The sequence below is a fragment of the Meles meles genome, chromosome 18 (assembly GCF_922984935.1).
Source record: "Meles meles chromosome 18, mMelMel3.1 paternal haplotype, whole genome shotgun sequence".
NCBI lineage: Eukaryota > Metazoa > Chordata > Mammalia > Carnivora > Mustelidae > Meles > Meles meles.
The window spans coordinates 43,476,289-43,548,377 of record NC_060083.1 but is presented as its reverse complement, the minus strand read 5'-3'; the positions used below and the strand labels follow the sequence as shown (position 1 = coordinate 43,548,377).

Below are 72,089 nucleotides of genomic sequence, written 5' to 3'. Positions count from 1 at the left end.
CATTTGGGATCTACATTAGGAAGTGGAAAGAGGAAAGGAAGAGCTGAGTGCATGGCAGTCTGGTTTTGGATATACAACTACTGCTGACTCTTGGACTCTTGCTGTGAGCATACTTCTCTGAGTTCTTCTCTGTTCTCTGCTAGAACAACAATAAGGAACACCCCTCTCCCCAGACAATGCATCTAGGCACACAAGTGAATTCTTCTCCCATAGTTTCTCTTTAGGATATTAAATAAATCTTATGCCTTGCACCAAAGCAGAAGTTGAGTTATATGCACGGACATTTCTAATTGCTTATGCTTCTTGGATAGATGTTCCTAAATCACGAACGATTATGAATCATGAAATCAAAACAAGCTTGACATCTTTAAACTACTTAAAGCACTCTAATTATTGTAGAAATTCTGTATTGGTAAGACCAAAGCTCACAAACTTTATAATCAGGTGTACAAACTGATTATGGCAGGACTTCTTTAAACAACAGAATCTCAATTCTGGGTGTTTAAAGTGTCAATGGCTTAATGTTCAGTGGAAGTTATTTGAAGAGTACAGGTACTGTATTGAGTAAGCAATTTGTCGGTCAATGTATCCAAGAACCTCTCTATAGTTCTGATCTTACAGGGTCCCTTTGCCACTCTTGACACTTTTGACCTTTACCTCCCCTTTGAAGCTCTCCTTCCTGGGCTTCTCTGATGCTATAAGCTGGCTCTCTTCATTTTCTCTCACCATTTCTCCATTGCTCTTACTCTTTTTCCTTCTACGCTCTGGTTGGGGGAATTCCCCAAAGTTTGGTCCTTAGGCCTTTTTTCCTCTTCTCCATGTATATTCTCCCTTGGCTCATTTCTCCAATTCTCACATCTGCAGTAGGATCACACCTTTCCTTAGTACCACTGTCAAGACTTCTAGGCTTGCTACTCCAAGGACCTGATGAACATTTACCTGTATAGATTCCACCATTCTTTCACAGGTATCTGATCAAGAATGAAACTAGACCACTCTTCTCCTTAGAACTTTCAATGGCTCCCCATTGACCTTCAAAGCCTAAGCTCCTCAAGGAGGTGTACAAAGTCCTTCACGTAGAAGTCCTTCCATGCTTTCAAGGGAATGCAAGTAGAAAGAGAGAGAGAGAGAACTCATGACAATGCCATGCTCAAGGTGAAATGAGAGCTCACAGAGGAGGAAGAAATGATCTGTCAGAAGTTAGGGAAGGAGCTAGGTCATTTATATCTAAGCAGCATGAGATGATAGAAAGGATTTGTTTCTCCTCCACCCTCATCTGTCACTCTCTGGCTTACACAGTACTTACCGTACTTCTCTTGGTTCCTCTATCACTGGACTTTCCAATCTTACTGCGGTGAATGTGTTAGAGGGGGTCCACAGTCCTGGTGCTCTGAGTCCTTGGAGTTTTGGCCAAGGCAACCCTGTCACTTTGCCCCCATAAGCCATTAAAGTATTGTCATTTCTTATATAAGCTTTTGTGTGAAAAATAGGAAGCATGCCTGAATGTAATGTGTACTTTCTCTAGATCTCCACTCAGTCTGGTTAAGTCCCCTGGTGCATGTTACTATAGCAGCTGGGGCTAGATCCATCACAGATGTATCCTATACCTGGTTGGTGTGCATTCTTCACTAATTTGTAGGTTTATTTCTCTTGCTCACCTCTATATCTCGAGCACATGGTTCTTTTCCAGGCACATGGGAAGGGCTTCATAAAATGCATGTTAAAGGAAGTGGGCCAGTTCATCCTTAATAAGCAAAATAGTCTGTGCTTCTGTGAATGGTAAAGTTTTTCTCTTAAATATTTTGATTGCCAAATTCTGGTTTCATTCCTGATTCTCTCCCACACCTCACCTTTCTAAATGATTGCTGGTTTTTTTTTTTTAATTGCTTCTTGGAACATGATGTGATGAGCACTGGGTGTTATATGCTACTAATGAATTCTTGAACAGTATCTCAAAAACTAATGATGTGCTATGTGTTGGCTAATTGAACTCACTAAAAAAATATAAAAAAATGTTAGGTAGGGAAACAAAAACAAATTGCTTCTTTGAAAATGATTCTTACACCATTTCTTCTCTTATTCATCCTCTGCAGACAACTAAACTTGGTCCTTCCTCACTGTTGGCCTGGACTACTATGATCACCTTCTTACTGGTCCCTCTGCCTTCAGCCTTACCGTTCTTTTGCTAAAACAGATAAATCTTTACTAAACATTTCCTAAAACTTCTCCTCCAGGAAAGTCCAAGTTCCTTAGTTTTGCCATAGAGAACCTCTACCATATGGTCTTGAGTCACCATACAGATTTCTTTTCTACCACCTCCCTTCATGCCTCTCCCCTCCCAGCCACAAGTCTCACTGACCAGACCTTGGACTCTCCTGCCCACTGTGTATGCACACCATTCTTCCACGTGCAGGGCCCATGTTCTTCCTTTGTGTCTCAGAAGCCTTGTGCCCCAGCACATATCGAGACCTGTAAAATTCCCATCCTGGCAGTGCCCTCTTGCCCCATTACCTGAACCTTACGCTTGTCACTTACCATCTTCTGCCTTAGATTATTATCTTTTGTTCATTCCTTCATCCATTCAACATACACCATCGACGGTCTACTCAGTACCATGCACCTAGAGCTGAGGATTCAGAGACCTTTTCCTGCCTTTAAGGAACTCAGACACAGAGATAGATGAACACAGAAGCTGGGCACTTTGCAAGGTGAGATAAAAGCTCACAGAGGAGGAAGAAATGATCTGTCTGAAGAAGTTAGGGTAGGAGATGGTTCATTTGTATTGAAGCGGTGTGGGGTGACGGAAAGAACAGAGATATGTGTTGGAATCCTGGCTTCACAATATATTTCTCCCTACCTTCTATGCCTCCATTTGCCCATCTGTAAAATGGGAATAATACCATGTACTTTGAAGGGTCATGGTGAGATGTGAATAAGATCATGTTTGTGGAAAGTGTCAAGTACCAAGAAGAGCCTGTGGATGCACAATAAGGGTGAGCTCCTTCTGAACACAGTTTTGGTCCTACCTCCCATTCTATACAGTGCCCTGTACATACTTTTATCCTGGTACATATCAGTTATTTGGTTGATTTATATTATCATGGATGTGATGTCTGCTACATCAAGAAACAGGGCACAGGGAACCAAGCTGTTTTAACTGTTCTGGAAGGGATCTACTCCTCTTTCTGAGAACCATGAATTCGGTATTTAGCATTCGGCAATTTGAACTAGTGAAAGATACACAGGCAGGAGCTGTGCTTTCCCTTCTTAGCAAGAAGATCCAGGGGATTGCTAAGGAGTCAGGGCCAGCAAGCCAGGAGGCAAAGCAACAACAGTGTCCATGGACCTGCCACACCCACTAATGAAGGCCAGGGGGTTCATGAGTCCAGCTCTTTGAAGCCACTCCATGAAGCTCTTACTTCATTGATGCACAGCATGGAAGAGGAGTCCTGACTTAGCGAGAAGCCCAAGTAAAGTCTTTTATGAGGTGAGGGACTCATCTGAGGAAACATAACAAACTAAGGGGGAAGGGCTTTTGACAATCACCAAATGAGTAATAAAAAAGGGGCTGCCTTCCATGTCCACACCCTCTGCGGAAGGGGTATAAATGCTCCCCAGGGGAAGGAGACCCACAGCTCTGTGGCTTAGAGAACTTGGACTCTGTGTTCAGCCAGGTGCCTTGCTCCCTCCAGCACCATGCCTTACAACTGCTGCCTGCCCAACGTGAGCTGCCGCTCCACCTGCTCCTCCCGGCCCTGCGTGCCCCCCAGCTGCCACACCTGCACCCTGCCCGGAGCCTGCAACATCCCCGCCAGTGTGGGCAACTGCTCCTGGTTCTGCGAGGGCTTCTTCAATGGCAGCGAGAAGGAGACCATGCAGTTCCTGAACGACCGTCTGGCCAGCTACCTGGAGAAGGTGCGGCAGCTGGAGCGGGAGAACGCGGAGCTGGAGAGCCGCATCCGGGAGTGGTGCCAGCAGCAGGTGCCCTTCGTGTGTCCCAGCTACCAGTCCTACTTCCGGACCATCGAGGAGCTCCAGCAGAAGGTGAGGGGACGGCTGCCGCACTGTCTCCTGCAGGAAGTTGTAGGGAGGGAATCTAGAATTTGATTAAGAAACTACGAATTCTCAGCTAAAGTCTGGCTTTTCCATTTTTTCTTGAGTACCCATTTTGTGTGAGGCTCAGGACTGTTAGACCTGAATATTTGCATAGTGCTAGTCTATGTGCAGGAGCAGCACTTTGCATAAATAAGCTGTAATTAAAAGCCGCTTCCAATGCTTCCATGCATTGCCAAGCTCCAGATTTATTACCCTGAGGTAAGAGAAAAGGCCTGAGCCCAAGAAGGAAGCTGAGGCAGCAGAACATTTTGTACGAATTGGACTTTTTTTTCTCTACTTCATCTGGACTTTTGCCTACCCTGACTTCTTGTTACTGTCTTCTTCTGGGTACCTAATTATCCTGATTATATTCCTGACCTGGATGCCTCTGGACTTCTCCTCCTGGTGTTCAGTGTCTAGAGAGGGCATAAAACCAGAACGAGTGGAAACCACCTTGGAGGTAGTGGTGCTAAGCCACCCAGGATGGCTGGAAGGGCATGCTGGTTTCCCTGACCCAACCCCTCTAATGGCCGATTATATATTTATCTTCCCCACTGGACTGGAAGTTTCTTGAGGGCAGGATCTAGCATTTACTCATTTTTATATCTTTAGCTCCTAGAACCATCCTACATTTATGGTAGTTTTGTTTTGTTTTTAGCGAGAGAAAATGAGCACATATGAGCCAGGGTAGGGGGAAGCAGAGGGAATGGGAGAGAGAAAATCTTAAGCAGGCTCCATGCTCAGTGTGGACCTGTGATAAGTTTTTAAAAATAATTGTTATTATTATCAGCCTCTTTTGCTCACACATTTCAGTATTCTTTTTTCAAATTTGATTTTTCAAATATTTATTGAGCAACTATGGCACATGGACAGCATGTAATAATCTTACATAAGACCCACTGTGATTTTTCATTCCATTCCTTCCACGTAAGTGAATTGGTAGGAATTGCTGTTGGTTAAAAATAATCAAGCTCATTCTAGATTGTTTGGGGTCTTCTAGATCTTGTGCAGCAAGGCAGAGAACGCCAGGCTGGTGGTGCAGATCGACAATGCCAAGCTGGCCTCAGATGACTTCAGGACCAAGTGAGTGGGCAAGTAGGGTATCCTCTCTCTTCTCTCTTTCCCTTTAACCTCTCCTCAACATTGACAAACACAGACAAAGCTTTTCCCTAGATGTTTTCCCCAGGATCCATAGAACCACTGCTCTGCAGAGCTTAGAGATCTCTTCTCTAGATTTAGACCCTCCCTCTCTTGTTTCTCTGTAAGGTGACATCCTCCAATCTAGTGTAGAAGTCGTAGCTGCCCTCCTCCCCACCCCACCCTGATGCTCTACTCTGCACAGAATGCAATCAGGTGAACGTGAGAAATGTATTAATTTTGGAAATCTCACAGTTTATGAACTTCTGTTCCCTAAATCCACCGGCTCCTTATCTATCAAAAAAAATGATTACCAATGCATTTTCCTCCGGGAGCTACAGCTGGATGTTAAACACCTACATGAAAGAGAAGGCTGTAGAAATCACAAACCCCAATTTCCAGGTGTGTGACAAACCAAAACACACCAGAGTCAGGGCTAGGTCCATTTCCATCTAGAGGGTCCCTGACGCCCCTGTACCACAGGTACGAGACAGAGGTGGGCTTGCGGCAGCTTGTAGAGTCAGACATCAATGGCCTGCGCCGGATCCTGGACGAGCTGACCCTGTGCAAGTCTGACCTGGAGGCCCAGGTGGAATCCCTGAAGGAGGAGCTGCTGTGCCTCAAGCAGAACCATGAGCAGGTGAGGTTCTCCAAGGAGCAACCAGCTTCAACTTGCTGAGGCCTGTTTCCAACTGCCAGGAGGTATGGGAGAGACTCAACTAGCCGGGGGGTCTGTCCTCCAAACAAAAAGGGATTTGTAGAGGATGAGCAATTGAAAGCTTGTGTTATGAGATTAGGAGGTTTCAGCCAGATGCAGGAATGAGAGTAAAGGAAGTTGGCAAGCCCAGGCGGCGCCCACAGCCTCTTCCACTCCCAGGTCAGAGAACACCCGGATGCAGAGATCTTGTATCCCAATTCCCCATTTAGCAACTGGAAAGGCCAAGAAGGCTCCCCAGCAGAGAGGGCTCCACAAGGTAAATGGTGATAGTTAATATTAATCAAGAGCTTATTGTGTGCTAAACATTATGCTAAGTGCTTTAGAACTCCAGAGGTAGTACTCAGTTTACTGATGAAGAACTTGAGGTTTCTAGAAGCTTCTAAAAGCCATAGAGTAGGTGGTAGGGATGGCCCTCAATTCAAGCCTGATAGCTTCCTAAGCCCAAGTACCAAGCTATGCTGGCTGTGTGAGGAGAATAGCCTGGAAATGAACAGATATTTAATTTCTTCAGCAAAATCTAGGTTGATAGAATTGACAAATCACTTTTTAGATCTATTCCATCCCAGATGGCAGATTTTGAAGTAAGCACTCTTTATTTCCTCTTTAGCCAGACTCTAACCTTTTTATTAATCATGGTGAAGAATCAGACCTAAGAGGCTCTGTGGTGTATGAGTAAAAACAATGAACTGGGTGCTTGGGGCTCACGGTTTCCATTATGGTCTATCATATCTCAGTGTAGAGGCCAAATCGCTGCTCTAGACGATGGGTAGCACCCCGAATGGGGGGCACAAAGAGGTCATGGGCGTGAAAGCACTTTGCAAAGTGGAATACACAGGTTAGTCACTGATCATAGAACTCAGTTATGAGAGGATCCGATGGGACAGAGTGGCTTAAAGCTTAAGAACAATCACAAGCTGATTTGTGATCCCTTAGAAGAGAGCATCTGAACCCTCTGTGATACTTTCCATCTTCCCATTCCTCCCTCAGGAAGTCAACACCCTGCGCTGCCAGATTGGAGACCGCCTCAACGTGGAGGTGGATGCAGCTCCCACTGTGGACCTGAACCGTGTCCTCAATGAGACCAGGAGTCAGTATGAGGCTCTGGTGGAGACCAACCGCAGGGACGTGGAGGAATGGTTCACCACCCAGGTGGGCATCGCAGCACATGGCCGCTCAGGACCCTTGGCCCCTTGGGGCTCTTGAGGCAGGGTATGACCCTGTCTTCTCCCCTGTGCTGTTTCAGACCGAGGAGCTGAACAAGCAGGTGGTGTCCAGCTCAGAGCAGCTGCAGTCCTGCCAGGCAGAGATCATTGAGCTGAGACGCACGGTCAACGCCCTGGAGATCGAGCTGCAGGCCCAGCACAACCTGGTGGGTGTTGTTCAGGGTACTGTCCACACTCTCCTGACCTCGTGAAGCCTGGGGCTTCTCTGGAACCCCATGGAGAAGCTCCCTGAGGAGCGGCTCTGTGACCTTCCTTATCTTCCCCACACAGAGGGACTCCCTGGAGAACACGCTGACGGAGACCGAAGCCCGCTACAGCTCCCAGCTGTCCCAGGTGCAGTACATGATCACCAACGTGGAGTCCCAGCTGGCTGAGATCAGGTGTGACCTGGAGCGTCAGAACCAGGAGTACCAGGTGCTGTTGGATGTCAAGGCCCGGCTGGAGTGCGAGATCAACACGTACCGGGGCCTGCTGGAGAGCGAGGACTGCAAGTGAGTGGGAAGCTAGTACTATTTCTCCTGGGGGTGCATGAGGTTCCTGTGGGAATGAAAAGTTATCCTGGTGGAAACAAATAGATAATTTCAAGCTTTTGGTTGGAGACAGTCTGAAGAAATGCTATATTCTTATATAAAGTGCATTTAGTATTTTCCTATCTCTTCAGCTCATTTCCCCCTAACTGGCCCTCATGGTCTTCTGTCTGCAGGCTCCCCTGCAACCCATGTGCCACAACCAATGCCTGTGACAAGCCCATTGGGCCTTGTGTCTCTAATCCTTGCACCCAACGTGCTCGGTGCGGACCTTGCAACACCTTTGTGCGCTAAAGGGCCCGATGCCAGGAGGAGGACAAGGGTTCCAGAGCCACATCTCAACCCTACTTCATACAAGGGATCTCCTCTGGTGACCACACATTGGACAAAAGAAGAATTTCTACCAGCACCAGGTTCTGAGCGTCCACTCTGCCTCTTACTGAATCCCCCGGCTTGATCCTTTACATGGCAAAGTCTCCTCAGCAGCTTGTTCTGTCTTCAGAGCGTATAGAGAAATCTACAGCAGGCTTGTGCAATATCTATTATCACAACGACACACTTGTGTAACGTGTTATGTTTGAACAAATACTTATCTAAACGTGATTTCAAAATAATTACATAAAAGTGTGAGCCGATAGGCAGGTCATAAAACTGGACATAACTGAGAAAAAACATCTTCCTTGTTACTCTTCTGGTCTTTGGAGATGCAGTCAGAGTCCCTTGTTAACTTCCTAATAAACTCTTATTCTGGCACAAACATGATCATTGTCCTTCTTCATTAATTCCCAAACTGGGTGTCTTGTATCAATAAAAAATAAGTGGTGTTCTTTCATCCAATGAAGGGGTCATGCGACTTCCTTCAAAGGGAAAGTCTCCACCAGACATCACCCACCTGTTGATAAATTTCTTGTGTGGGGAGGAGTTGGTAGCAGAAGCAAAGGTAGATCCACATGACAAGATCCACAAACATTTTCTGTCTAGCTCTGCAGAGGGGAAAGATGAGAGAACCACAGAAATGGGACCTCATCAGGAGCAAGTGAATGTTGAGACTAAGGTCATACCTCTCAGCCACACAAAAACACTGTATCCTAGCAAGAACTGGAAAAAACAGCCAAAACTATCTTCCTCTACCATCCCAAATGAGTAATGATGATGTTTGTGCCTACAAATTTCATAACTATTAAAATATGCGGAAATACATTGATCTCAGGTCTAGACTGTCAAGTCATGTACTATAAATGATCAAACCACAATGTCAAAAAAGGCTTACTTTCAATCACATTCCTCTCACCAAAGTATTATTAATGTTGATATTACCTGTCATATCATTCAATTACAATATTTTGGGGAGGACAAGTGTTTATGCCCATTTAATAATAACAGCAAATATAATTGAAAAAGTTTTATCATAGACTATTTATTCCTTTAAAAATGTTTATTAGTAGCACATAGTTTTATATGTTTTTTTATATATATAGTTTATATGTTTTATATATATAAATTTATATATATATAATTTATATATAGTTTATGTTTTATATATATAAATTTATATATGTTTTATATATATAAATTTATATATATGTTTTATATATGTAAATTTATATATAATATATAAATTTATATATAATAATATATATAAATTATTAATAATAGTAATATAATTACTATTAATTGTATTAATTAGTAATAGTAATTAATTAATAGTAATAATAATATATATAAATTATATAAATAATAAATTTATATAATAGATGAATATATAAATTTATATATAGTTTATATGTTTTATAACACACATAATATTTTACAGTTGTGGTATATATACATGTTATAAAATGCATATTGATAAGTAAACATTGCAGATGTGTGCTCAACATTTCTTCTGATAGAAGTAGAAGATGAAATATTCCGAAACCCAGCCAACTAGGGAGCCTGAATCTCCCAAACTTCTTACACTCTGCACAGACTGAGATATGTCATTTCAAGCTGACGTAAAGTTGTGGGTGGAAATTCTTTGGAATGCTTCATGTGTGACTAAAGAGCTAGAAATAAGACCATTTTGTTTCCATCAAAAAACCCTTCCTTTTCATAGTGAGGGAACAGCGTTATATTTACACATGTACAATTTTTTTTGACATGTAAATTCCCCTAAGATATTTATAGTGTGAAATTGGGTGTCTGAAGCACTGAGTAGATACCATGGTCCCCTCTCCCAAGGTTGTTCTGGGCTGTCAGGACAGAGCAAGTGCCTACAAGTCACCCCACACCCCACTTGATGACCCTACAAGTCATCAGTCCTGGATTCACAGAGAGCCTCTGTCCTGCTCACCTGGGCCTCATTCTTCCCCCTAATTTTCTTCTCTCCCTACAGATGCTGCCCGGGTCCCCGGTGAATGTCCTTTCCTCAGTAAGAGTGCAAGGAGTTTGAGAGACATGGAATGGCTGGGATTTCCCTTGAGCTCAGCACTACTTGCTTGGAGGGAGGGACTGCCGCTTGTGTGACCTTCCTGGCCTCAGGTTTCTCCTGTCCTTTGTGACAAGGAGAAACCAGTAATGGTTCCTAGTCTACACTGTGCTCAAATCTGACTCTGCTCCTTACCAGATCTGGCCCTTGGGCAAGTCCTTCCCCTTTTCCAAACTTCATGCCTTCTCACAGGGCTCTCAGACGCAATTTAGAAAATGCAAACTCTTAGAGCAAGTGCAAAGCCATCTGCAAAGTGGTATGTAGAGGCAAATGGTTATTTTTTGACACCTCCAACTCCATTGGTTGGACTATTGATCAGGGACCATGATATTCAGTTGAAGAAAGTAACTCTGGAACCAGAGTCTGTGGGTTGGATTCCAACTTCACTCTTAGGAGCTGTGTCCTTGCAAATAACATAAACACCATGCTCTCCCATTTCCTCATCTTTAGTAGGATGACAATAATAATATGTTTTCATAGGGTGACTGAGAGGATGAATTGAGTAAATACACAGAAGCACACAAGGCTGTGCCTAGCAGAAGTAATAGGGCTGTTAGGAGTCACAGAGTGGCCACCCTCTGGGTGTACCCAAGAGAGGATGTCTTGGGCAATGTTGGAAGGGAGCATGAGGGATGCTTCTGACCCAAGCAGAAACTGTGCACTGTAGGGAGATGTAGCAGATGGAGAGTCATTGTGTCGGATGCTGAAGACACTTGCATTTTTTGTTTGTGTGTTATGATTCCAAGGCAGATGTTTTTAAAAAGTGTGCCTGGGTATTAGAAAAATTCTTAGAAGAAAAAAAAATTCTTGGGAGGTCTTCAGACCTTCAAAAGCTAAGGAAGTGGTGGAGTCCAAGCCTGTATCTCTGGGAAGAAATGGAAGTCCAGCTAATATCTGGGGTAAAATTGAAGAGAAAATTTCACTAAGGTAATATAAATCTATCTTATGTACATATATACACACACCACATACATACTGTATATGTACAGACATATATGCACTATATACATATATGTATACATACATATTATATATTATACAATTCCATATTAATATACATATTTAATTTCCTAGGTGTTAGTTGTGATCTCTCCCTTTTCATTCATAATTTTATTAATTTGGGCTTTCTCTCTTTTCTTTTGGATTAGTGTGGCCAATGGTTTATCGATCTTATTGATTCTTTCAAAAAACCAGCTTCTAGTTTCATTGATACATTCTACTATATCTATGGTTTCTACCTCATTGATCTCTGCTCTAATCTTGATTATTTCCCTTCTTGCGTGTGGAGTTGGTTTGATTTGTTGTTGATTCTCCAGTTCTTTAAAGTGTAGAGACAACTGGTGTATTCTGGATTTTTCAATTTCTTTGAGGGAGGCTTGGTGGCTATTTATTTCTGCCTTAGAACTGTCTTTGTTGTATCCCATAGGTTTTGGACCGAAGTGTCTTCATTCTCATTGGTTTCCATGAATTGTTTAAGTTCTTTTTTGATCTTCTGGTTGATCCAAGCATTCTGTTTTTTTTTTTTTAAAGATTTTATTTATTTGACAGAGAGAAATCACAAGAGAGGCAGGCAGAGAGAGAGGAAGGGAAGCAGGCTCTCTGCTGAGCAGAGAGCCCGATGTGGGACTTGATCCCAGGATCCTGAGATCATGACCCGAGCCGAAGGCAGCAGCTTAACCCACTGAGCCACACAGGCGCCCCTGATCCAAGCATTCTTAAGCAAGGTGATCTTTAGCTTCCAGGTGTTTGAGTTCCTTCCGAACTTTCCCCAAGGAAATAGAAACAATCATCAGAAATTATTACCAACAGTTATATGCCAATAAGCTAAGCAACCTAGATGAAATGGATGCATTCCTGGAAAACTATAAACTCCCAAAATTGAACCAGGAAGAAACTGACAACCTGAATAGACCGATATCTAGTAATGAGACTGAAGCAGTGATCAAAAACCTCCCAAAAAACAAGAGCCTAGGACCTGACGGATTCCCTGGGGAATTCTACCAATCTTTCAAAGAAGAAATAACACCAATTCTCTTGATGCTGTTTCAAAAAATTGAAGCAGAAGAAAAACTTCCAGACTCTTTTTATGAAGCCAGCATTACCCTGATCCCCAAACCAGGCAAAGACCCTACCAAAAAGGAGAATTTCAGACCAATATCACTGATGAATATGGATGCTAAGATTCTCAACAAGATCCTAGCAAACAGGATCCAGCAGCACATTAAAAAGATTATCCACCATGACCAGGTGGGATTCATCCCTGGGTTGCAAGGATGGTTCAACATTTGCAAATCAATCAATGTGATAGAACAAATCAATAAGAGAAGAGAGAAGAACCACATGGTCCTCTCAATTGATGCAGAAAAAGCATTTGACAAAATCCAGCATCCATTCCTGATGAAAACGCTTCAAAGTATAGGGATAGAGGGAACATTCCTGAACTTCATAAAATCTATCTATGAAAGACCCACAGCAAATATCATCCTCAATGGGAAAAAGCTTGCAGCCTTCCCGTTGAGATCAGGAACACGACAAGGATGCCCACTCTCACCACTCTTATTCAACATAGTATTAGAAGTTCTAGCAACGGCAATCAGACAATAAAGAGAAATAAAACGTATCCAAATTGGCAAGGAAGAAGTCAAACTCTCTCTCTTCGCAGATGACATGATTCTTTATATGGAAAACCCCAAAGACTCCACCCCCAAACTACTAGAACTCATACAGCAATTCGGTAACGTGGCAGGATACAAAGTGAATGTACAGAAATCAGTGGCTTTCTTATACACTAACAATGAAAATACAGAAAGGGAAATTAGAGAATCGATTCCATTTACTATAGCACGAAGAACCATAAGATACCTGGGAATAAACCTAACCAAAGAGGTAAAGGGCCTGTACTCGAGGAACTACAGAACACTCATGAAAGAAATTGAAGAAGACACAAAAAGATGGAAGACTGTTCCATGCTCTTGGATTGGAAGAATAAACATTGTTAAAATGTCTATACTTCCCAGAGCAATCTATACTTTTAATGCCATTCCGATCAAAATTCCACCGGTATTTTTCAAAGAGCTGGAGCAAATAATCCTAAAATTTGTATGGAATCAGAAGAGACCCCGAATTGCTAAGGAAATGTTGAAAAACAAAAACAAAACTGGCGGCATCACGTTACCCGATTTCAAGCTTTACTACAAAGCTGTGATCACCAAGACAGCGTGGTACTGGCATAAAAACAGACACATAGACCAGTGGAATAGAGTGGAGAGCCGAGATATGGACCCTCAACTCTATGGTGAAATAATCTTTGACAAAACAGGAAAAAATATTCAATGGAAAAAAGACAGTCTCTTCAATAAATGGTGCTGGGAAAACTGGACAGCGATATGTAGAAGAATGAAACTTGACCCTTCTCTTACACCGTACACAAAGATAAACTCGAAATGGATAAAAGACCTCAACGTGAGACAGGAATCTATCAGAATCCTAGAGGAGAACATAGGCAGTAACCTCTTCGATATCAGCCACAGCAACTTCTTTCAAGATATGTCTCCAAAGGCCAAGGAAACAAAAGCAAAAATGAACTTTTGGGACTTCATCAAGATCAAAAGTTTCTGCACAGCAAAGGAAACAAGCAACAAAACAAAGAGGCAACCCACGGAATGGGAGAAGATATTTGCAAATGACAGTACAGACAAAAGGTTGATATCCAGGATCTATAAAGAACTCCTCAAACTCAACACACACAAAACAGATAATCATATCGAAAAATGGGCAGAAGATATGAACAGACACTTCTCCAATGAAGACATACAAATGGCTATCAGACACATGAAAAAATGATCATCATCACTAGCCATCAGGGAGATTCAAATTAAAACAACATTGAGATACCACCTGACACCAGTTAGAATGGCCAAAATTAGCAAGACAGGAAATAACGTGTGTTGGAGAGGATGTGGAGAAAGGGGAACCCTCTTCCACTGTTGGTGGGAATGCAAGTTAGTGCAGCCACTTTGGAGAACAGTGTGGAGACTCCTGAAGAAATAAAGAATAGAGCTTCCCTATGACCCTGCAATTGCACTGCTGGGTATTTACCCCAAAGATACAGATGTAGTGAAAAGAAGGGCCATCTGTACCCCAATGTTTATTGCAGCAATGGCTACGATCGCCAAACTGCGGAAAGAACGAAGATGCCCTTCAGCGGATGAATGGATAAGGAAGATGTGGTCCATATACACAATGGAGTATTATGCCTCCATCAGAAAGGATGAATACTCAACTTTTGTAGCAACATGGACGGGACTGGAAGAGATTATGCTGAGCGAAATAAGTCAAGCAGAGAGAGTCAAGTATCATATGGTCTCACTTATTTGTGGAGCATAACAAAGAGCATGGAGGACATGGGGAGATGGAGAGGAGAGGGAGTTGAGGGAAACTGGAAGAGGAGATGAACCATGAGAGACTATGGACTCTGGAAAACAACCAGAGGGTTTTGAAGGGGCGGGGGCTGGGGGGGTGGAAGGTTGAGGAACCAGGTGGTGGGTAATAGGGAGGGCACGTACTGCATGGAGCACTGGCTGTGATGCCAAAACAATGAACACTGTTATGCTGTAAATAAACAAATAAACGAATAAAAAAATAAAATAAAAAAAAATTCCATTGGTATTTTTCAAAGAGCTGGAGCAAATAATCGTAAAATTTGTATGGAATCAGAAGAGACCCCGAATTGCTAAGGAAATGTTGGAAAACAAAAAACTGTCGACATCACTTTACCTGATTTCAAGCTTTACTACAAAGCTGTGATCACCAAGACAGCGTGGTACTGGCATAAAAACAGACACATAGAACAGTGGAACAGAGTAGAGAGCCCAGATATGGACCCTCAACTCTATGGTCAAATAATCTTCGACAAAACAGGAAAAAATATACAGTGGAAAAAAGACAGTCTTTTCAATAAATGGTGCTGGGAGGGGTGCCTGGGTGGTTCAGTGGGTTAAAGCCTCTGCCTTCGGCTCGGATCATGATCCCAGGGTCCTGGGATAGAGCCCCACATCGGGCTCTCTGCTCCGCAGAGAGCCTGCTTCCTCCTCTCTCTCTGCCTGCCTCTCTGCCTAGTTGTGATTTCTCTCTTTCAAATAAATAAAATATTAAAAAAATAAAATAAAATAAATGGTGCTGGGAAAACTGGACAGCTATATGTAGAAGGATGAAACTTGACCATTCTCTTACACCGTACACAAAGATAAACTCGAAATGGATAGAAGACCTCAATGTGAGACAGGGATCCATCAGAATCCTAGAGGAGAACATAGGCAGTAACTTCTTCGATATCAGCCACAGCAACTTCTTTCAAGATATGTCTCCAAAGGCCAAGGAAACAAAAGCAAAAATGAACTTTTGGGACTTCATCAAGATCAAAAGCTTTTGCACAGCAAAGGAAAGAGTCAACAAAACAAAAAGGCAACCCACGGAATGGGAGAAGATATTTGCAAATGACTGTACAGACAAAAGGTTGATATCCAGGATCTATAAAGAACTCCTCAAACTCAACACACACAAAACAGATAATCATATCAAAAAATGGGCAGAAGATATGAACAGACACTTCTCCAAGGAAGACATACAAATGGCTATCAGACACATGAAAAAATGATCATCATCACTAGCCATCAGGGAGATTCAAATTAAAACAACATTGAGATACCACCTGACACCAGTTAGAATGGCCAAAATTAACAAGACAGGAAACAACGTGTGTTGGAGAGGATGTGGAGAAAGGGGAACCCTCTTCCACTGTTGGTGGGAATGCAAGTTAGTGCAGCCACTTTGAAGAACAGTGTGGAGATTCCTGAAGAAATTAAGAATAGAGCTTCCCTATGACCCTGCAATTGCACTGCTGGGTATTTACCCCAAAGATACAGATGTAGTGAAAAGAAGGGCCATCTGTACCCCAATGTTTATTGCAGCAATGGCTATGGTCGCCAAACTGTGGAAAGAACCAAGATGCCCTTCAACGGACGAATGGATAAGGAAGATGTGGTCCATATACACAATGGAGTATTATGCCTCCATCAGAAAGGATGAATACCCAACTTTTGTAGCAACATGGATGGGACTGGAAGAGATTATGCTGAGTGAAATAAGTCAAGCAGAGAGAGTCAATTATCACATGGTTTCACTTATTTGTGGAGCATAACAAAGAACATGGAGGACATGGGGAGATGGAGAGTAGAAGGGAGTTGAGGGAAATTGGAAGGGGAGATGAGCCATGAGAGACTATGGACTCTGAAATACAACCTGAGGGTTTTGAAGGGGCCGGGGGTGGGAGGTTGGGGAACCAGGTGGTGGGTAATAGGGAGGGCACGTATTGCATGGAGCACTGGGTGTGGTGCAAAACAATGAATACTGTTATGCTGAAAATAAATAAATTAATTAAAAAATACATATTTAATATTATTAAATACATAACAAATAATATATCAATTAACCTATTATATATTTAGACACACACACAATATGGAGGTAGAAAGCCAGAAAGCACAATGGAAGGTGGAGGATTTAGTGGCCATGAGAAGTGGCCAGGTCTGCTAGGCTGGATGGCGGTGGGTGCCTTGAATTCACCTTCAGCCCTTGCTCAGCCTCCTTTCCACCCCAGGCGTCTCTGGTCAGCCTCTCCCCTGTATTAGAGTTGATGTGCAGAGCAGAGCCAGGTCTCTGAAAGGCTCTGGTCACGGGATCCTCATAACCGGAGGCAGACTCCTACAGAACTAAGGATAGACATTTTTGCAGATCTGAGAGTCTGTGTCCCTTTTCAGTAGAGGACCCCATTCTTGATTAGACTTTACCAGAGAAGAGTCAGTAGACAATAGTTTTATTAACTTTAAAAATGATTAACATGGTTACAATACAGATGTCAATTAAAGGAAAGTAATCTCATTAACAATGAGTGCTGCTTGCTTAGAATAAGATGAAAATGAATCTGGAACTCTTTTTTTTATAGTTGTTTTTTCTTGAATTGTCTTTCAGCAGCACCACCGAGGCAGGGTAAGAAAAGAGGAAGAGCTCTAAGAATTCTAGTCAACTCTGGACTCTCCCAGGTTTAGGATCAATTTCTTCTTCCACTGGGCTCTATTCCACCATTGCTGTGGTCAATGGTTCCAGAGCCAGGTTCTCCCAGAAAACGGTGCTCCCACAGCAAGGAAGCAAAGGTATCAGAACCCAGGGACTGCCACCTAACCCTGCTCTGTCCTGTGTGTGAAGTAAGCAATGATGGTTTTGGGGTCTGAGCTTCACCTGCTAATGACAGTGTGACCCACTGGATGACGGTTACAGGAGAAGAATTATGGGTTGTTTTGGAGGCAGAATGTTTGTGTCATTATTTTGGACAAGTTTTCAACTTCTCCAACTTCCAGACTCTTTGTCTGAGAGAATGCCTAGGCCATCAGCCTCATGGGGTTTTGATGGTCTCTGTGTCTGAAAGCACTTTCTAAAAACCACATGTAAGCTTTAGTATTATTGTCATTGACCCTTTGACCTTGAATATTGATTCCTGAGCAACCAGAGTCTAATCTTGAGATTGTCTGTTCCTAGTGGAACATCCTTTTTGATGGATGTAACTCGGGCTCCTATTTTCCCAGCTTGAAGAGCTCCACCTAAAGCTCTATTGGGTAGTATAGGACTAGCTTTCTGTTCTGGAAACGGGATTAATCTCTTCCATTATTCTGGGCCCCCCTCTTCCTCACTGACCCATGGAATTCCAGCCCCTAGTACAGCATGGGTTTGACATGAGAAGAGGAACCACAGGGAATGGAGTGTGAAAGGAGGCCTTGGGGGGAACAATGACAGGGGTGCAAGGAAAAGGGACGTGGGTCTGCATGGTCATTCTGGCCACTTCTCCTCCTGGATGCACATTGCAAACTTCATCTCTTCCAGCCCCTGGACAAACTCCTTTTAGATGGCAGCTTTATGTGGGTGCTGCTGAGGAGACAACAGAATGCTGAATCACTCACAGAAGAAGTTATCAAGAGGCCCAAGAAGCATCCGGAAAACACCCGGCAGCACTTTGGTGGCTGAGTGTGAAATTATATTTAAAGCTGGGGCTCGTGGGTGACAGTTACAGTCAAATGCTTTGTTCTGTTCTGTTTTGCTTCAAAGAAGTGTCACTGATATTTAACAACTACTCACATTCCTCATCAAAACAGGAACATTGGGCAAGAAGGGCCAAGAGTTTCAAGAATTGCTAAAACTGTAGGAAGATAGGATCGTGGGTTGGTTGGCTATGGCCCGGCCGGCCTCTTATCTGAGCCCACAACAGGGGTGCCAGCTAATGTTCTCTTTCTTTCTCATTCTTTCACGTACAAGGACAAGCCGGAATGTGTGTGTATGTGTGTGTGTTTAAAATTTTATTTTATTTTTGTATTTTTATTATGTTATGTTAGTCACCATAGTGTTTAAGATTTTAAAAACAGCTAAAAGATGAAATGAGAAAGACTATAAAGCAAGCCCCAGAAAAATCTTGGGTTTGAAAAGGACTGCCCTAGTTTTATCTGAATCGTAACCTCTACTTGAATCTTAGCTCTCATTGCGTTATGTGGCCTGAGCCTCAGTTTCTTAATCTGTAAAGTGGGGAGAATAATGACCACTTTGTAGCTTTCAAATAAGGGTGGAATGTGATTATGTTGGAAAAGGTACTGGACTCCATGGCCAATACTTAATAAATGCTCAGTAAAAGTCATTTCTGTTCACATCCTTAAGGACCCAGAGGAATCATATCTATGTGCTCCGACTCCCTTTCCTACTGATCAGGACAGGGGCTCCACAGTACGTGATCTATTATGTCCTCCTGGGTGTTTTCCAGATGCTTCTTGGGCCTCTTGATAACTCTTCTGTGAGTGATTCAGCACTCCTTTGTCTCCTCAGCACCACCCACATAAAGCTACCATCTAAAAGGGGTTTGTGCAGGGGCTGAAAGAGATAGGGGGTTATAACGTGTAACAAACCATAACTTGCCTGCCTGAAATTAATAACCCATTGAGGGCAGATGAAGGAATGAAGCACAGAGAGGTTGCTTGAGAAACACCACACAGCAAAAAAAAAAAAAAAATGCTTTTAACTTATTGGGAGGAGAAGCCTTTGGGTGACTATGAGAGGAACAGAAAGCATGTAGGCACATGATTGGCACTTTCTAATGAGAAGGGAATAATTCCCCTTTCTCTTCACCCTAGCATGCCGTGCTTTGATAAAGCACAGCTTCCTAAGTGTCTGCCATAAAAGGCACAAGGAGATCAGTTAAGAAATGTGAAAACTATCTGACTTGAGGACCAGTTGAGGAAGGACAGTGACCCGGATGGAGTCTGAGGGCCAGGCTCTGAGCAGGCAAAAGAACACCAGTGGTAGAGTCCCATAGAAGATAAAGAGCAGCATCTGGGCCCCTTGCCAAGGCAGCGTGTCACCCCTACATTAACAACCATGACACTCACAGGACTGGACATGACGTTCGCTGTGAAAGAGCGTTGGTGACAAGAACAGGGGCATGGAGTGCAACTTTTGAAATACACCCAGCATGGGGGTGCCTGAGTGGCTCAGGGGGTTAAGCCTCTACCTTTGGCTCAGGTCATGATCTCAGGGTCCTGGAATTGAGCCCTGCATCGGACTCTCTGCTCAGCAGGGAGCTTGCTTCCTCCTCTCTCTCTGGCCGCCTTTCTGCCTACTTGTGATCTCTCTCTTTCTCTCTGTGTCAAATAAATAAATAAATATTACTTAAAAAGAAATACACCCAGCATGAAACAGAGATTAAGAGCTAAAGTGGTTCAGCCACATAAAGGTGAAATTCATGCCAAGCGTTGACCAGCTCTGTTTTGGAAGTGCTTAAGTGGAGACTCTAAAGGTGACCATCATGCCCATGTCACAGGACTGCCCAGTAACTGAGCCAAGATTTGAAAGTTTTGGTCTTGCCTCTGTGGCTCTTCTCTCTACAGAGGGGCTGGGGTATCACTTGCTTAGACATAAAACTGGTCAAAGTTGACAAAATGAGGTATACGTTCTAGAAAGTTTGGGATATTAATTGAGAATCAGGGTGTGTTTAAAGAATCTTTTTTTCTTTCTTTCTCTCATCAAGCTGTGACTAATAATAAATGAAGACCTGGCGAAAAAGTGAATCTCTTGGTTGAAACGACCAGTTCTTTCAAACTCATACCAATCACGTATCCAATTATATAAGCGGATTAAAAAATACTAGTTAATGTTTACTTCTATACTTAAAAAAATCCTGGACTTGTACAGACATTTATAAAAGCACAAAACACTAACAAAAGCACTAACACTAACAGGATGTACTTAATGAAATTCATGACTGTGTTTGGGAAGAAGGGATTGGGACATGCATGGCTATGAAAGTCAAAGTTCTTTATGTAATCTTTCATGTTATATTTACTTGCTTTTAAAAAATATTTTATTTATTTGTGAGAATAAGAGAGAGAGAGAGAGAGAGAGAGGGAGAGAGAGAGAATGAGTGGGGGAGGGCCAGAGGAAAATCAGACTCCTCGCCTAGCAGGGAGCCCAGGGTGGGGCTCTATCCCAAGACGCTGACATCATGACCTGAGCTGAAGGCAGACACTTAACTGACAGAGTCACCCAGGTGCCTTAATATTTTTTTTTAAAAGATTTTATTCATTTATTTGACAGACAGAAATCCCAAGTACGCAGAGAAACAGGCAGAGAGAGAGAGGAGGAAGCAGGCTTTCTGCTGAGCAGAGAGCCTGATGCGGGGCTCGATCCCAGGACCCTGGGATCATGACCTGAGCTGAAGGCAGAGGTTTTAATCCACTGAGCCACCCAGGCGCCCCCTAATATTTACTTGATTTTTAAACACAGAGAAAATATGAAAAAAATTTAACTGCTATTCATCATGAATAGAGAAGCATGGGTTTTATAATATAGTTTCTCTATTGTGGTTTCTTTTCTTTCTTTCTTTTTTTTTAATGCTCACATTTTTTTAAAGGATTTTGTTGCTATCAAAATATAAAGCAAAGCACAAAAGAACTGGTGGAAAAGTGAGCTAATCTCTTCATTTCAGCCAACAGTGGCTGTGTAATCCTGGGTATTAGACCTTGGAGTCTTGCTGGTAGTGCCGTTTACCTGATGGAAACGTCTGGTGCTAAGGATAGGTTGAGTAACCAGGAGGATATTCATCCTTGAGTTTGGTTCTAATCACCCACAGCCACAAAATGATGGGATGACATTTGTCCAGCTCCTTGAAGTAAGGTAGTGTGTAAAGGTATTTGTGATTTTCATACTTCCTATAATAAGGAGACAGAGGGACACGTGAGTCAAAGGCTTTTTATAAGAGATCTAACTGTTTTAGCTTCGCGTGCAGCATCTGAGTTGTTTAATTCAATACCTCAGGGTTCACTGGGGGAAGTGTGAAAACCAGAAAAGATGGTGCATATTGAATGTATACTCTTCTCCATGGGGGTTCCCCTGGAAGCACTGAATGAGATTTATACATAATGAGTATTTCTCTCTCTGTGAAGGACTGGGAAGCACCATATCCAAACACAAACAATGGAAATGCTCTCAACCAGAAAAGCATCAATACGGGTATGGTTACCAAGAAGGACTGTCTGTAGGTATGCAGATTTCTCTAAGGTATCTGATCTCATGGATTCATTGTCTTAGGAAACTTTCCTGCCTAGAATGGAGTTTTCTTTTTCAAACGCAAATCCTTGATTTTAATTAATATTTTCCAGTGACATCCTTTGTCAGAAATTTTATAATAAAAGTAGAAAGAAAAAGAGGAGTTGTGAGGTATGATGGTTAATTGTATGTGTCAACTTGACTAGGCTGCAGGATGCCCAGATAAAATTAGTTTTGGGTGTGTCTGTGAGGATGTTTCTGGAAAAGATTAGCATTTGAATCAGTAGAATGAGAAAAGATTACCCTCACCAGGGTGAGTAGGCACGATCCAATCAGATGAGGGTCTGCTGAGAACAAAAAGGCAGAGGAAGGGTGAACTTGCTCTTTTTATTTGAACTGGGACATCTGTCCTCTCCCGCCCTTGGATATTAGTTGCTCATGGTTCTCAGACCCTTTGACTCAGACTGGATCATAATATCAGCTTTCCTGCTTTCTCTGGCTTGCAGATGGCAGATGGTGGGACTTCCCAGCCTCCATACTCACGTGAGCCAATTTCTATAATAAATCTCTTCTTATAGTCTATATCTACATCTATATTTTCTACATATATCTTATTGTTTCTGTTTCTCTGGAGAACCCTGATTATACATAGAGGGAGAGTTCCAAGATGGCAGGTAATGGAGTTTGTGGTGGTGTGTATGCTCCAGACATAAAATATAGGCCTGGGAAGATTTTCCTGGAAATAGGAGACAAGTGTGCATTCAATATAGACCATCTTTTCTGGTCTTCACACTTCCCTGACTTCAGTGAAGCCAAAGGTATTGCTTTAAATTTGCCTTCATGGCCAGCTGAAAGGCCTTATCCTCTTTCCTTCAAATAATTCCCCTAGGTTCTTGCTAATGGGTAATGAGGGGTGTGGCAAGGTAAGAAATACACTGACTATGCAAAGTGTTGCTCAGTTAAAGTGTTATTAGCAAACCTGAGGAAATGACTGATGCCAGATACCTCTTGGTTTTGTTGTTGGGGAGAAAGGGGAGGAAAGAGACTGAGGACAATGACCGTAGGCCATGAAGATCCCACATTCTGGGAAAGGATTACTGGGAGAAAGAGGAAGACTGTATGAAAAGAGGACTATGCAATAATATCTTATTCCCATGCTCTTTTTAGAACACGACTGTGCTAGTCCTTCCATTGACATAGACCCTCTCCTCGAACCTGGGTGAGTTTGTGACTACAGAGGAAGTGACACTATGTGACTTCTGAGGATAGATCATAAAAGGCAATGCACTGGGTGTGATGCCAAAACAATGAACACTGTTATGCTGTAAAAAAAAAAAAAAAAAAGGCAATGCAGCTTCAACCTCATTCTCCTGGGCTGCCCTGAGGAAGCCCAAGAAGGCTTAGAGTCTTTCCAGATGATGCTCTAGACATCACAGAGCAGCGACAAGCCATCCTACTGTTCTTTTTCAGAATTCCTGGCCCACAGAAACCATGAGCATAATAAAATGCTTTAATCACATATAAAATGTTTTATATCACTGTATTTGGGTTGTCTGTTATGCAGCAGTAGCAACTGAAACAAAGACTTTCTCTGGTTTGTCTTCATTGGAAGTGGGAACCAAAAGAAAGCATCAGATGGTTGCACCTTGACTTTCCAGCATCCATGAAATTCTAAGGGGCTTTAAACAGATTTTCTTTTGTCAGCTATATTTCCAAAGATCACCCCTATAGATATTTTTCAGCTTGTCTTTTATTCCTTTAAAGATAGCAATGTACTTTATTACAAACTGCATTTGATAATTCCAGTATCTGAATTGTGGTCTGTTTATGCTCTCTTGTTTCTGCTGGTTCTCACTCACTGTGCCTTGTTTCCTTGTATGCTTAGTTATGTGTGACTGTGAATTGTTCACTGCGCCAGTCAAGGTAGGCTAAGCTACAGTTACTGTAGAAACAAACAACTCCCAAATTTCCCAAATATTATAACAACAGGAGTTTATTTCTTGCTTGTGCTCTCATGTCCCACATAGCCTAATCATCATACTTGCTTAAGGATCCCAGCTGACAGGTGCTCCAACTCCAGATACACTTCCAGAAATCCGTTTGGGAAGGTGAAGCCAAAGTGGCAAATTGTGCGTCAGCTCATATAGCCTTGGTCTGGAAATGATGTGTGATATGCATCACTTCCATTCATGAGTTGTTAGCCAAAGCAAGTCTCTTGGTCATGCCTAGCTTCACATGGGATGGACAAGTGCATTCCTGTCATGTTTCTGGAAGGGAGAGAGACAGAAATATTTGGTGACGACAAATGACTGCCACACTTATGTTCTTCAGAATATTATCTGTGGGTCTTTGTTGAGGTAAGATGGTGGTGTGTCCTCCAGAAAGGATTTGCATTTGTTCCTGTCAGTGCACTAGGGCACTAGCAGTCAGAGGCCTCTTTCAAATTATGGCACACAAGTCAGTTGTAAATGACAACTTCCCTTACAGAGCCCTGATGATAGGAGTGGGTGGGCTGAGTTGATGTCTGGGTCACCATTATACCAAGCTGTGGTCCTTGAGGGTCCCAGCTTAAGGGAGGGGAACATCTCCTAGGGGAATCTCTACCTTGGGTAGGTCCTGGACTTTATTTTCTGTTTCTATCTCCCAAAAAGGCCATGAAAACTACAATTCAAAGTTGTCAAATTCAGCAAAAGCTCTTGAGGGAGAAGCAGTGTCAGTAATCAGTTCACTTCTCTGAGACCTACTTTTCTTAGTTCTTTGATAATTATTGGGTCATTTGTACTGTCTTGTCAGCTCTGTGACCCTCTTAAAGAAGATTCAAACTTAGAAAATAAAACAGCACTGTTTTCGTGACACAGGTTAGTCCAAATAACCTAGCCTACCATCCCATCTGAAACAGAACATCTGGAGCTATCCTGTCCAACGTAGAAGCCACTGGCGACATGTTGGCTCTTCCAATACAAAGGTCTTAACATGAAATAAAAGTTAAAAATCGGTTTCTCCATCACCTTCACCACATTTCACGTGCTTCATGGCCATATATGTCTAGTGGATTCCATATTGTACAGAGCAGATATAGAACATTTCTATTATAACAGAAAGTTCTATTGGGTAGTGTTGCTTATAGACCTGAGATTGAGTGAAACAATGATTGATAACAATGAAAGATGAATAAGGAATGGCAGCAGAGACCCCAGTCTCTTCTAGTTGACACTTTTCACTATATTTTCATATAGTGACTGAGTTACAAGGTGTCATTTCTCATTTATGATTTTATTAATTCATTTATTCAACAAATATTTATTAAGTGCCTACCTTACAGAATTTAATTAAATGTAAATTGGTGAATAAAATAGCCATGATCTCTGTGGTTGTGGAACATACAATTATAGAAGATATTCTTACTCTATGGCTTACCTTAAAACGAAGAGCAATTTTCTGTGGTTCCTTCCAGAAAGGAACACAGAGGAAGAGCGATGGGCTCCAGAAGCCAACAGATCTTGGTTTAAATCCAAGCTCTGCATCTTCTAGGTAAAGCAATTGATCTCCATTAGCCTCAGTTTTCTCAGGTACAAAAATGAAAGGATCATGATGTTTATTGTATATAGTTATCTTGAACATTAACCTAGAAAATACATGTAAGGTACCCAGTGCAGTGTCTGGCACAATGGGAGAGGCTGCCACTGTACTTCCTTTGCCAAGAGATGGCTAATAGAACACATGATTTAAAATCAATGCTGTCTAAATATAATAAGCTTCTCACATCAAATCAAGTTTTTGTTGAGTTGCTTCTGGTGAAGCCAGAACCTGCTTGTCTTGACTCCAAAAGAAACACCAGAAGCTGCATGTGTAATGTCACCCAATGAACACTAGAGGCCGCCAAAACAGAAAGCAGAAATAACAGAAAGTTACTATGACTCCTGCTTGGTCCTGTTCTTCCTTGCACACTTAGTACGTATTTAATAGGCACTCATGGGCCCCAATTAGGAAAATCAGGTCGTTTTTGTCAGCAGCATCTGCCACACACCAAAATAAATTCCCGATGGATAACAGCAGTAAATGTAAAAAAAATGCACCTATAAAAACTAAAAAAAAAAAAAAAAAAAGTGAATAGGTGTTTCATTTAGTAGTGGGAAGACATTTCGAAGCACAAAAACAGCAGAAAGGAAAATGCAGGTAGATGTGCCTATATAAGAAGAAAATTATGTACATAAAAAAGCCATAGAGGCAATCAAAAGGAGATGATCCCCTGGAACAAATTTTGCAACAAGTGTGAGAAAGGAACGTTAATATACTTAGTATAAAATAAGCTCTTATAAATACGCTAGGAGAGATGATTAGCTTCATTTAAAAAAACTGGCATGATATATAATCCCCAAAAGAAGAAAAAAAGGCCTACAGAATAAATATGCTAATAATGAAGTCAATACACAAAAATACTACGATGAGTTTGCATGACTGGACTATGTATCACACCACATTTCCTTTTTTCCTTTCTTTTTTTTTTCACACCACATTTCTTGACAAAGAAATTTTAAAAAGAACACTAATTGGTATTGTTGAAGGCACCTGTGAAATGGGTGCAAATGGGAACAATATTTTTGGAGGATGATTTTTTTTGTTTTTGTTTTTGTTTTTTTAAATTTTTTATTTTTTAAAATTTCTTTTTAATGTACCAGAATTCATTGTTTATGCACCACACCCAGTGCTCCATGCAATACGTGCCCTCCATAATACCCACCACCAGGCTCACCCACCTTTCCACCCTCCGCCGCTTCAAAACCCTCAGATTGTTTTTCAGAGTCCATAGTCTCTCATGACTCATCTCCCCCTCCAGTTTCCCCTCAACTCCCTTCTCCTCTCCACATCCTCCATTTTATTTCTTATGCTCCGCAAATAAGTGAAACCATATGATAATTGACCCTCTCTGCTTGACTTATTTCACTCAGCATAATCTCCTCCAGTCCTGTCCATGTTGATACATAAGTTGGGTATTCATGCTTTCTGATGGATGCATAATACTCCATAGTGTACGTGGACCACATCTTCCTTATCTATTCGTCCGTTGAAGGGCATCTTGGTTCTTTCCACAGTTTGGCGACCGTGGCCATTGCTGCTATGAACATATGGCCCTTCTTTTCACTACATCTGTATCTTTGGGGTAAATACCCAGCAGTGCAATTGCAGGGTCATAGGGAAGCTCTATTTTTAATTTCTTTCTTTTTTTTTTTTAATTTTATTTATTTGACAGAGAGAAATCACAACTAGGCAGAGACGCAGGCAGAGAGGCAGGCAGGGTGAGAGGAGGAAGCAGGCTCCCTGCAGAGCAGAAAGCCCCATGTGGGGCTCGATCCCAGGACCCTGGGATCATGACCTGAGCCGAAGGCAGAGGCTTTATCCCACTGAGCCACCCAGGCGCCCCTATTTTTAATTTCTTAAGGAATCTCCACACTGTTTTCCAACGTCCATTCCCACCAGCAGTGTAAGAGGTGGATTTTTTTGGAGGATGATTTTTTGATATTTATTTATATCTTTAAAATTATTAACATTCTGAAGATCCAGTAATTATATTTCTAGGGATTTACTTTAGGGAGATAATTAGAAAGATGCATAAAGATTCACATCAAAGAAGCTCGGCTCAGTGTTTTGCTTTTAATATTGGAAAATTGGGAACAGTAGATATCCAGTAATGTGGAAGGCTTACAATAACTTGAAAATACAATTTTTCTCAGATTTTCATTATATTTAATAATCAACACCTTTCTGAGCATTTTCTTAGGTGAAGCACAATATTTGATGTACAAATCAACTTACACAGTATGATTTCAATTTTGCAAAAATAGAGGTGTCAGGATGAAAATCTAGAGTATCCAGTGGTCTTAGCTTTATTCTGAAGTTTCTTTCACTGCTATTCTTTTCTCACAACTTGGGCATTGGTGGATGTTTCTCTAGTCATTGCTACCAGGGTAGGGTTATTACTGTAGAAAAGTAGAGAGAATGAGCCAAGTCAATGCTTAGTATATGCAATTCAAAATAGACTTCTATGCCAGAGGACAATGGGTGGTCAGAGAGAGGGACCTCCCTTGGGCCTCCTGGAGGGAGGATGGAAGGATGTAGAATTTATGGAGAATGGGGAGAAAAATATCTCAGCTAGTGCCAGCAGAAGGACGGTGGTGGCAGAGAATAAGAGAGAACCATGTGCTTTTTAGTGGATGCCCACTAAGAACCAACTGCCACTTTCTTTAGTGCTGCGATATTGTCCAAGCCCCAGAAAACTCAGATGCCATTTCCAGATGAAGGATGGGGAGGGAGGAATTCTGAATGATTTCTGAATTTATACAGAACTGACTTTTCTTCCCCCATAAGCTGAAAGGCAGTTTGGAAATAGGTGTAAACAGTCTTAGAAAAAAATAGTTACGTATTTTTTTTTATATTTAATTTTTTTTGTTTATTTACAGCATAACAGTGTTCATTGTTTTGGCATCACACCCAGTGCTCCATGCAGTACGTGCCCTCCCTATTACCCACCACCTGGTTCCTCAACCTCCCACCCCCGGCCCTTCAAAACCCTCTGGTGTTTTTCAGAGTCCATAGTCTCTCATGGTTCATCTCCCCTTCCAGTTTCCCTCAACTCCCTCTCCTCTCCATCTCCCCATGTCCTCCATGTTCTTTGTTATGCTCCACAAATAAGTGAGACCATATGATACTTGACTCTCTCTGCTTGACTTATTTTGCTCAGCATAATCTCTTCCAGTCCCATCCATGTTGCTACAAAAGTTGGGTATTCATCCTTTCTGATGGAGGCATAATACTCCATTGTGTATATGGACCACATCTTCCTTATCCATTCATCCGTTGAAGGGCATCTTCGTTCTTTCCACAGTTTGGCGACCGTAGCCATTGCTGCAATAAACATTGGGGTACAGATGGTCCTTCTTTTCACTACATCTGTATCTTTGGGGTAAATACCCAGCAGTGCAATTGCAGGGTCATAGGGAAGCTCTATTCTTAATTTCTTCAGGAATCTCCACACTGTTCTCCAAAGTGGCTGCACTAACTTGCATTCCCACCAACAGTGGAAGAGGGTTCCCCTTTCTCCACATCCTCTCCAACACACGTTGTTTCCTGTCTTGCTAATTTTGGCCATTCTAACTGGTGTCAGGTGGTATCTCAATGTTGTTTTAATTTGAATCTCCCTGATGGCTAGTGATGATGAACATTTTTTTCATGTGTCTGATAGCCATTTGTATGTCTTCGTTGGAGAAGTGTCTGTTCATATCTTCTGCCCATTTTTTGATATGATTATCTGTTTTGTGTGTGTTGAGTTTGAGAAGTTCTTTATAGATCCTGGATATCAACCTTTTGTCTGTACTATCATTTGCAGATATCTTCTCCCATTCTGTGGGTTGCCTTTTTGTTTTGTTGACTGTTTCTTTTGCCGTGCAGAAGCTTTTGATCTTGATGAAGTCCCAAAAGTTCATTTTCGCTTTTTTTTCCTTTGCCTTTGGAGACATATCTTGAAAGAAGTTGCTGTGGCTGATATCGAAGAGGTTACTGCCTATGTTCTCCTCTAGGATTCTGATGGATTCCTGTCTCACGTTGAGGTCTTTTATCCATTTCGAGTTTATCTTTGTGTACGGTGTAAGAGAATGGTTGAGTTTCATTCTTCTACATATCGCTGTCCAGTTTTCCCAGCACCATTTATTGAAGAGACTGTCTTTTTTCCATTGTATATTTTTTCCTGTTTTGTCAAAGATTATTTCACCATAGAGTTGAGGGTCCGTATCTCGGCTCTCCACTCTGTTCCACTGGTCTATGTGTCTGTTTTTATGCCAGTACCACGCTGTCTTGGTGATCACAGCTTTGTAGTAAAGCTTGAAATCGGGTAACGTGGTGCCGCCAGTTTTGTTTTTGTTTTTCAACATTTCCTTAGCAATTCGGGGTCTCTTCTGATTCCATACAAATTTTAGGATTATTTGCTCCAGCTCTTTGAAAAATACCGGTGGAATTTTGATCAGAATGGCATTAAAAGTATAGATTGCTCTAGGCAGTATAGACATTTTAACAATGTTTATTCTTCCAATCCTAGAGTATGGAACAGTCTTCCACCTTTTTGTGTCTTCTTCAGTTTCTTTCATGAGTGTTCTGTAGTTCCTCGAGTACAGGTCCTTTACCTCTTTGGTTAGGTTTATTCCCAGGTATCTTATGGTTCTTGGTGCTATAGTAAATGGAATCGATTCTCTAATTTCCCTTTCTGTATTTTCATTGTTAGTGTATAAGAAAGCCAATAGTTATGTATTTTTAACATGCCTTGGAACATAGACTTAGAAATTTGTACCTGATATCTGTATCTATATCTTTATCTCTCTCTATATATTTATATGTATATTTGTGTATGTATAGCTGCCTGCGGTCATATCAATATTTATATGCAAATCTTCAGAAAAAGCACTAAAAAGGGAAAGGGGAATATTAGCAGGATATTTATTGTGGGGTTTATCAAATTATTAAATAAAATTTATTGTGGGGTTATAGATGATTTTTATTTTCTTGCTTTTAATTTTTTGTATTTTCCAGAAATTCCACAATAAGCAGGTATGAAATTCATAATGTAAACATTATTTTATTATGATTACTTAATTAAATCATCAAAGGCTAATGATGGTTTACAAAATATATTTATAAATCATCATATAGACCAAGAATTTATTTTCTATTTCACAGAGCATTCTTCTCAAAGTGAAAAGACTAACAACCCAACAGAAAAATGGACAATGGTTAGAAAAAGAAATTTAGAGAAGAGGGAACATAAATAGAATTTAAGCATATGAAACATTGCTTAATCTCATTCACAATAATAGGAATGCTATTTAAAATGATTGTCAGATCCTATCCTTCTTCTATCAGATTGGCAAGATCACAAACTTTGATTATACATGTTGTTGCTGAAGTTTGAGGAGACAGGTCTTCTCACATATTGTTGATGGAAGTGTAACTCTTACAACCTACGTAAAGGGTGACTTGGCAATATCTGTTCAAGTTACAAAGGAACAAACTCAATGACCCTGCGTTTCTTTTCCAATAGTTTATGGGAGGGATGTAGCCAACTACGTGTAAGTGCACAGTTACATAATACATAATAGCAAAGTATTTAAAATTAAAGTTCCTAATACCAAGCCATTGGAAGTATTAGAAATAAATGTCCTTCAACAGAGGACTGGTTAATTAAGTTATCAATACAATACATCAGTATGAAGAACTTTTTAATGTACTGATATGGAATGAGCTCTGAGATACCTTGTTAAGAGGAAAAAAGTTAAAACCAGTGTGTTTATTATGCTGCTATTACACCTGCTATTATATGTAATGAACAAAAATATATCTATATCTCTATGTTTTTCTTGTATATAATAATATCAAATGTTTATCAAATAATGTGGCCAATAAATTGTTCTAAGTGCTTTATATAACTCACTTAATCTTGAGAACAGTCTATGAGATTGGCATTATTATTATCATAATTACCACTTTATAGATGCAGAAATTTAGGTGCAGAGGGGTGAAGTGAGATTGGGTGCCGAGGGGAGGGTGGGTGAGAGAACTGACTGGTAGACACAGAAATAGGAAAGACTTTACACTGCACACCTTTACGTGCCTTTCTCATCACCTGTCATTACAAAGAAAGAGGGACATCTGGGGTAGGGGGCTCAGTCTAAGCGTCCGACTCTTGATTTTAGCTCAGGTCATGAACTCAGGGTCCTGAAATTGAGCCTTGTGTTGGGCTCCATGCTCAGTGGGGAGGGAGTCTACTTGAGATTCTCTCCCTTTCCCTCTGCACTCTTTCTTTTTCTCTAAACTAAATAGCTGAATCTTAAAAAAAAAAAAAAAGAATGAAAAGGATGTGTCTGTCATGGACACCGCTGTATTATACTTACCCAGAGGTGTCCATTTGGGGGTGTGGAGTGACGGAAGCAACATAGGACCAGGCAACAGAACCTCTGGGCTATGAATCTACTCTATCATTAGTCCTCTCTGGGCCTTGATATCCACTTCTGCAGAAAAAAAAAAAAAAGGCTTGGGGGTGATGGTCATGGTAGCTTTAAATTATATCAGTGCTTCCTAACCTATTTGAAAATTTGAATCATCTGGGAAACTTTAAAACATGTAGTTTCTCAGGCTCCCACGAACACATATTCTGATTGAACAGGACTGGGGTACAGATTGGGAGGTTCTGGATGTTTCAAAAGCCCCCGCCTCAGGCAATTCTGATGTATAAATCAGGTGTAGAGATCCTGGACCGCATGATCTCTTCCTCCCAGTTCTATATTTCTTCAATGTGAAAAATTTCCCTCATTGTGAAATTTTCTTCAATGTGAAAAATCTTCACGTCCGGTGACGTACTGAGGATCCTCTCAGATCCAAGCAATCCATCATCTGTCCCCACCATTCTCAGTCCATCCAACCTGTCTTTAGAGGCCGTCCGTACCTCCAGGCCCATCCAAAAAGAAAATGCAAATTAAAACAGAATGTCTTCTGATCCAGATCTCCACTCCCACTGCCACCTCCACATCCCCACCTCCCACTCCACCCCCTTCTCCGGGCGCTGCCTTCCAAAGGCGAGCCCTAGTCTCCAGTGCTGCCATTACCATTCCGAGAGTATGACAAGGTCCAGACCCAACAAAGAGGTAGGAATTTTGACCCATCTCAGAATTTACACATGGACCTGAATCCTCTGTGGATTCTCACCTCTTTCCAAAGGTATTTTTTCCCCCGGGGATGGTACTCTGGTTGTCTCCTAGTCCCCCATTGTGCCAGACGGTCTGTAAAGTTGGAGTTCTTTTTTTTTTGTTTGTTTATTTTCAGCGTAACAGTGTTCATTGTTTTTGCACCACTCCCAGTGCTCCATGCAATACGTGCCCTCCCTATTACCCACCACCTGGTTCCTCAACCTCCCATCCCCCCGCCCCTTCAAAACCCTCTGGTTGTTTTTCAGAGTCCATAGTCTCTCATGGCTCATCTCCCCTTCCAGTTTCCCTCAACTCCCTCTCCTCTCCATATCCCCATGTCCTCCGTATTCTTTGTTATGCTCCATAAAGTTGGAGTTCTTAAAAAAAATACACAACATTCCCATTTTCATGTGTTGCTTTGAATATTCAATGATCTTTCTTCCTTTTTTCTTTCCCCTTCCTTCCCCTTGTTCCCCCCGGACTCCCCTCCATCTCTTTCCATCAAGGAAAGGGTTCTGACCACTGCTCCTTCCGCCCACTTAGAGAAGAGTGTGAGGGTTCAGTTCACCAGGAGGTCCAGGGAGAACGTGGCTCCCACCTCATGCAGTTTTATGATGAGTCTCTTTCCTTTTCACAAGGCAGTTATTAATCATGACTGATGCTCACTGACCAAGCCCAAACAATTGTGTGGCACACTCCACATACCACACACAGTCACAGATGTTTGCCTTGCTCACATGGGCTGGCACGAGGATGCCACTGCCGCCTGGGAGGAGCCACGGGACCATTGTATTGCAGCCTCTGCCTGCTGCAGGAGGCACAGACATCCAGCTTTTACTATTCTGATTTTCCAGAATGATCATTCTCCACCAGAGGAGATGAGGAAGGGGAGCACCCATGCCAGAGCCAGAGTCTTATGGCTCTCTCCAACCTGGGCTAATGATGGCTGGCTGGTGTTTGGCCGTGATGACAGGTCTTTCCGAAGATGTATTTTTACCCTCTGGACAAATAGCAGTTGGGACGAGTTGGGCTTTTTTATGAGTTGAGGTACTCAGAGCTGGAAAATAAACAGGCAGCTAATGAAACGTTCTTATGGAAACTGGCATAAATAATAACAAAGGAAACATCCTGTCCCCTGTGCCAACACCCTCGGGTGAGGGGCTATAAAAGCTGCTGGCCACCGGCCACCGTCAGACGTGGGGAACTCCGGCCGCACTCCTGACCTGCCATCTGACCCGTCGGGACCATGGGGTGCTGCCCAGGGGACTGCTTCACCTGCTGCCCTCAAGACCAAGACTGCTGTGAAGTGTGCTGCTGCCAGCCCGCCTGCTGTGGCTGCTGTGGTTCCTGCTGTGGCTGCTGTGGTCCCTGCTGCGGCTGCGGGGGCTCTGGCTGCGGAGGCTCTGGCTGCGGAGGCTGCGGGAGTGGCTGCTGCGGGAGTGGCTGCTGTGGCTCCGGCTGCGGCTCCGGCTGCGGGGGCTGTGGGAGCGGCTGCTGTGGGTCCAGCTGCTGCGGCTCGTCGGGGTGCTGCGGTCCTGTCTGCTGCCAGCCTACGCCTGTTTGCGAGACGAAGTGAAGCCCTCTGCCCCCTCCGCGGAGCTGGCCCTAGCAAAGCCTCCACCTGCTGCGGGTGGAGAGACTCCTTGTCTCCAGGACATTCCTGGCTCCCAAGACAGCGTCCTGCCTCCGTGTTATTTGTAGACGAGGGCTGGTTCTCCAATGCCTGCCCTGGTGTTTCAAGGTCCTGAGAGTAAGAGCCCCATGCTGGTGAGAAAATGGAAACTGGGTCCCATCCAAAGTGATCCCCGAAGCTCACAGGGTGACTCCCCATGGCTTTATTTTCATGGACTTAAATGTCTTGTCACTAGAAGGCATCCCCTTACTCAAGGTGGCTTTGGGACTGACCCTTCTCAGCTTTCTGCTGCTTTTGAGTGCAAAAATTTCTCTTTGTTAACTTCTTAATAAATTCGAGCTTGCTGGCATAACCAAATTAGTTCTCCCGCCTCTTCCTTGGCTCCCTCCTGAGCACTGGGCCAGGAAAATTTACTCTGGCATCCACAATTGGGTTTTTGAAATGTGGTTTGTGGACCAGAGTCCCCTTGCATCGGAATCACCTGGGGGCCAGTTAAAATGGAGATTCTGAAGCCCACCCCCAGGGCTGTAGCTTGACAATTTTGTTTTAAATAAGAACCCCAGATGTAGACTAAAGCTTCTCATGGTCTGCATGAGATTCACTTGGGGAGGTTTTAAAAATACAGAATCTTAGGCTTCACCATTAGAGATTAAAAAAAAAAAAGATTTTATTTACTTATTTGACAGAGATCACGTGTAGGCAGAGAGGCAGGCAGGGGAGGGGTAAGCAGGCTCCCTGCTGAGCAGAGAGCCCAATGTGGGGCTCGATCCCAGAACCCTGGGATCATGACCTTCGCTGAAGGCAGAGGCTTAACCGACTGAGCCACCCAGGCGCCCCTAGAGATCTTATCCATTAGCTCCAGTGTGGCTGCCTTGGGAACCTGTATTTTTAAAATGCAGTAAATGGGAAAATGCTGAGGCTGGCCAAGATTTAATCTTGAGTAAGGGACATGGCTTTCTTCAGCAGTATAGCTCTCCTAGAATGGTTCTGCAGGAGGGTTCCAGGTTTAGTCAGAACTTTCTGGCAATGTTTGGTAAAACAAGCTTATTTGGAATGGAAGAGGTTCCTCGGGCAGAACTTGGTGAACACAGTGCTTATGGATGTTATGGGAATTCCAGTTTTTTCTTCTAGCCAAATGCTTTGGCAAAGTCTCCTTCTTCTGGGTTAGGTTTTCTTGTACTGAAACCAGCTGTATTTCTTCTCTTTGGGTCCCAGGGATGAGAGAGGTGGGTGTTCATCTGCCAGGTGGGGCCTAAACCAGGTGTGCATGAGTCCAGCTGGAAGGTGAAAATCCAGGATAGTTGATTCAACTTCTGGCTGAACATGATTTTTTTAAAAAGAGTTTATTTATTTATTTGACAGAGATCACAAGTAGGCAGAGAGGCAGGCAGAGAGTGAGAGGGAAGCAGGCTCCCTGCTGAGCAGAGATCCTGATGCAGGGCTTGATCCCAGGAGTCTGAGACCATGACCTGAGCCGAAGGCAGAGACTTTAATCCACTGAGCCACTCAGGCGTCCCTGGCTGAACGTGATCTTAAGAAACACGTGGAATAAAATTTATTTTGCTCTTGCCTTGGGAGAACAATATTTATTTTTCATTCCTGCGAAGCAATGTTTCATTCAACAAACATGCAAAAATGTATTTTTTTAAAGATTTTATTTATTTATTTGACACAGAGAGAGAGATCACAAGCAGGCAGAGAGACAGGCAGAGGGGGAGGGGGAAACAGTCTCCCTGCTGAGCAGAAAGTCTGATGCGGGACTCGATCCCAGGACCCCAAGATCCTGACCTGAGCCGAAGGCAGAGGCTTTAACTCACTGAGACATCCAGGTGCCCCCAAAATGTATTTTTTAAAAATTTATTTATTTGACAGAGATCACAAGTAGGCAGAGAGGCAGGCGGGGGAGGGGGAAGCAGGCTCCCTGCTGAGCGGGGCTCAATCCCAGGACCCTGAGACCATGACCTGAGATGAAGGCAGAGGCTTAACTCACTGAGCTGCCCAGGCACCCCAAAAGTGTATTTTTTGATTATAAGCATGGCAATGATCTCTAAAAATATGGAAAAAATACAGGAAAATATGAAGAAGGAATAACAACCACCTGGATTCTCAACGTCAGCTTCAGCATCTATTACTGATATAGGTGTTTTCAGATTCCTTTCTAAGCATATTTACAAATAAAACTGGGATTATACTATTTTTATGTTTTTGCCTTTGAAATATTTGTTTTTTATAAGCCAACTTTATTAAGGTATACTTTGTATATAATAAAGTACACCCAATTGTAAGGGACAGTTTGATGAGATTTGACAATTGTATATACTTAAGTAACCACCACAGCACTCAAGATATAGAACTTGCCATCATCCCTCAAATTCTCCAGTGCCCCATTTGCAGACAATCCTCCCCACCTCTGATCCCAGCCTCAGTCAACCATCGATCTTTATATCACTGTATTTCACCATTTCTAGAATCTCATGTAAATTAAAATCATTCAGTGTGATCTCTTTTCCACTTAGGATAACATTATTGATATTCATCCCTGTGTCAGATATCAACAGTTCATCCCTTTTTGTTAAATAATATTACATTGTATGAATAAAGTTCATGAAAAAATATTCATCTACTGATGGAAATTTGGGTTGTCTCCAGTTTTTGGCTATTATGAAGAAAGCTACTATGAACATTCATGTATAAATTTTTGAGTGGACATATGTTTATTCCATATATCAGGGAAAGATTCTTTGAGATGACATTCCAGCATAACAGATGATGCCATGTTGAATTTCTCAGCTGAGAGAGTTTATAAGGGACTAGTGGGAGGAAGGCCCTCTCCATGTGAATTTCATTGCTGGTTTAGCTGCAGAAGAAAAAGTGCATGGAGAAAAACTGAAAAGGTGGAGATCAGGATCTTGGGGCTTCTTCTCTGCTTTTCCCTCTGCAAAGTTGTCTAAAAGTCTTCTTTTCCAACTGTCTTGAGAGCTACACCTAAAGGATTTCACTTCTTGTTCCTAATCTTCCACTTTCAACCACTAGCTCTATTGATTCTGGCTCTTTACAACCCCTCATATTGCTCCAGGCCCAAGGCACTGCCCAGTTCAGGTTGTCACTATGAAGATTTTGAGTAATTGCCCCAGACACCTAATGGTCTCCCTGGTTCCAGACTTGCCCTCCTTCTCCCATCTCTGCACCACAGCCAGGGAGGTCTTTCTAAAGGGCAAACATGGCCAACTCACTCCCATGTTTAAAACACCCAGGTGTCAGTGTAAAATCTAACTACTTACCATGGTCCACAAGGCCTTTCATGATTGAGTACCCATTATCCTTCAAGTCCCATTGCTATTCCTTCCTGTCCCTTGTATCTTTCATCCTGGCTATGGAACCATTTACTGCTCCCCAATTGTATCATGCTTTTGAGAAGACTTTCTTAATTTCCTAAAAGCCATGTTGGTGTTTCCCCTGGGTGCGTCCATAGGACCCCAGGCATCCATCTGTCACAGCACTTGTACATATACTGTACCATAATTGCCTATGGATGCGGCTATTTCTCTCCTAAACTTGGACTCCTTGAAACAGGAATTGTGGCTCATTCTTTTTGTAACCCTTGCACAGAACCAAATGATGGTTGAATTGAATGAATGATTGAAAGAGAAATTGAGGGAGTGATTGCATAAATTAATGAATGAAGGCGGAGATGATGAATAGATGGCATAATGGTTCAGCTTTTCTAAAGGAGAACTGCATTTGCATTGATGTTGAAAGCACATAGTGGAGACAGCCCTTTAATGAGCAAGGATGTCAGGTCTTGGTGTTCAAAAACCTAGGGTACATTTTTCATCCCATGTCTGTAGCACTGACATGCTTTGAGAAAGCATTTGTGTTCTTTGCTGTTGATCACAAAGTTTTTGCAAAAAATCTCTTGTCTTTCTTCTTTATCCTTTGGGTCTTGGAGGTGTCTTTGTCTTAAAAGCTATTAAAATCACCAAAATCAAGAGGGATTCTTAAGGGCCACTGAATGCTTGAGGTGTGGGTGGATGGAAGGAAAATAAGGAGGAGATGCTGAGAGTCGGGGTCAAGTGCTTTCTGGGTACAGGTAGAACCAGTGGTCTGGGGGCAGGGTTGTTCATAGAATAGGATGGAGGACAACACAGTGGGTTGAGCCTATGACATGTGGCTTTGATAAAGTCTTTTTTCGATAAAGTCCTTTGATAAGAAAGGTCAGACTAGACAGAATGGTGAGGAGGAAGGGGGGCAACCTAGATTAGGGGGCAAGTGGGGTGGGATTGTTAGCAAGTGACTTAAACTTTCTGATTCCAACCTTTTCTTTCCTCTTCTTTACCTATAATGGGGGGAGATGAATTCCTATTTCAGAGTATTGCTGATGGTTTTAAATAAGACTATTGCTGTAGGGGCGCCTGGGTGGCTCAGTGGGTTAAGCCTCTGCCTTCGGCTTAGGTCATGATCTCAGAGTCCTGGGATCAAGCTCTGCATTGGGCTCTCTGCTCAGCGGGGAGCCTGCTTCCCCCGCCCCCGGTCTGCCTCTCTGCCTACTTGTGATCTCTCTGTCAAATAAATAAATAAATAAATAAAATCTTTTAAAAAAAGGGCTATTGCTGTAAAGTGCAGTCATTTAAAATCCAGTCCAGAAAGCCCCTCTCCCACAGAGCTCACCACTGCTCCCCTCTATTAATCCCTATATGTCTATTGTTGACTTTACCATAGCATTGCAATGAGTTTACCTGAATGCATGTCTGCCCACCAGAGAGTGAGACCTGTGGGAACGGGTGAGTGGGTCCTATTCATGTAGGCACATCTGTGTCCCCTAGAGAACCTGGTGCAGAGGACTAGAAGATGGATAAATTATAAGTTCCTTTCTGCTCATGATGCCCAGAAACACAGATAATCCAGTTTGAATGCAACGATGCTTATTCGAAGATGACCTGTTGCTCTGAGGATTCCAAATTTAGCAAGTCAATAAACAAACGCTTCTTGATGGGTAGATAAACAACTTCCAGATCAACAAACCTTGATATAATAAGATGTTCCTCTGAAAACTGCTCAAACAGCAATGAGGAAAAGATGCAGAGGTTCCAAACAGCACATGTCAGTGAGGGGGGTATAAAAGTGAGGGCCTCAGAGAGCTGTCCCAGTCAGGCAGTACCCCTCTCAGTACTCACAAGGGAGCAGAGACACCTCCACCATGTCTGGAAACTGCTGTTCTAGGAAATGCCCGTCCGTGCCGGGCATCTCTCTCTGCTCCACTGAGGTGAGCTGTGGAGGGCCTGTCTGCTTGCCCAGTTCCTGCCGGAGCCAGACATGGCAACTGGTGACTTGTGAAGGTAGCTGCGGATCATCTAGCTGCAGCCCACAGTGCTGTCAGCCCTGTTCTGTGAGCAGCTGTGCCCAGCCTGTGTGCTGCGAAGCCACCATCTGTGAGCCCGCCTGTGCCGTGAGCAGCTGTGCCCAGCCTGTGTGCTGCGAAGCCACCATCTGTGAGCCCGCCTGTGCCGTGAGCAGCTGTGCCCAGCCTGTGTGCTGCGAAGCCACCATCTGTGAGCCCGCCTGTGCCGTGAGCAGCTGTGCCCAGCCTGTGTGCTGCGAAGCCACCATCTGTGAGCCCGCCTGTGCCGTGAGCAGCTGTGCCCAGCCTGTGTGCTGCGAAGCCACCATCTGTGAGCCCGCCTGTGCCGTGAGCAGCTGTGCCCAGCCTGTGTGCTGCGAAGCCACCATCTGTGAGCCCGCCTGTGCCGTGAGCAGCTGTGCCCAGCCTGTGTGCTGTGAAGCCACCACCATCTGTGAGCCCGCCTGTGCCGTGAGCAGCTGTGCCCAGCCTGTGTGCTCTGAGGCCCCTTCCTGCCAGCCACTTCTCTGTGTACCCACTCCCTGCCAGTCCATCATATGCAAACCCAGCTGCTGCCAGCCGGTCATCTGTGAGCCCAGCTGCTGTTCAGCTGTCTGCACTGTGCCTAGTTCCTGCCAACCAGTGGTCTGTGAGCCCACTTGCTGTCAGCCGGTCTGCCCCACACCTAGCTGCTGTCCGTCTGTCTGCTCTGTGGCTAATAGCTGCCAGGCTGTCTGTTGTGACCCCAGTCCTTGTGAGCCATCTTGCTCAGAGCCCAGCAACTGCCAGCCAGCTCCCTGTGTGGCTCTGGTCTGTGAGCCTGTCTGTCTTCGCCCTATCTGCTGTGTTCCAAGCCCTTGTGAGCCACCTTGTGTCTCCAGCACTTGCCAAGAGCCCTCTTGTTGCATCTCCAGCATCTGCCAATCCATCTGCTCTGAGCCCAGTCCTTGTTCAGCAAGTATCTGTGTGCCCAGTCCATGTCAACCTAACTGCTACATAGTTAAGCGCTGCCAGTCCATCTGCCGCGAGCCTATTTCCTGCCCATCTACTTCCTGCCAACCTCTCTGCTGCCGCCCGGGGTCTTCTGCATCTGCCGTCTGCCAACCAACTTGCTCTCGGACTTTCTACATACCCAGCTCCTGCAAACCGCCTTGCACCCCTTCGGTTTCTTACCGCCCATTCTGTCGTCCAATCTGCTCTGGACCCATCACTTACAGGCAGCCGTATGTGACATCCATCTCCTATCGTCCTGCCTGCTACCGCCCATGCTACTCCATCCTGCGCCGTCCGGCCTATGTCACTTCTCTCTCTTACCGTCCACTCTCCTCCCGTCTGCCTTGTGCTGACTCCTGTAAACGGGATTGCAAAAAATCTACTTCTAGCCAACCAGATTGCACTGACTCAATGTCCTGCAAGGCCGAGGTCTCAAATGCCAGTCCCTGCCAACCCAGTGAGGCCAAACCCACCAGCCCAACCACCCGTGAGGCTGTAGCCAGCTCACCAACTGCCGCCAAGCCTGCTGACCACTGATCTGGCCTCACCCCACCGATTCCTGCAAAGCAAACCCCCAGCTAGAAAGAAACCTTAACTACCCTCCCCAAAGCTCACAATGACTTAAAAGCTTTCTGCACCATCATTCACCATCTTCTTACACTTCGAAGAACTCATCAGAAATGGCAGTCTCCTAATGGTCCAAATGAAGGTGACCTGGCACCCGGTGAGGGGGTCATTCTGGCTTCCTGCCTGCTGCTGCCATCAAGCTGAGAAGAACTGCTTCACCACATCATCCTGAGTCTCTTTCCCAGCACTAAGTCTTTTGTCCTCATGCATGTGCTTCCTTGCTGGATGTGCTTACATTCCTTGGGGACTTCTTCCGTGAGAAAAAGATATTTAACTCTACAATAAAGTGGCTAAGTTGAAGTGACACACTTTTCTCATTGCCCTGTTAATGTCATATTCTCATCAGCTAACTTGGTTTGTCTTTGAGAGCAACTTCATTCATTGATCTATCCAACAAGCTTTATTAGACAGCCATTAGCCAGGGACTGTGTTAGACTGTAGGAACGAAAGGACGTATGTCTCAGTCCTTGTTCTCAGGGAGCTCACTATCAGGATGGGGGTGGGGGAGACAGATAGACAGACAGACGGTTACTTCATTGCCTTGGCTAAGTACTTGGAGAGAGGCAAACATAGGGTAGTTTGAACCCAGCAGGCAGGGGGAGATAAAGGGAAGAGTTCTTGGGGAGTGTGATACAGAAGCTGAGTCTTTCAGCACATATAAGAATTAACCAGTTCAAAACCAGAAAGGTGACTGTTTTCCAGGCAGGGGAAACATAGAAATGAATGGGGCTGTGAGCACACCATTCATTAGGGAGGCTTGGGCAGAGGTGTGCTTAGAGGCAGGTGAACTCTGAGGTCAGCTAAGTAGACAGTGACCTGCCTTGTCAGGCCTTGTAAGTTAGAGATATTTTATTTTGGTGCAGGGCTGACATGAAGGCATTGCGGGGCCATATGCTGGGCATGTGGCTGTGACATGAAGAGCACTGGGTTTTGGTATGTCCCTCTGTCCTTGGTCTAGAGAACTGAATGAAGGAACATGGACTTGGATGTAAGGAGAATGGGGAGCAAGCCAATGGCTTTGGGGTTCACAGTGTGATAAAAACAAGTGGGAGGGCACACTTCCAATAAGGAAGATGACCTGAATTTCTTGTGTCCTGAGCCCATTTCCTGCCCATTTAGCTCCTGCCAACCTCTCTGCTGCCACCTAGGGTCTTCTGCATCTGCCTTCTTCTTCTTCTTCTTTTTTCTTTCACTTGTTAAAAATTTCTTTTCAGCGTAACAGTATTCATTGTTTTTGCACAACACCCAGTGCTCCATGCAATATGTGCCCTCCCTACTACCCACCACCTGGTTCCCCAACCTCCCACCCACCGCCCCTTCAAAACCCTCAGGTTGTTTTTCAGAGTCCATAGTCTCTCATGGTTATCTCCCCTTCCAATTTCCCTCAACTCCCTTCTCCTCTCCATCTCCCCATGTCCTCCATGTTCTTTGTTATGCTCCACATATAAGTGAAACCATATGATACTTGACTCTCTCCGCTTGACTTATTTCACTCAGCATAATCTCTTCCAGTCCCATCCATGTTGCTACAAAAGTTGGGTATTCATCCTTTCTGATGGAGGCATAATACTCCATAGTGTATATGGACCATATCTTCCTTATCCATTCGTCCGTTGGTTCTTTCCACAGTTTGGTGACCGTGGCCATTGCTGCTATAAACCTTGGGGTACAGATGGCTCTTCTTTTCACTACTTCTGTATATTTGGCGTAAATACCCAGCACTGCAATTGCAAGGTCATAGGGAAGCTCTATTTTTAATTTCTTGAGGAATCTCCACACTGTTCTCCAAAGTGGCTGCACCAACTTGCATTCCCACCAACAGTGTAAGGGCGTTCCCCTTTCTCCACATCCTCTCCAACACATGTTGTTTCCTGTCTTGCTAATTTTGACCATTCTAACTGGTGTAAGGTGATATCTCAATGTGGTTTTAATTTGAATCTCCCTGATGGCTAGTGATGATGAGCATTTTTTCATGTGTCTGATAGCCATTTGTACGTCTTCTTTGGAGAAGTGTCTGTTCATATCTTCTGCCCATTTTTTGATATGATTATCTGTTTTGTGTGTGTTGAGTTTGAGGAGTTCTTTATAGATCCTGGATATCAACCTTTTGTCTGAACTGTCATTTGCAAATATCTTCTCCCATTCCGTGGGTTGCCTTTTTGTTTTGTTGACTGTTTCCTTTGCTGTGCAGAATCTTTTGATCTTGATGAAGTCCCAAAAGTTCATTTTCGCTTTTTTTTCCTTTGCCTTTGGAGACATATCTTGAAAGAAGTTACTGTGGCTGATATCGAAGAGGTTACTGCCTATGTTCTCCTCTAGGATTCTGATGGATTCCTGTCTCACGTTGAGGTCTTTTATCCATTTCAAGTTTATCTTTGTGTACGGTGTAAGAGAATGGTCGAGTTTCATCCTTCTACATATAGCTGTCCAGTTTTCCCAGCACCATTTATTGAAGAGACTGTCTTTTTTCCATTGTATATTTTTTCCTGTTTTGTCGAAGATTATTTCACCATAGAGTTGAGGGTCCATATCTGGGCTCTCTACTCTGTTCCACTGGTCTATGTGTCTGTTTTTATGCCAGTACCATGCTGTCTTGGTGATCACAGCTTTGTAGTAAAGCTTGAAATCAGGTAACGTGGTGCCGCCAGTTTTGTTTTTGTTTTTCAACATTTCCTTAGCAATTCAGGGTCTCTTCTGATTCCATACAAATTTTAGGATTATTTGCTCCAGCTCTTTGAAAAAGATTCTTTATATGGAAATCCCCAAAGACTCCACCCCCAGACTACTAGAACTCATACAGCAATTCAGTAACGTGGCAGGATACAAAGTCAATGTACAGAAATCAGTGGCTTTCTTATACACTAACAATGAAAATACAGAAAGGGAAATTAGAGAATCGATTCCATTTACTATAGCACCAAGAACCGTAAGATACCTGGGAATAAACCTAACCAAAGAGGTAAAGGATCTGTATTCGAGGAAATACAGAACACTCATGAAAGAAATTGAAGAAGACACAAAAAGATGGAAGACAATTCCATGCTCTTGGATTGGAAGAATAAACATTGTTAAAATGTCTATACTTCCCAGAGCAATCTATACTTTTAATGCCATTCTGATCAAAATTCCACCGGTATTTTTCAAAGAGTTGGAGCAAATAATCCTGCATCTGCCTTCTGCCAACCAACTTGCACTCAGACTTTCTACATACCAAGCCTGGGCAAAACGTCTTGGACTTTATGTTCTCCTAGTCTCTGCAAGGCACACTCCTTGTGTAAACTCCATTCATACTCCCTTCCAATCCTAAGGACTGAGTCTCTTCAAAGTAGTCACTTAGTGCATGGCATAAAGGGCTATCCCTAGACCTCAAGGTGCAGTGGGGGTGGACCAGGGCTTCTGAGCTTCAGTGTTATTGACATTTTGGGCTGAATAATTCTTTGTTGTGGGGACCATCACTTTCACATTGTAGGATATTAAGCAGAATCCCTGACCTTTACCAACTAAATGCTGGAGCATCCCCTGAGTGTGATGATCAATAATGCCTCCAGACATTAGCAAACATCCCTGGGGTTAGGGGGCAAACTTGCCCCTGTTTGAGAACCACTGGGTTATACAGTGGCAGAGGGAGAAACTCAATGGTGGAGCTTAACCAGTACATTGGTGTTAGGGTTACTGTCTCATCAGGCCATTGATTTGTCTCTCTCCTTACAGAGTCCAGGGGAGTTGGCCAGGGTTTTAAATCTCTGTCCAGGCTCCTGGGTAGCTCAGTGGGTTAAGTCTCTGCCTTCAGCTCAGGTCATGATCTCAGGATCCTGGGATTAAGTCTCACATTGGGCTCTCTGCTCAGCAGAGAGCCTGCTTCCCCATCTTTCTCTGCCTGCCTCTCTGCCTACTTGTAATTTATCTGTGTGTCAAGTAAATAAATAAAATCCTTAAAAAAAAATCTCTGTCCCAAGCACAGTCCTAGTGATTCATGTGAATCATAGCAATTCCATGAGGTAAGATTTCTTTCCCTCTGTTTTATAAGACAAATATGAGCAACAATCCAAGGGTCCAAAAACAGAGACAAGAAAACTGTGGTATAGTCACACGACAAATACAATACTACAGTGAAAACAACTGGACAGGGATGCCTGGGTGGTGCAGTTGGTTAAGCATCTGCCTTTGGCTCAAATCATGATCTCAGGGTCCTGGGATCGAGCCCTGCATTGGGCTCCTTGTTCAGCAGGGAGCCAGCTTCTTCCACTGCCTGCTGCTGCCCCTGCTTGTGCTCTCTACCTCTGACAAATAAATAAAATCTTAAAAAAAACCAACCCTCCCCCCCCAAAAAAACCCCTACAGCTGGACAATAGCCATATGCAAAACAAGGGTGAACCTGACCAGAATAGAGGTGATACAAACAAGCCTCAAGACCACATATATGTTTAAGCCTCAAAAACAACACTCATACATACATGCAAATACATATGTATGAGTATACACACATGTATACATATGCATACACACATACAAATATATATCTAATATATATTCACAAGGGAATGCTAAACACAGAATTCAGGATAGCCACAGGGAGTGAGAGACATACAAAAGTAACATACCAGTTAAATATATATAAAACATGCAGAACATAGGGTTCTGTCCAAAGTTTGTGTTTTTTATGCATCATGATTCTTGATGCGATCACAACAGTCCTTGGTGGTATACCAGATGTCTTTAGTGCCTTGAGCCACAGCGAAATGAAAGATGTCCTTATTGAGACATTTCTTTTTTTCATCTTTATTGAGGTGTCATTGACAAAATTGTAAGGTACTTGAAGTGTACACTAGGATGATTTCATATACATATATATCATGAAAAGATTTCTCCCATCTAATTAACACATTCTTCAAATCATATTTTTGGGAGGGAAGCATGTGAGAACATTTAAATTCTCTTAGCAAATTTCAGTTATACACTACAGTGTTATTAACTAGAGTGACTATGTTATATATAAGATCCCATACTATACTCATCTTATAGCTGAAAGTTTGTACCACTTTTTTTTTGTTTGTTTCTAGGTGATTAAAAAAATTTTTTTATTATTTTTTAAATTTTTTTCAGTGTTCCAGAATTCATTGTTTATATACCACACCCAGTGCTCCTTGCAATATGTGCCCTCCATAATACCCACCACCAGGCTCACCCAACCTCCCACCCTTCTCCCCTCCAAAACCCTCAGATTGTTTCTGAGAGTCCACAGTCTCTCATAGTTCATCTCCCCCTCCAATTTCCCTCAACTCCCTTCTCTTCTCCAGCTCCCCATGTCCTCCGTGTTATTCCTTATGCTCCACAAATAAGTGAAACCATATGATAATTGACTCTTTCTGCTTGACTTATTTCACTCAACATACCATTTACCAACCACTTTAGAAGTTTCTTTAGAAGGAAGAAAGGCAAGGACAGAATCAGAGACAAATGGGTGTAAAAATGGGTTGCTTTAAGATGCGATTGGGAGGGAGACAAACCATAAAAGACTCTTAATCTCACAAAACAAACTGAGGGTTTCTGGGGGGAGGGGGATAGGGAGCAGGTGGTTGGGTTATGGACATTGGGGAGGATATGTGCTATGAGGAGTGCTGTGAAGTGTGTAAGCCTGATGATTCACAGACCTGTACCCCTGGGGCAAGTAATACATGATATGTTAGTAAAAAATGGGTTGTTTTCAAAACAATGAAAGTGGTATGTATGAGCATGGGGATTGACACCTTTTCCAGGTTGAGGTTGATATGGTTTCTCAAATATATCCATGTTCCCGTTATGACTGACCTATTTGGTGAGACCAAAATATTTCTTCTGAAAGTTGAGAGCTTTGGGATTGTAGATAGGAATAAAATGGAGCGCAGTGATCCCTGCAGTTTGCAAGGTGTCAAAATGACTAGTGATGTGTCGGACGGCAAAAGGAATGGTCAGTGCTGTAACACAAAAAGCAATGGTAGAAAAAAAACGACATTTGAATGACAAGGGTGAAGATTTCCCAGGCATCATTCTGATCAGAAAAAATTTTCTTCCTTTTAAAATGAGGGTAAGGAAAAAGGTGCCAAGGAGAAGGTACTCTTTAGCTGGTACTTTGAAAAGTACCTTCCAGAATTTCCAGCATTTTTAGTAATTGTGAGGCAGTTAATAAAAATAAAAATAACCTGAGCAACAGCAATGTGGTTAATTGATAAACTCTCAGTACTTTGAATACTTGGGTAATGAACTAACACATCCTACAGAGTGAATTAGTAGCAGAGCCAGAAAATGGCACTAGCCCTATTGGGATCTCAAGGCCATGATCTTTCTATTCTGTTGTGAATCTCTGGTGTGAACTGGATCAGACATGGACCAGTGTGGGATGCTGAAGATGGCTGGTGACACAGAGCTGGGATGAGCCTAGAGAAAGAGGGGAAGAATTAGGACAACCAATGCCTCATAAGTCCCTCTTGGAAGAGGGTGATTTAACACTAAAATTATTTTGCAGTGATGTCCTAATATCGCTATTGGTTGTTGTAATTTTATATTTATAGAATTTATATATTGTGAACTCCATAACATGATTTAATCCTTGGCAAAATATTTTGTAGTTATTAAAATTTCCAGATTAAAAGATTGTCTTTGGGTGTTTGGATAAGTAGAGGTAAGAACTCATACTGGTTTAATCTAGTCACTGGAGTGGATGAATGGTTCCCAGCATAGGGCCTGAGCCACCTGCCCAAGAGTCAGCATACTGCTATACAAATGTCAGTATTCAATCACTGGGTTATAGTCTTTTTCTTCCACTCCAAAGTTAGGAGGTCTAACAGATGATTAAGACCAGAGGTTTTGGGGTCAGCCCAAACTAGGTTTGGACCTTATTTTCACATTTTATTGCTTGCAAAATTTTGGGAACAGGATTTAAACTCTTTGAGTTGTTTTGCTATACCTCTAACATAGTAGCAAGAATCATACCTTCTACTTAAGGTCATTGCAAGATTCAATGAAAAATGAAGTCAATGACTTGGTATATAGTAAGTATGCTATAAATGGAATGGAAACATTTCCTACTCCTACTGCTGCTATTATTTTTAGTGGTACTAATAAAACTGAGTTTCAGGAAAACCAAATGGGAAGGTTCTTAGAAAGAGGTGGAGACATTGAAGTGTCTTTGGGATGCACTGCCTGGTTTTCTGTTCACCATCTCAGACATTACCCTCTTTCAACTGGGTCAAGGCTTCATTTCCTGATCATCTAAATGGTGCACCACTGCATTCCTGGAGGAAGAACAGGATGCTTTGGCTGGGCTGAGGCCTCCTGATGAGAGGTTAGTTCAGAGAAAGGCCTGCTTCAGGGCAGCTGGAGAACAACCTGTAAAAGAGACAGCTCATCCCAGAGCAGGAACCATCAAGGAATCTAAACGCAGCAAAGAGAACTCTCGACTCAACCGACAAGTTTTTAAAGTGGGGACAATATCTATCCAGGCTCCTGAAGCCTGCTAATCAGATGTTTGTAGGCAAATGAATAGAAACAATAACAAGGAAAGATGCTCTAAGTTGTACCAACACCCATAGTGAAGGACTATAAAAGCCCCCATGTATTAAATGTCTTTCGCACTCAGGTATACTGAGTTTGCAACTTCCTAGCAAGGTTAACATCAGTGCCATGGGGGACAGCTGTTGTCCCAGAACCACGATGGCCATTCCAGCTGTGCCCACTTTCATGTGCTCAAATGGTGGTGGCTTCCGAAATGGTATCTGCTTGCCTAGTTCCTGCCGGAGCAGAACGTGGCAACTGGTCACATGCCAAGAAAATTGTCAGCCATCCAGCAGTACCCCAAGTGTCTGTGAACCTGCTTCTTGCCAACCTGCCAACCTGCCAACCTGCCTTCCAGCAACTTCTTGCGTTGGTTTTGTCTGCCAACCCATTTGCTCCTGCACAGCCGGCTATGAATCTGGCACTGGTCAGTCTCCTTGCCTGGTTAGCTCATGCCAACCCTCTGGCATGGAATCTACCAGTTGTCAGGCAAATTGCTGTGAAGCCAGCCTCGACCAGCAAAGCTCCTGCCAAAAACCTGTCTTTGTGTCCAGATCATGTCAGGCAGCTTGTGGCCAATCGGTCTGCTGTGACACTGTGTCCGGCCAGCCATCCTGCTCTGAGGTAACTTCCTGTATTGAGAATTCTTGCCCACCAACCATCTGTGCAGCTGGTCCATGCCAGCCAACTTGCTGCCAACCAGGTTCATGTCAACCCATTAATGGCAAAGATCAGCTCTGCAAATCAACTTATTATCAACCCATCTGCTACATTTTCAAGACTTGCCAGTTGGTTCCCTGTGTGCCTGTTCCCTGCCAGCCATCAACTTGTGTGTTAAGTTCTTGCAATCCTACATGCTGTGTGTCCTCACCTTGCCAGCCACTTCATTGCCAACCAATGCCTTCTATATCCTTCATCTGCCAGCCAGTGGCTAACTGCCAGCTCCCTTGTTCTGTCAATAACCCTTGCAAACGAGTTTCCTGTGGCACCGTGCTTTCTGGCCAACCAACTTGTGATGGATCCACTTCTTGCAACCAGGGTGGCTGCAAATCTCCTTCCTGCCAACCAGCTTGCTGTGTGACAGGTTTAGGCAAATCATCCATCGGTGGCTACAATTGCTTTCAGCCAACTGCCCCAAGTCTCTGCAAAGCCAACACCTGCTCGCCAACTTCCTGACCACCAGTCACGAATCTGGCTTCTGTAAAGCAACACTTCACCAATGCAGGACCCTTCCCATCTCCTCTGAGGTCTGCCACTATCTGCAAGTGCATTGCCACCCCCTGGTGCTCTCTTCTGGATGAGGGCAAATTCTATCTGTGTGCTAACTTCATTTTGAGTCCAGCCCCACATTCTCTCCAGGTGCTGATGAGGGAATTTGTCCAGCCACTAAGAGATCTTTCTTTATCAAGGAGGACATTTCTGTAACCCTGGTCCACACTACAACTTGAATTTCCTCATGTTGTTAATTCATTTCACCTCAGCAAAGCCTTCTCTCCAGTTTTTCTTTCTTTTTTTTTTTTTTGATGTTGTCTAGTCTTTAAAAAGACTTCTTTGATGCCAACTGCTAATAAAAATGTGAATGATTGAACAAAACTTTCAGAATGCTTTCATTCCTTTCAATATACCCCTACATAGATTTCCTTCAGGTCATATTTGGACATGATGACCTTGGGCCCTCTAAATTAGTGGATCTGCTTTAGTCTGTAAGGGTGGTCAGTGTCTGCAATTATAGATGCTCAAGTTGGAAGGGAGAAAGGACAAGCAATCCCCTGGCTTCCAATCTTTACATCACCAAAAGCTCTTTTGAGTTGAGTGTGCTCCATTTCCCCATAGTGAACAGACTTGGGAAGCCAAAGACTGAAACAGTCTAGGGAAGCCACAGACTAAAATAAAGTAAGCTTTTTGGCCATTGAGAATAGGTAAGCGTTGATTAACTTAACACTGGTTGTTTTTTTTTTTTAAAGATTTATTTATTTATTCCAGAGAGAGAGAGCGAGAGAGAGCAAGCAGGAGCAGGGGCAGAGGAAGAGGGAGTCCTAAGCAGACTACGCTGAGTGCAGAGCCTGATCCTACAACCCTGAGATGACAATTGGACCCAAAGCCAAGTGTTGGACACCCAAACGACTGCACCACCTGGCACCCCTTGACACTGGTTTTAATGTTCAGATCATTTAAATGAAATGTAAAATTTGTAAATGTAAATGTAAAATTTGAAATTTATGGCTGTTGTTTGTTTGCTTATATTTTTGACATTTTAAGAGGCAGTTTTAAAAATAATTAGTCTAAGGAAATACCTGACCAAATAGTCCTACTATGTAATTATCAAAACTAAACATTTAAGAAATGACTGGACTGGTTTTCTTTTCTTTTCTTTAAAGATTTTATTTATTTATTTGACAGAGATCACAAGTAGGCAGAGAGGCAGGCAGAGGGGTGGTGGGGAAGCAGGATCCCTGCTGAGCAGAGAGCCCGATGCCGGACTCGATCCCAGGACCCTGGAATCATGACCTGAGCCAAAGGCAGAGGCTTTAACCCACTGAGCCACCCAGGCACCCTGTACTGGTTTTCTTTTGGGAAAGATTAGAGGGAGGTTTGCAGAATGTACTTGTAGCAATTATGCAGAGTCTTTCCTCAAGGGGATCTGGCCTCCTCTTTAACCAAAGGCTCTGGGTCTTTGAAATGATTTAGGTCTGAATCTCAGAACATTCTTATGTGGGTCTATAAGGGGGCATAGTTGAGGATGCTCATATTTCTGTGATAATACAGATTTTAAAGGAAATCTGTGTCCACCACTAGGAGCGTGGGTAGACAGCAAGAGGTCATTCTTTCCATGAGGTACTCTCTTGGTCTGGTTCTCCAGAGAGAGCCAATAGGATATACATAAAGAGATGTAATAAGAGGAATTTTCTCATATGATTTTGGAGGCTGGTATGTTCAAATCTGTAGTGTGGGCCAACAGGCTAGATATCAAGGAGAGCTGACAGTGAAGATGAAGTCTGAAGGCTGTCTGTTGGCAGATATACTTTAAAGAAAATAAAATAGCTGCCTATAGGAAGATAATGGGGCATAAGGAGAACAAGAATTAAATTAATTGGTATATAAGTACATAAAGGAAAAAATAAGACAGAGATCTTGCAAGGACAAAAAATGGCAATATGCCACAAGGAATATAATTAACTCAATTATTTGCAACTGAAGTCCAAAAAGAAGATTAAAAACAGGAAGAAGAGAGGAACCTTGATACTGCAAAAGAATGACCATAGATGGAATGCCTTCTAGAAATGACATTTTGATGGATATCCCATTTAAATTCTCTCTCCACATCTTCCATGGCGATTTCAGTCATGCCAGAGGAAGAATGAGGCTCTGGAAGGAGATGAATCTCACCTCAGTCCTGGACAGAACTGTCAACACTTTCTTACATTATAAATTTAAGGAATTATATCTCTTCAAATAATTTGCTTTCTAATACCAGAATTCTTGGCATAACTAGAGTTTCAAATTTCATTTTGCAATAGTTTTTGACTCATCTCTATGTATGTTAATTTTTTCCTTTTTTTTTTTTAACCTTTCCAGTTGTGGATTTCTCTGTTGTACTGGTAAGTGTTTTACACTGGTTACCTGCCAACATGCAAACCCCACATTTTAAACATGGCAAGTGTAAAAGGTTTACTGGGAAGCCATGTACTTCTTCCATACTTGGCAACAGTTTAAAAAATGAAGCGTTTATTAGCTCCTTTCAGGTTTGCTAGGACTTGTCCATAACACGTGTGAACCTCCCATTATAGACAATATTCTGCCACGCCTGAAGATGCTTATAAGTAAATCTTTATTTACACTTACATCCCAAGTGGGGGAGCAAAATACAGGGAAGTTTGAGAAAAATATTAGAAATGCCCACCACTTAGAATGGACATTTTCTTATATCTACTTTAGATCTTTAAAAAGCATAATTGAAGTAAACATTATTGATAAAGTTGAAGTCCCTTTTGTATAGGTCTCCAACTCCACAACATTTACCTTCTTTCCTTCTCAGATACAACCTTGTTTAACCTTCCAATTCCTGTTTATATAAAAGTATAAACAGTGACTAACATTTATAAAGTAGCTAATATATAACAGCAGGGTTTGGAAATATAAGAATTCACATATACAATGTAAAATTATGCAATCATATTTTTTCCTTCACTAGTGCTTTTAAGAATGACATTTTTTAAATCAAGAATTAAGATTTATATCAATCATTACTATAGTTGTTTATTAAGAATTAAAAATAAATGTGTTTTATTCTATGTTGATACATGATATGTTTCATTATAGTAGTTATTGCTGCGTAAAAAATGACCCAAGGAGGAGGAGTCAAGATGGCAGAGCAGTAGCAGGCTGAGACTACATCAGGCAGCAGGAGATCAGCTCGATAGCTTATCTAAACATTGCAAACACCTACAAATCCAACGGGAGATTGAAGAGAAGAAGAACAGCAATTCTAGAAACAGAAAGTCACCACGTGCTGAAAGGTAGGACTGGCGGAGAAGTGAATCCAAAGCGACGGGAAGATAGACCGTGGGGGGAGGGGCCGGCTCCCAGCAAGCGGTGGAGCAACTGAGCACAAAATAGGGACTTTTAAACGTCTGTTCCACTGAGGGACATTGCTCCAGAGACTAAACCGGGGTTAAGCCCACGTGGGGTCAGCATGGCTCCAGGTCCCACAGGGTCACAGAAGGATCGGGGGTGTTGGAGTGTCGCAGAGCTCGCAGGTATTAGAACGGGGAAGCTGGCTACAGAGACAGAGCCGAGGAGTGAGCTCTCAGCTCAGGGTTACCTTGAACCGGTCACAGGCTGGGCGAGCTCAAAGCGCGGCTGGAGGCCGGGGATACGGGAGTGATTGGGCGCTGTTCTCCGGGGGTGCACTGAGGAGTGGGGCCCCGGGCTCTCGACTCCTCCGGGCCGGAGACTGGGAGGCCGCCATTTTCATTCCTGTCCTACGGAACTCTACAGAAAGCATTCAGAGAACAAAAGCTCCCGAAAGCGAACCCGAGCAGATTACTTAGACGGCACCGGGTAAGGATGGTGCAATTCTGCCTCGGGCAAAGATACTTGAGAATCACTACAACAGGCCCCTCGCCCAGAAGATCAAAAAGAAATCCAGCCAGTCCCTATGACCCTGGAATTGCACTGCTGTGTATTTACCGCAAAGATACAGATGTAGTGAAAAGAAGAGCCATCTGTACCCCAATGTTTATAGCAGCAATGGCCACAGTCGCCAAACTGTGGAAAGAACCAAGATAGCCCTTCAGCGGACGAATGGATAAGGAAGATGTGGTCCATATACACAATGGAGTGTTATGCCTCTATCAGAAAAGATGAATATCCAACTTTTGTAGCAACATGGATGGGACTGGAAGGGATTATGCTGAGTGAAATAAGTCAAGCAGAGAGAGTCAATTATCACATGGTTTCACTTATTTGTGGAGCATAACAAAGAACATGGAGGACATGGAGAGATGGAGAGGAGAAGGGAGTTGAGGGAAATTGGAAGGGGAGGTGAACCATGATAGACTATGGACTCTGAAACAACCTGAGAGTTTTGAAGGGGCGGGGGGTGGGAGGCTGGGGAAGCAGGTGGAGGGTTAATAGAGAGGTCATGTATTGCATGGAGCACTGGGTGTGGTGCAAAAACAATGAATACTGTCATGCTGAAAATAAATAAATAAATAAATAAATAAATAAATAAATAAATAAATAGGATTAAAAAAAAAAAAAAAGAAATCCAGCCAGGACCAAGTTCACCTACCAAGGAAAGCAGGTTCAATACCAAGGACTGCAGCAGAGTTCCAGAGGAGGAGAAAACAAAGCATGGAACTCATGGCTTTCTTCCCATGACTCTTTAGTCTTGCAGTTAATTTAATTTTTTTTTCAATTTTTTTTCCTTCTTCGCCTTCTGCTAAATTTTTTTAACTTTCGCCCTTTTCTTTTTTAACGTTTTTTAAACTAGTTTATGTAATATATATATATATATACTTTTTTCTTTTTTATATTTTTTCTTTATGTTTTCTTTTTTTAATTTTTCTTTTTTTTCTGAACCTCTTTTTCTTTTATTTCTTTTCAGCGTCACAGTATTCATTCTTTTTGCACCACACCCAGTGCTCCATGCAATACGTGCCCTCCCTATTACCCACCACCTGCTTCCCCCAACCTCCCACCCCCTGCCCCTTCAAAACCCTCAGGTAGTTTTCCAGAGTCCATAGTCTCTCATGGTTCATCTCCCCTTCCAATTTCCCTCAACTCCCTTCTCCTCTCCATCTCCCCATGTCCTCCATGTTCTTTGTTATGCTCCACAAATAAGTGAAACCATATGATAATTGACTCTCTCTGCTTGACTTATTTCACTCAGCATAATCTCTTCCAGTCCTGTCCATGTTGCTGCAGAAGTTGGATATTCATCCTTTCTGATGGAGGCATAATACTCCATAGTGTATATGGACCACATCTTCCTTATCCATTCATCCGTGGAAGGGCATCTTGGTTCTTTCCACAGTTTGGCGACGGTGGCCATTGCTGCTATAAACATTGGGGTAGAGATGGCCCTTTTTTCACTATATCTGTATCTTTAGGATAAATACCCAGTAGTGCAATTGCAGGGTCATAGGGAAGCTCTATTTTAAATTTCTTGAGGAATCTCCACACTGTTCTCCAGAGTGGCTGCATCAACTTGCATTCCCACCAACAGTGGAAGAGGGTTCTCCTTTCTCCACATCTTCTCCAACACGTGTTGTTTCCTGTCTTGCTAATTTTGACCATTCTAACTGGTGTAAGGTGGTATCTCAATGTGGCTTTAATTTGAATCTCCCTGATGGCTGTGATGATGAACATTTTTTCATGTGTCGGATAGCCATTTGTATGTCTTCAATGGAGAAGTGTCTGTTCATATCTTCTGCCCATTTTTTGATATGATTATCTGTTTTGTGTGTGTTGAGTTTGAGGAGTTCTTTATAGACCCTGGATATCAACCTTTTGTCTGTACTGTCATTTGCAAATATCTTCGCCCATTTCCCCCCACGATTTGGGGTCTCTTTTGATTTGGTTAAAACGCATTTTTCTGGGGTCTTTGCCACCCTTTTAGTATTTTACTTGCTCCTTCATATACTCTTATCTGGACAAAATGACAAGGCGGAAAAATTCACCACACAAAAAAGAACAAGAGGAGTACTGAAGGCTAGGGACCTAATCAATACAGACATTGGTAATATGTCAGATCTAGAGTTCAGAATGATGATTCTCAAGGCTCTATCCAGGCTCGGAAAAGGCATGGAAATATTAGAGAAACCCTCTCTGGAGATATAAAAGCCCTTTCTGGAGAAATAAAAGAACTAAAATCTAACCAAGTTGAAATAAAAAAAGCTATTAATGAGGTGCAATCAAAAATGGAGGCTCTCACTGCTAGGATAAATGAGGCAGAAGAAAGAATTAGTGATATAGAAGACCAACTCACAGAGAATAAAGAAGCTGAGCAAAAGAGGGACAAACAGCTACTGGACCACAAAGGGAGAATTCGAGAGATAAGTGACACCATAAGACGAAACAACATTAGAATAATTGGGATTCCAGAAGAAAAAGAAAGAGAGAGGGGAGCAGAAGGTATATTGGAGAGAATTTCCCTAATATGGCAAAGGGAACAAGTATCAAAATCCAGGAGGTGCAGAAAACCCCCGCTCAAAATCAACAAGAATAGGTCCACACACCGTCACCTAATAGTAAAATTTACAAGTCTTAGTGACAAAGAGAAAATCCTGAAAGCAGCCCGGGAAAAGAAGTCTGTAACATACAATGGTATAAATATTAGATTGACAGCAGACGTATCCACAGAGACCTGGCAGGCCAGAAAGAGCTGGCATGATATATTCAGAGCACTCAACGAAAAAGCATGCAGCCAAGAATACTATATCCAGCTAGGCTATCATTGAAAATAGAAGGAGAGATAAAAAGCTTCCAGGACAAACAAAAACTGAAAGAATTTGCAAACACTGAACCAGCTCTAAGCAAAGAGAGAGCCTAAAAGTAGCAGATCAGAAAGGAACAGAGACAATATACAGTAACAGTCACCTTACAGGCAATACAATGGCACTAAATTCGTATCTCTCAATAGTTACCCTCAATGTTAATGGGCTAAATGCCCCAATCAAAAGACACAGGGTATCTGAATGGATAAAAAACCAAAACCCATCTATATGTTGCCTACAAGAAACTCATTTTAGATGCGAGGACACTTCCAGATTTAAAGTGAGGGGGTGGAAAACAATTTACCATGCTGATGGGCATCAGAAGAAAGCTGGGGTGGCAATCCTTATATCAGATCAATTCGATTTTAAGCCAAAAACTATAATAAGAGATGAGGAAGGACACTATATCATACTCAAAGGATCCATCCAACAAGAAGATCTAACAATTTTAAATATCTATGCCCCTAACATGGGAGCAGCCAACTATATAAACCAATTAATAACAAAATCAAAGAAACACATCAATAATAATACAATAATAGTAGGGGACTTTAACATTCCCCTCACTGAAATGGACAGATCATCCAAGCAAAAGATCAACAAGGAAATAAAGGCCTTAAATGACACACTGGACCAGATGGACATCACAGATATATTCAGAACATTCCATCCCAAAGCAACAGAATACACATTCTTCTCTAGTGCACATGGAACCTTCTCCAGAATAGATCACATCCTGGTTCACAAATCAGGTCTCAACCGGTATCAAAAGATTGGGATCATTCCCTGCATATTTTCAGACCACAATGCTCTGAAGCTAGAACTCAATCACAACAGGAAAGCTGGAAAGAACCCAAATACATGGAGACTAAACAGCATCCTTCTAAAGCATGAGAGGGTCAACTAAGAAATTAAAGAAGAATTGAAAAAATTCATGGAAACAAATGATAATGAAAACACAACAGTCCAAAATCTGTGGGACACAGCAAAGGCAGTCCTGAGAGGAAAATATATAGTGGTACAAGCCTTTCTCAAGAAACAAGAAAGGTCTCAATTACACAACCTAACCCTACACCTAGTGGAGCTGGAGAAAGAACAAGAAAGTGAGCCTAAACCCAGCAGGAGAAGAGAAATCATAAAGATCAGAGCAGAAATCAATGAAATAGAAACAAACAAACAAAAAAACAATAGAACTAATCAAAGAAACTCGGAGTTTGTTCTTTGAAAGAATTAATAAGATTGATAACCCCCTGGCCAGACTTATCAAAAAGAAAAGATAAAGGACCCAAATAAATAAAATCACGAATGAAAGAGGAGAGATCACAACCAACACCAAAGACATACAGACAATTATAAGAACATACTATGAGCAACTCTATGCCAACAAATTTGACAATCTGGAAGAAATGGATGCATTCCTAGAGACATATAAACTACCACAACTGAACCAGGAAGAAATAGAAAACCTGAACAGGCCCATAACCAGTAAGGAGATTGAAAGAGTCATCAAAAATCTCCAAACAAACAAAAGCCCAGGGCCGGATGGCTTCCCAGGGGAATTCTACTAAACATTTAAAGAAGAACTAATTCCTATTCTCCTGAAACTGTTCCAAAAATAGAAATGGAAGGAAAACTTCCAAACTCATTTTATGAGGCCAGCATCACCTTGATCCCAAAACCAGACAAGGATCCCATCAAAAAAGAGAACTACAGACCAATATCCTTGATGAACACAGATGCAAAAATTCTCACTAAAATACTAGCCAATAGGATCCAACAGTACATTAAAAGGATTATTCACCACGACCAAGTGGGATTTATTCCAGGGCTGCAAGGTGGGTTCAACCTCCGCAAATCAATCAATGTGTTACAACACATTAATAAAAGAAAGAACAAGAACCATATGATACTCTCAATAGATGCTGACAAAGCATTTGACAAAATACAGCATCCCTTCCCGATCAAACCCTTCAAAGTGTAGGGATAGAGGGCACATACCTCAATATTATCAAAGCCATCTATGAAAAACCCACCACAAATATCATTCTCAATGGAGAAAAACTGAAAGCTTTTCCGCTAAGGTCAGGAACATGGCAGGGATGTCCATTATCACCACTGTTATTCAACATAGTACTAGAAGTCCTAGGCTCAGCAATCAGACAACAAAAGGAAATTAAAGGCATCCAAATCGGCAAAGAAGAAATCAAACTATCACTCTTCGCAGATGACATGATACTATGTGTGGAAAACCCAAAAGACTCCACTCCAAAACTGCGAGAACTTGTACAGGAATTCAGTAAAGTGTCAGGATATAAAATCAATGCACAGAAATCAGTTGCATTTCTGTACACCAACAACAAGACAGAAGAAAGAGAAATTAAGGAGTCAGTACCATTTACAATTGCACCCCAAACTATAAGATACCTAGGAATAAACCTAACGAAAGAGGCTAAGAATCTATACTCAGAAAACTATAAAGTACTCATGAGAGAAACTGAGGAAGACACAAAGAAATGGAAAAATGCTCCATGCTCCTGGATTGGAAGAACAAATATTGTGAAAATGTCTATGCTACCTAATGCATATCTATGCATTACATTTAATGCAAGTCCTATCAAAATACCATCCATTTTTTTCAAAGAAATGGAACAAATAATCCTAAAATTTATATGGAACCAGAAAAGACCTCGAATAGCCAAAGGAATATTGAAAAAGAAAGCCAAAGTTGGTGGCATCACAATTCTGGACTTCAAGCTCTATTACAAAGCTGTCATCATCAAGACAGCATGGTGCTTGCACAAAAAAGACACATAGATCAATGGAACAGAATAGAGAGCCCAGAAATAGACCCTCAACTCTATGGTCAACTAATCTTCAACAAAGCAGGAAAGAACATCCAATGGAAAAAAGACAACCTCTTCAACAAAAGGTGTTGGGAAAATTGGACAGCCACATGCAGAAAAATGAAATTGGACCATTTCCTTACATCACGCATGAAAATAGACTCAAAATGGATGAAGGACTTCAATGTGAGGAAGGAATCCATCAAAATCCTTGAGGAGAACACAGGCAGCAACCTCTTCGACCTCAGCCGCAGCAACATCTTCCTAGGAACATCGGCAAAGGCAAGGGAAGCAAGGCAAAAACGAACTATTGGGATTTCATCAAGATCAAAAGCTTTTGCACAGCAAAGGAAATAGTTAATAAAACCAAAAGACAACTGGCAGAATGGGAGAAGATATTTGCAAACGATATATCAGATAAAGGGCTAGTGTCCAAAATCTATAAGGAACTTAGCAAACTCAACACCCAAAGAACAAATAATCCAATCAAGAAATGGGCAGAAGACATGAACAGACATTTCTGCAAAGAAGACATCCAGGTGGACAACAGACACATGAAAAAGTGCTCCACATCACTCGGCATCAGGGAAATACAAATCAAAACCACAATGAGATATCACCTCACACCAGTCAGAATGGCTAAAATTAACAAGTCAGGAAATGACAGATGCTGGCGAGGATGCAGAGACAGGGGAACCTTCCTCCACTGTTGGTGGGAATGCAAGCTGGTGCAACCCCTCTGGAAAACAGCATGGAGGTTCCTCAAAATGTTGAAAATAGAACTACCCTATGACCCAGCAATTGCACTACTGGGTATTTACCCTAAAGATACAAACGTAGTGATCCGAAGGGCCACGTGCCCCTGAATGTTTATAGCAGCAATGTCTACAATAGCCAAACTATGGAAAGAACCTAGATGTCCGTCAACAGATGAATGGATAAAGAAGAGGTGGTATATATACACAATGGAATACTATGCAGCCATCAAAAGAAATGAAATCTTGCCATTTGCGATGACATGGGTGGAACTAGAGGGTATCGTGCTTAGTGAAATAAGTCAATCGGAGGAAGACAACTATCATATGATCTCCCTGATATGAGGAAGTGGAGATGCAACATGGGGGGTTAGGGTGGTAGGAGAAGAAGAAATGAAACAAGATGGGACTAGGAGGGAGACAAACCATAAGTGACTCAATCTCACAAAACAAACTGAGGCATGCTGGGGGGAGGGGGATTGGGAGATAGTGGTGGGGTTATTAATGGACATTGGGGAGGGTATGTGCTATGGTGAGTGCTGTAAGTGTGTAAATCTGGCGATTCACAGACCTGTATCCCTGGGGATAAAAATACATTATATGTTTATAAATAAATAAATAAATAAATTAATTAATTAATCAATTTTTAAAAAGTCACACTGAGATACCACCTTACACCATTTAGAATGGCAAAAATTGACAAAGCAAGAAACAACAAATGTTTGAGAGGCTGTGTGGAGAAAGGGGAACCCTCTTACACTGTCAATGGGAATGCAAATTGATACAGCCAATTTGGAAAACAGTGTGGAATTTCCTCAAAAAATTAAAAATAGAGCTACCCTATGACCCAGCAATTGCACTACTGAATATTTACCCCAAAGATACAGATGTAGTGAAAAGAAGGACCATATGCACCACAGTGTTCATAGCAGCAATATTCACAATAACCAAACTGCAAGAGCCTAGATGCCCTTCAACAGACGAATAGATAAAGAAGAGATGGTCCATATATACAATGGGATATTACTCAGCCATCAGAAAAGATGAATACCCAACTTTTGCATCAATATGGATGGGACTGGAGGAGATCATGGTAAGTGAAATAAGTCAATTAGAGAAAATAAATTATCATATGGTTTCACTTTTTTGTGGAGCATAAGGAATAGCATGGAGGACATTAGGAGAAGAAAGGGAAAATTGAAGGTGGGGTAGGGAATCAGAAGGGGAGACAAACCATGAGAGACTACGGACTCTGAGAAACAAAGAGGGGACTGGGGTGAGCAGATGGGTTAGCCCAATGATAGGTATTAAGGAGGGCACATATTGCTTAGAGCACTGGGTGTTATACACAACAAAGAATCACGGAATACTACATCAAAAACGAATGATATACTGTATGGTGACTAATATAAATTTTTGAAATGAGCAAAGAAAAAAAAAAGAGAAAGACACCAAAAAATAAATTCTTTATTTTATGTTCAGTTAGCCACTATATAGTACATAATTAGTTTTTGATGTAGTGTTAAATGATTCATTAGTTAAGTATAACACCCAGTGCTCCTCAAGAAATGGACTCTTAACTATAGAGAACAAACTGATGCTTACCTGAGAGGAGGTGGGTGGGGATGGATGAAAGAAGGATTAAGGAGGGCACTTGTTGTGAAGAGCAACAGGTGATGTACGGAATTATTGAATCACTATACTGTACACCTGAAACTATTATAACACTGTATATTAACTATACTGGAATTTAAAATTAAGTTAAATTAAATTACTATGGAGTAAGGAGGCCAGAGGTGGGAAATTCTTATGCCCTACTACTCTTCATCATTTGCAAACCCTGTCAGGAAGAGACACATTTTGCAAGTCCAAACTTTAGCTACTTTACTATCCCAGGAGGAGGAACAAAAGTTTTTGGGTTTTTCCCCTCCCCCAGCAACAGTCCAGTCAATGAGAAACCATCACAGCTGGTGATGAATAAAAAATTACTGTACTTCAAACTCCCAGTTTGCTCCAATGACCTTTTTGTTGTAACAAGAGTTCTCCCAACTTCCACCTTTCCTCTTAGGACTTGCCAATGGTTTTTCCCTAGCTTCCTTAACCCAAGTTACAATTTTCTGCTACACCAGAATAGACTCATTTACACTAGTAAGATATTTGATGGTTTTATTTTTAAGGTTAACATGCCACAATCATTGTGCACCTATACTCCTTTGCCAACAAGCTAGGGAGAGAATACAGCCTATGTAGCCTTGAACATGAAGGCAAATTACTTAGTACTTTCACGTATTTTCATGTCTCTTCCTGTCTATAGTTGGGACTTGCATGAGGGAGGAGAGAGAGAACTGAGAGTTACATCTGTATATTATAAGGGTCCCTTATTTCAACAAGAGTTACTGAGTACTTACTGTGTGTTAAGTACTGTGCCAGGTGCTAGAACTACAGAAGTGAACAAGACATTCCAGATCCCCTGCCTTATTGCGCTTCTAGTGGAATACAAACAGGAGATGAAATTTATATGCAAGAAGTAGGGTTGATGAGCCTTTATCACTAAGGATATAGGAAGAGTGGGATGAGAGATCAAGATCTATGCAGAATTTGTATCTGATCAACCCAATCAGGGAGGGACAGAGAAAAATTCCATATGGAACTCACGAATCAACTTATGATGTAGAACAGAAAGAGTGATATTGAAAGAAGAATTGGGGTACAGAAGCTCCCCCAACAATGTATATGCAAAAAGCAATGAAAGATGGTTGGAATATATCAAGTAACTTTCCCAAAAGCCTGTAGCTGGTCTGTAGCAGAACACAAATAATGTGAATACTCATTTATCTGATTTCAATCCCCATGGCCCAGCCTCTCCTGTTTTCTTCTGAAGTGGAGAAAATACAGATGAACATAGAAGGAGAGATGCATAGATGAGCTCTCATTATGTGAGCATGTTATATAGCCTTCCTGGCAAGACACAGAAAATTGATGATACACTGAAAATGCAGATCACAAAATGGCACATATGCAAGGGAAAGGGATGAAGGTACACCCAAATCTCTAGATACTATACGCAGGATCTCAGTGTAACTAAAACAGTAGAATTTTCTTAAGCATCCAAAAAACCCCTCTGATCTTGACTTTTAACAGAGAGGAAGATCTGGTGAGCAAAGTTAATAATGATAAACTTGCTACAGAAGGACTATCTCAAAATATATGATAACCAGTCAGGGAAATGTGTGCTTAACTGAAACTGCATTAGAGCAAGGCAGAAAGATACTGCAGGGCAGAAAGATAATTGCCATGTTTGGAGGAAAAGGAATGAGATTTCCTGGCCCAGGACAAGAAATAGAGAGCAAAGCTAATAAGGGTAAGGAAGTGCTCAGAAATGCTATTCTTATTATACAGTCACAGATGCTTCCAATGGAGGAAAAGTTCAGAGAGCCAAAGTAAAAGTAATGTAAAATGTGGAGACACTCTTTAAAATAATTTCCTGGATGGACCACCCCAGGTGTATGAATGTTTTACTACTAGACACTCCAACATTGGAACTGAAAACTGCTTGGCAGGAAGTTTATCCAGATTCCTTCCATGCCTAAGATTCTTTGAGGTCCCTAAACACTCTCTGCCTTGCCCTATCATCATTATTTGATTGCTTGCTTACTACCATGTTTTCATTTTCTGAAGTCCGCAATGCTTTAAAGAAAACACACACACTGTCATGAGAAAAGGCATTCCCTTGGAGGCTGTTTTCCAAAAGGCATTCAGGACAGAATTCATAGCCTTGACAGAGTTAGATATCACACTGAGGCTTCCAGTCTCTAAGACCTGACTTTGTTTACATACTAAGGGTGGAGCCACCTCTTGGAGTAGACTCATGTTAGCCAAGCCCATAAAGCAAGGACACCTATTTCTGTACTTAAAGAGATTTAACTATAACAGGAACTTCTCAACTACCCCATGAGCAAGGAATCAGTAGATAAGTTAAAGACACTAAATGTCAGATGGCATTTGATGCCATCAAATTTTAACAAAATGTTTACAATTTTACAAAATTTACAGTTCCTGTGACTAGCTCTGTCTCCCTTTGATCAGTCCTTGGCTAGGCACTGCCAACATTTGCTTCAGTGCTTGGCCCAATTCTGAGTTTCCATGATTCACAAACACCCTCAGTTAAGCTTCATATTTCTTGTATCTTCCAATCAGATCTGAATTAATTGCTCAGACTTTGAAGATACCTTTCTTTTTAAGGTGACTTCACATAATTTAGCTTGGGTCCTTCTTTTTATTTTTTTTTAATTTTATTTATTTGTCAGAAAGAGAGAGAGAGAGAGTGCACACAAGCAGGCAGAGAGGCAGGCAGAGAGAGAGAAGGAAGAAGGCTCCCTGCCGAGCAAGGAGCCAGATGCGGGACTTGATCCCAGGACCGCAGGATCATGACCTGAGTCAAAGGTGGGGGCTTAACCAACTGAGCCACCCAGGCATCCCAGCTTGGGTCCTTCTTAATGTAGATTCTGAGGCTTAGTGGTAAGGCTCTATAGTCCTATCCTGTCATGCATTTTCATTCACACCACTGCATTGTGAACATACATGATGGCATCTATGTTTTCATTCATTTCTACCATAATATCTGTTGGCTACTTAATGACATTTCTAATTATATTTCAGGATGACTTTGGATTTATTTGCCTTTATCTCTACCAATTAAAAAAAAAGAATTATCAGTGATGTAGAGTTATCATTAGAATGTTGCACTGACTCTTATCTTTTTGTGTCTTTGTTCACTGGGTTATAATCTAACATCACCAGCTTGTTATGAATGACACATCTATCATATTTCTTCCTTCCCTCCCATGAGTTGCACTAAAGCTACCAAACCTAGGGGTTGACTTTCATGTTTTCTCCAAATCATAAGAAAAGTAAATTAACTACAATGTGAGCACTAGTGTAACACTTGAAAGTCAGTCCCTAGGTTAGGAGCTCTAGTGCAATATAATATTTATAGGGAAAGAACAAGAGTTTATTTCAGAAAACCAGTCTCAGTTTTTGTTTGCTCCATTCAAAATAGCTCTTTCATCACTGAAAACCTTCGCCTTGGGATCTCTCCTATAGTACACAGTTCAGAAATTTTATCTTGGGATTTTTTTGTGTGTATTATGTGCTCGAAACAATAACAAAAAATGTTATATCTGAAGCCCAAACCCAAGATAAATTTAAGGAGAACAAGATAACTTTTAGAAATGATAACACAAGATTTCAAAGCCAAATTAGTCACACAAAAATAAGAATCTTACAGGCTCAGAGGTAACTTGTATAGAAAATACAGGATTATAAATAAGAAATCAAATTATAATGATTTCAGCTGCATCAAACAAATATAGACATTATTCTAGGAAAATAAAGGGCATTCTGCAAAGGGAAAAACTGGGTTATTAAGAATCATTAGTTGAAATTGACCAGAGAGATGTTCACAACGTTTCAGACTCTATGTAGCCCCAGTTCAAGTGGTTAGAAATCTTTGCAAATGATGACAAGAGTTATCATCCAATGAGATTCCAGCTCAGTCTTTTCATATTTCTCTAAAAGCTATATCCTCAGCCAACTATGGAAAGAGCCCAGATGTCCATCAACAGATGAATGGATAAAGAAGATGTGGTGTGTGTGTGTATGTATATATACACATATATGTGTGTATACACACACACATACACACACAATGGAATATTACTCAACCATAAGAAAAATAAAATCTTGCCATTTGCAACAATATGTGTGGAACTCTATAGAGGGCATTATGCTAAGCAAAATAAGTCAGTCAGAGAAAGACTATTATATGTTTCACTCATATGTGGAATTTAAGAAACAAAACAGATGAACACAGGAGAAGGGAAGGAAAAATAAGAAAATAAGATTAAAAACCTGGAGGGAGGCAAACTATAAGAGACTCTTAATAACTATAAGAAAAAATTGAGGATTACTGGAGAGGAGGGGGATGGGCTAACTAGGTGATGGGCAGTAAGGAGGGCACTTGATGCAATTAATGAGCACTGGGTGTTGTATAAAACTGATGAATCACCAAATTCTACCCCCGAAACAATAATACACCATATGTTAACTCAATTGAATTGAATTTTTTAAAAATTTCAAGGCTTAATTTATAAATCTGACATAGTTACAAACATAATGGACATTGCAGTTCAAACATAAGTCTTTGTCCTTGATTTTCACATCTCTTGACATAGTGTTTGTGCCATCAGTCCCCTCCTCTCCATTTCCCAGTCTTTTAGGGGATGATCCCAGGGCTATCCCTAGACTATCCCTAGACTATACCACAGAGGCTCCACTGATCTTGGCTTCTGCCAGAGCCATGAATCAAACCCATGATTTTAGGTCACCCTCATATTTTTTCCTCCAGTCACCCTATTGCTAAGAACTTATGGGAAGACCTAAAATGGTGTACTAAAAATGTGCCTGTTTACCAATGTTAATGGAAATTGAGTGTACAGCACAGGCTGTGCTTAATCTGAAAACAGACACAACTCTCTCTCCCAATCTCACCCCCTCCTGACAGCATGAAAACCTCTTGATGAGAGGCCATTTCCAGGAGGTGAAGAATTCAGAGTTAGTTGGAATAAAGACAGTCAGGTACAAGACTCCCCTCCCCAAAGGAAACCACCCTTAAAAGGATTTTACACCACCCTGGAAGGAGCCCTCCACCGTTTCCCACATAACTACCTGATTGGTAGATAAGCACGTGGACAAAAACCTGATTGGGTGACAGGCACATAGAGGGTTAACCAGATTAAGATAGCCCACCAACAAACCCATAAAAACCCCTAGACTTAAAAATTCTGGTGGCAACCCTCTTGGGTCCCCTCCCTCTTTGGGAGCTTTGTACTATCACTCAATAAATTTTGCCTTATATCACTTTGTTTTGCTGCCCACTACTCTCCATCTGGTCTACTTCTTCATTCTTTGAAGCGACCTGACCCAGAACAAGGGACACTAAAGGAAAAGAAATCCTGCATCATTAGCTCTCCCCATGCCTTCTCTTTTGAGGATCCTTGATTTACACACCAGAAGGGTCCATTATCAAACTCCTCCTCCATGCCCAAAATATAAATCCAAAGAACTTAAACTGTATAGTGGGAACTCAGTAAGGGAAGCATGCATGCTTCACTCATCCTTTATTACCCCTGTGTTTGCAGACGTTGTAACCAGTCTCTGGTCAGAAAGATTTCAGGCCCTCTTTCTAAACAAAAGCTTTACTAAAGCTTTTGGGCCTACTGAAAACTGAACTTTTCAACTTCATTCAGATTCTTGCTTAAAACAAAGATTGAGAAGAAAAGGGACAAATGTCAAAAGCTCCTATACCTCTTGAAGTTGATTCTTAGCAAAGTCAACCCAGTTCTTCTGAAGCACTTCATTGTAATTTCCCAATGGTTAGAAATATAGCAAAGCATAAATATACTTAATGTATAAAATGACCAACGGAGACTAAAACAAAAAACAAAAACCAAAAAATCCCCCAGTATCTCCCCCCACAAAAATAGGTGACCATAAGACTAAATGCTGCTCACCTGAGTGGTCGGAGTGCTTGACTTCCTGCAGCTGGAGCCCAACTCAGCTGTAGTTTTGCCCACACTTGAATAACTAACCTCAGAGATGACCCACAAGCCAAGCTGCACCAGCTTCTCCCAGAAGATCCAAGACAAGAATAGCAGCAATTCTATGAACATAAAAGCGATGACTTATTGGAACATAGGATGTGCAAAGTAGTGAATCTGAGGTGATATACAGGAAGAATTATAGGGGGTGGGGGGAGGGGGCTGGCTCCAGACAAGTGGTAGAGAAGCAGAGCACAAAATCAAAATTTTTAGAAGTCTGCTCCTCTGAAGGATGTTGCTCCAGAGGCTAAGCGGGGGGTGGAGCCCTCATGGGGACAGTGGTCTCAGGACCCTCGGGGGTCACAGAAAGACCAGGGGTGTTTGAATGTGGCAGAGCTCCCAGGTATCACAGTGCGGAAGCCCACTGCAAAGACGGAGCCAAGAAGGGGCTCTCAGCTCGGGGTTACCTTAAACCGGGATCTGTGGCAGTCAGGCCACTGCTCTTCAGGTGGAGACCCCACAAGTGGCAGATCCAGGGAGACTCCCTCCTTCCTCTGAGAGGAGTGGCGCAGGAGCATGCTGTAGGAATCTGCTGGGTTTGGAGAATCCAAATGGGCCACGCGTGAGAGATAGAAATTCTCAGTCACAGGTTAGGTGAGAGGTCTGAATGCGTCTGGAGACCACGGAAACAGGAGAGACTGACTGCTTTTCTCTGAGGGTGCACTGAGGATCAGGGCCCAAGCTCTCAGCTCCTTTGGGGCAGCTCCTCCAGGGAGGCTGCCATCTTCATTCTCTTCCTCCAAAGCCCTACGGCAAGCATTCAAGGAACAAAAGCTCCCAAGAGCGAATCCAAGCAGATTACTTAGGCTGGCCCCTGCAAGGGTGGTACAATTCTGCCTCAGGCAAAGACCTTTGAGAATCACTGCAAGAGGCCCCTCGCCCTGATCAGCAAGATCAGCAAGAAATCCAGCCAAGACCAACTTTACTAATCAATGAGAACTTCAAAACACCAGTGCTCGTGAAATAGAACACATAGAATTCATTGCTTTTTCCCCATGATTAATTTAGTCTTTCAAAGTTAAATTTTTTTAATTTTCATTTTTTCTTCTTCTATTTTTAAAAAAATTTCCTCTTTCCTATTTTAACTATTTTATCAATACCCTTTTTTTTTACATTTTTTATTTACTTTTTATTTTTTATAAACATATAATGTATTTTTATCCCCAGGAATACAGGTCTGGGAATCACCAGGTTTACACACTTCACAGCACTCACCATAGCACATACCCTCCCCATTGTCCATAACCCCACTCCCCCTCCCAAACTCCCCTCCCCCCAGCAACCCTCAGGTTGTTTTGTGAGATTAAGAGTCACTTATGGATCTGTACCCCAATGTTTATTGCAGCAATGGCTACGGTCACCAAACTGTGGAAAGAACCAAGATGCCCTTCAACGGATGAATGGATAAGGAAGATGTGGTACATATACACAATGGAGTATTATGCCTCCATCAGAAAGGATGAATACCCAACTTTTGTAGCAACATGGACGGGACTGGAAGAGATTATGCTGAGCAAAATAAGTCAAGCAGAGAGAGTCAAGTATCATATGGTCTCACTTATTTGTGGAGCATAACAAAGAACATGGAGGACATGGGGAGATGGAGAGGAGAGGGAGTTGAGGGAAACTGGAAGGGGAGATGAGCCATGAGAGACTATGGACTCTGAAAAACAACCTGAGGGTTTTGAAGGGGCAGGGGGTGGGAGGTTGAGGAACCAGGTGGTGGGTAATAGGGAGGGAACGTACTGCATGGAGCACTGGGTGTGATGCCAAAACAATGAACACAGTTATGCTGTAAATAAACAAACAAAAAAAGAGTCACTTATGGTTTGTCTCCCTCCTAGTCCCATCTTGTTTCATTTCTTCTTCTCCTACCACCCTAACCCCCCATGTTGCATCTCCACTTCCTCATATCACGGAGGTCATATGATAGTTGTCTTCCTCCGATTGACTTATTTCACTAAGCACGATACCCTCTAGTTCCACCCACATCGACGCAAATGGCAAGATTTCATTTCTTTTGATGGCTGCATAGTATTCCATTGTGTATATATACCACCTCTTCTTTATCCATTCATCTGTTGACGGACATCTAGGTTCTTTCCATAGTTTGGCTATTGTAGACATTGCTGCTATAAACATTCAGGGGCACGTGGCCCTTCGGATCACTACGTTTGTATCTTTAGGGTAAATACCCAGTAGTGCAATTGCTGGGTCATAGGGTAGTTCTATTTTCAACATTTTGAGGAACCTCCATGCTGTTTTCCAGAGGGGTTGCACCAGCTTGCATTCCACCAACAGTGGAGGAAGGTTCCCCTGTCTCTGCATCCTCGCCAGCATCTGTCATTTCCTGACTTGTTAATTTTAGCCATTCTGACTGGTGTGAGGTGATATCTCATTGTGGTTTTGATTTGTATTTCCCTGATGCCCAGTGATGTGGAGCACTTTTTCATGTGTCTGTTGTCCACCTGGATGTCTTCTTTGCAGAAATGTCTGTTCATGTCTTCTGCCCATTTCTTGATTGGATTATTTGTTCTTTGGGTGTTGAGTTTGCTAAGTTCCTTATAGATTTTGGACACTAGCCCTTTATCTGATATGTCGTTTGCAAATATCTTCTCCCATTCTGTCAGTTGTCTTTTGGTTTTATTAACTATTTCCTTTGCTGTGCAAAAGCTTTTGATCTTGATGAAATCCCAATAGTTCATTTTTGCCCTTGCTTCCCTTGCCTTTGCCGATGTTCCTAGGAAGATGTTGCTGCGGCTGAGGTCGAAGAGGTTGCTGCCTGTGTTCTCCTCAAGGATTTTGATGGATTCCTTCCTCACATTGAAGTCCTTCATCCATTTTGAGTCTATTTTCATGCGTGGTGTAAGGAAATGGTCCAATTTCATTTTTCTGCATGTGGCTGTCCAATTTTCCCAACACCTTTTGTTGAAGAGGTTGTCTTTTTTCCATTGGATGTTCTTTCCTGCTTTGTTGAAGATTAGTTGACCATAGAGTTGAGGGTCTATTTCTGGGCTCTCTATTCTGTTCCATTGATCTATGTGTCTTTTTTGTGCAAGCACCATGCTGTCTTGATGATGACAGCTTTGTAATAGAGCTTGAAGTCCAGAATTGTGATGCCACCAACTTTGGCTTTCTTTTTCAATATTCCTTTGGCTATTCGAGGTCTTTTCTGGTTCCATATAAATTTTAGGATTATTTGTTCCATTTCTTTGAAAAAAATGGATGGTATTTTGATAGGACTTGCATTAAATGTAATGCATAGATATGCATTAGGTAGCATAGACATTTTCACAATATTTGTTCTTCCAATCCAGGAGCATGGAGCATTTTTCCATTTCTTTGTGTCTTCCTCAGTTTCTCTCATGAGTACTTTATAGTTTTCTGAGTATAGATTCTTAGCCTCTTTCGTTAGGTTTATTCCTAGGTATCTTATAGTTTGGGGTGCAATTGTAAATGGTACTGACTCCTTAATTTCTCTTTCTTCTGTCTTGTTGTTGGTGTACAGAAATGCAACTGATTTCTGTGCATTGATTTTATATCCTGACACTTTACTGAATTCCTGTACAAGTTCTCGCAGTTTTGGAGTGGAGTCTTTTGGGTTTTCCACACATAGTATCATGTCATCTGCGAAGAGTGATAGTTTGATTTCTTCTTTGCCGATTTGGATGCCTTTAATTTCCTTTTGTTGTCTGATTGCTGAGCCTAGGACTTCTAGTACTATGTTGAATAACAGTGGTGATAATGGACATCCCTGCCATGTTCCTGACCTTAGCAGAAAAGCTTTCAGTTTTTCTCCATTGAGAATGATATTTGTGGTGGGTTTTTCATAGATGGCTTTGATAATATTGAGGTATGTGCCCTCTATCCCTACACTTTGAAGGGTTTGATCGGGAAGGGATGCTGTATTTTGTCAAATGCTTTGTCAGCATCTATTGAGAGTATCATATGGTTCTTGTTCTTTCTTTTATTAATGTGTTGTAACACATTGATTGATTTGCGGAGGTTGAACCCACCTTGCAGCCCTGGAATAAATCCCACTTGGTCGTGGTGAATAATCCTTTTAATGTACTGTTGGATCCTATTGGCTAGTATTTTAGTGAGAATTTTTGCATCTGTGTTCATCAAGGATATTGGTCTGTAGTTCTCTTTTTTGATGGGATCCTTGTCTGGTTTTGGGA

At 42.2% G+C, this 72,089-nt stretch overlaps 4 protein-coding genes across 4 annotated transcripts; all 4 read left to right on the top strand.

The window, feature by feature from the left end:
* Positions 1-3,693: 3,693 nt before the first annotated feature.
* Positions 3,694-7,994, top strand: LOC123929558 (keratin, type I cuticular Ha3-I). Its single transcript, XM_045985387.1, has 7 exons — positions 3,694-4,044; positions 5,096-5,178; positions 5,716-5,872; positions 6,938-7,099; positions 7,194-7,319; positions 7,444-7,664; positions 7,877-7,994. The coding sequence occupies exons 1-7, from the start codon at positions 3,697-3,699 to the stop codon at positions 7,992-7,994; spliced, it is 1,215 nt and encodes a 404-aa protein (XP_045841343.1). The 5' UTR covers positions 3,694-3,696.
* A 25,783-nt stretch (positions 7,995-33,777) lies between these two features.
* On the top strand, positions 33,778-34,107 carry LOC123929003 (keratin-associated protein 17-1). Its single transcript, XM_045984149.1, has one exon. The coding sequence runs from the start codon at positions 33,778-33,780 to the stop codon at positions 34,105-34,107; it is 330 nt and encodes a 109-aa protein (XP_045840105.1).
* Positions 34,108-39,361: 5,254 nt separating this feature from the next.
* LOC123930053 (keratin-associated protein 16-1) lies at positions 39,362-41,032 on the top strand. The gene is made up of 2 exons (XM_045986261.1): positions 39,362-39,883; positions 40,007-41,032. Exons 1-2 carry the CDS (start codon positions 39,362-39,364, stop codon positions 41,030-41,032), a joined length of 1,548 nt encoding a protein of 515 aa, XP_045842217.1.
* Positions 41,033-48,781: 7,749 nt separating this feature from the next.
* On the top strand, positions 48,782-49,828 carry KRTAP29-1 (keratin associated like protein 29-1). The gene has a single exon (XM_045986260.1). The coding sequence runs from the start codon at positions 48,782-48,784 to the stop codon at positions 49,826-49,828; it is 1,047 nt and encodes a 348-aa protein (XP_045842216.1).
* The last annotated feature ends 22,261 nt before the right edge of the window (positions 49,829-72,089 follow it).

What these genes read in the sequence shown, in the direction of transcription:
- LOC123929003 (XM_045984149.1), top strand. Translation starts at nt 33,778, where the DNA reads ATGGGGTGCTGCCCAGGGGACTGCTTCACCTGCTGCCCTCAAGACCAA.
- KRTAP29-1 (XM_045986260.1), top strand. Translation starts at nt 48,782, where the DNA reads ATGGGGGACAGCTGTTGTCCCAGAACCACGATGGCCATTCCAGCTGTG.
- LOC123929558 (XM_045985387.1), top strand. Translation starts at nt 3,697, where the DNA reads ATGCCTTACAACTGCTGCCTGCCCAACGTGAGCTGCCGCTCCACCTGC. An exon ending in TCAAGCAGAACCATGAGCAG is followed by an intron (nt 5,873 to 6,937) that starts GTGAGGTTCTCC and finishes TTCCTCCCTCAG; the next exon opens with GAAGTCAACACCCTGCGCTG. An exon ending in AGGAATGGTTCACCACCCAG is followed by an intron (nt 7,100 to 7,193) that starts GTGGGCATCGCA and finishes GTGCTGTTTCAG; the next exon opens with ACCGAGGAGCTGAACAAGCA.
- LOC123930053 (XM_045986261.1), top strand. Translation starts at nt 39,362, where the DNA reads ATGTCTGGAAACTGCTGTTCTAGGAAATGCCCGTCCGTGCCGGGCATC. An exon ending in CCCAGCCTGTGTGCTGCGAA is followed by an intron (nt 39,884 to 40,006) that starts GCCACCATCTGT and finishes GTGTGCTCTGAG; the next exon opens with GCCCCTTCCTGCCAGCCACT.